The sequence below is a fragment of the Solanum pennellii genome, chromosome 6 (genome assembly GCF_001406875.1).
Source record: "Solanum pennellii chromosome 6, SPENNV200".
Lineage (NCBI taxonomy): Eukaryota > Viridiplantae > Streptophyta > Magnoliopsida > Solanales > Solanaceae > Solanum > Solanum pennellii.
This window is the reverse complement of record NC_028642.1, coordinates 29,093,284-29,165,372: the sequence shown is the minus strand read 5'-3', so window position 1 is coordinate 29,165,372 and position 72,089 is coordinate 29,093,284. Positions and strand designations below refer to the sequence as shown.

The window sequence follows — 72,089 nt, the reverse complement described above, 5'->3', positions numbered from 1 at the left end:
TATAGATATGCCTATATGGAGGGGTGAAAACCACAACGTCTATAGGAAGAGATTTCTGACTCATAGCATACCTAAAATAAATTCGACATCATCTACAAAACCAATTTTTAACATTTCATCGACTTCATCAAGAACACGGAACTTCAAAGACCCGAAATCAATATTTCCCCTTTCAATGTGGTCCTGCAGCAGAATTTTGAAGCAGTCAACTTTTCACTCCATAAAAGTGAATGAAACTCAACTTGTATATCAGCAAACCTTACCTTAACCCTTCCAGGAGTACCCACTACAATGTCAACTCCTCTTTTTAGTTGAGCCTGTTGTGCCCCCATAGGAGAATTTCCATACAAACAGCATGCAGTGAGCCCAACAGCCCGGCCATAGACTTCAAAGTCAGCAAACACCTGCAATTACCAAATTAACAAGATGCTACTTGCAAGAAATGCACCCATTGGTTTACAGTGAGTGAAACAACACCTACAGAAGGCTGATAATATATACCTGAAGTGCCAATTCCCTAGTAGGTAAAAGCACCAAAACACTAGGAGCCTTCCCATACCCTGTTTTTCGTAATGCTTTAGTAGGACCATTCGTTAGGGACTCCAATATGGGCAAAACAAAGGCCAGCGTTTTACCCTGCAAATATATGGAAGCACAAATTAAAGTCAAGTCATATCTTTGCTTTACAATCTAGTTAACCAAAATAGTCAGAACACTTTTAGCGGAATTTCTGGCAGCTGCAAAAGCAATAGGAGAATCAATTTACCATTGACATTCATAACATGAGGACTAAATTTCACCCTTCCCATTTAGCTTAAATTCTTGATAAATGAATAATTTATAATAGGAAACATGCAGCTCATAATTCATATATAAACTTTTTCTTCAAAAGGGTAATATGTATATATGACAGCTGATAATTCATATATAAACTTTTCTTCAAAAGGGTAATCTGTATATATGACAATAAAGAAATTAAAGAACCTCTATCACAATCCAAAAGTAAGTTTCTCATCAAAGGAAACCTGTGCATCTCTAGCAGCAAGAGAACAAAGAACCTTACAAACAAGTTAGGGTCTCTATGTCTCTTCCTCTAATGAAGATCATATATGTGTATCCAGTATAATGGATCCACACATTACAATACAATATAATGCAATCCATTATGAAACAATTTGTAATAATTAACCAAACGAAGTGTTAAGTCTGGTTACTCCATTAAAACTCAATATATTAGAGCACGGCAAGTAAATGATAAATTATAGAATCATGAGCTGAATTCATACCTGACCAGTACGTGCTCGACCAACCAAATCACATCCATCAAGAATATCATCAAAAGTCATAGCTTGAATAGGAAAAAGTGCTTCTATTCCCTTAGAATTCAAAGCCTCTTTTAAAGGCTTTGAAATCCTAAAATTAGACAAAGCATTAGGATCCTCGACTTTCTTCTCAACCATCACTTGTTCGTCGTCGAATTTAGCCTTTTTATTCTTCTTCAAATCTACGGGCTCGCATATCTCTGAGCTCGTATCACTCTTCTCACCATCCAAGTCCAAAGCTTTTCTCTTTTTCTCTTTCTTTTTACTCCTTTTAGCGTCCTCTGAATCAGACCCAGACTCAATCTTGGATTTTTTTGACTTTTTCTCTTTGGTTTTCTTATCAGTAGGAGTTTCAATATCAGTTTTGGGTGTCTTCTTCATTTTTTTCTTGGATAGCTCGGAGGCCATTGTTTCTTCAGTTACAACAAGTGCAGGCATGATGGCTTTGCTTGTAGGGGGAATTGCTCTCCTGCCGAAAACAGTGTATTCTGCAGTTAGGCGCAGAAGCAGGAGAGGAAAGAGGAGGAGGCTGGGTTTAGGGTTTGAGATTTTATAGGGGTGTTGATGAGAGCTGATTAAATCAATCTTAACCGTCCGATTTAATAAAGAGATATTTTTATGGACATTTTGGAGTCAAAGTCGGTTTTAGGGCTACAACAATTAATTAGACTAGCCGCTCATATGGAATTAAATTAATTTTGATTGAGATAATTTTTTTAATTACATGATTGATTTGTATGTAATTTTGGGATTTTGATTTAATCGAAATTTATATATTGGTACAAATGTAATTTGGAGTCCACTATTTATTGTTAGCATATATATAGTATAGGTTTAGCGAAAATTACGCAATAAAGTAAATTTGTACTATTTATTTACTCATCATAGCTATAATTTGCTATAATTATCAATCGCTATTAACATTATACATTAATTATCTATGCTGACTTTGATTTGTATAATTAGTCATGTTTGTAGATGTATAATTCGCCAGAATATACAAATACATATGTATAATATATAATTATTTAACATATATACATATACAATTCATCTCTCTCTCACTCTCTGCCCTCTCTCACTCGCCTCTCTCCTCCCTCTCCCAATCTCGCTTGCCCTATATATAAATGTAGATGTATAATATACAATTATATACATATATAATTCACCTCTCTCCCACTTTTTGCCCTCTCTCTCACCTCTCTCCTTCCTCTCTCGATCTCGCTCGCCTCTCTCCTCCCTCTCCCAGTCTTGATCGCCTCTCTCCTCCCTTTCTCAATCTCTCTTGCCATATATACTAATATATATGTATAATATATAATTACCTAACCAATATACATATACAATTCACCTTTCTCCAACTTTTTCCCCCTCTCTCGCCATTCTCCTCTCTTTCCCAGTCTCGCTCGCCTCTCTCATCCATATAACATGTAGCAACAAATTGTAATTATCAAACTATAGCTATGAAAAGTAATTAATTATTTTTAAGTGGCTATATGTGAAAGTTTCCCATAGGTTTATTCTTATTTTTAGCCCAATAAACTAAAAAATTGAACAAAAAAGTCATAAAAATTGGATAAGCCCATTAAGCAGACTCATAACTGAAAAATCGAATTTAATAGTCTGAAATCAAATTGCACTAAATTACAAATAATTGAATCAAATTTAATTAATTTAATTCAGTGTTCAATCGAAAATTAGAAAATCAAAATAAAAAAATCAAAACCAGATCGAAATAATGTATGTCCACCCCTAAGTTATAGATTTAAAATAATATTTTCAAGTTATTTTACTCCTATAGTACTTGAAAGAGTTTTTGTTTAATCTTATTCAAACACTACAATAAGGTGCGGTTCTTTTTTTTTTTATGTCTAAACATGCATAAGATGAAAGTTGTGAAAATGAGGATGGTGTGCAGATATATTAAGGGGTCGTTTGGTAGGGAGTATTAGGAAAAATAGTCCAAGTATTAAGTGTGGTATTATTTAATTCTATGTTTGGTAGAAATTTTTGATCAATCCATGGATTAGTTATACACCCTACATGGTATTAGAGGGTGTATAACTAATACCTTCCATTTGGTGGTATTAATTTAATACCATGGGACTAATCTAGATAAAGACAAAAATACCCCCTCAAATCCTTTTAATCATTTTGTTTATTTTCTTGATTTTATATTTTATATTTATACTAATAAATTTGTTTAAATAAATTAATTTGCAAATTTTATTATTTAGATATAACTTTTTGTTAAAACATGAGTTATTTAATCTACTTATTATTAATATAAAATATGATAATCCGACTAATATGCTAATGTTGATGTATGAATTTAAGAACAATTCATAAGTCAAATATTGTCTCTTAACGGAAGTTCCTTAAATATTACACAAGTAGTCTAAAACAAGAGCATATACATATAAAATAAAACATCTCGATCATAAAAATAGTTTAATTAAATTTGCTATATCTATTGTTTATTTTTATTATATTATATGATAAAGAGTTTTTTAAAAGATTTATTGATACAAAACAAAGTTCAATAAATTTTTCCTATATATTATTTTAGTTGTGTGACATTTTGAGATATTAACTCCAATTTATAGATGACAATTATTTACTCTCAAATAATTTAAGTGAGAACGTAGTGAATATGATAATAAAGTTTTATTCTCCTATCTAGTTAAAAATGCTATGAAAAAATAATATTATCCGTCAATTATCTACGTTGACCCAATTACATGAAATACAAAAATCCCATAACAACTCAAGGGTATAATTGAAAAGAATTTTTTTCTAGAGCTTTAAGCCACACACAAAACTAGTTAAAAAACAATGAACCAAACACTTGATAATAATAATCCCTGCATTACCAATCCCTGCATAACTAATCCCTGCATTATCAATCTCTGCATTACTAATCCCTGCATTATTGATCTTTGTACCAAACGACCCCTAAGAGGCAAGAACTATTCGATCTGTTCCATATTAGTTGATGATCTTACTGTCTCATATCAGTTGTCCACCTTACTTAATCAAGAAAACATTTATTAATTTTTTCTATATTGTCTTTGAATTAATTTTTTCTAAACGTGTTCACATTTGTTTGTAAAATTGTCAAGAATTTTTTTAACACATGAATTAGTAAAATTATTTTCTTATATATGATTTCTTACATACGTGTAAAAAGAGAAAATAATCAATTAATATGGGACACATGGACTATGAGATTAGGAATGAAGATATTTAAGTCAAGGTGGGTGTAGCCTTCATTGTGGACAAGGAGTAAAGTGAGGATGAGATAGTTTAGGTATTTGAAGAGGAGATGCGCAACTGCTCTAGTAAGAAGGTACAAAAATGTTAGGTATGATGGGTATAAGTAGGTCGAAAAAGTACTAAAGAGAGGTTGATTTAGAATGAAGATGACGGAACTCTAGCCTACCAAGGACATGACCTTAGATAGAGAGGAAGAGTAGCAGGTAGTAGTGTGTTGTCTTGATGTTCATCCGTTCATATTAGTAGTGTATTGCTCATGTAGTTTTATATCCTTATTCATTTGATGTTACTATTTATTGATTCTTTGTGCCCGACTATTGTATTGTTTTTATTTTTGTTTCTTGTTTCTTGTACACTAGTTACTCCTTTGTTTTCGGCCTATTTACCTTGAGTCAATGATTTATTATAAACAACCTCCTTTCTGTTTTAATATTCCAAACTTTCAGACGCATTTTGGTTCGTTGGCTTAATTTTTCTTTTCTATCTTCTTCCTTCTCTTGTTACATACACAGACTAGACAAAAATTATACAATTATATATAAAATATACATTGTATACTATTATTAGGTATATAATATTTAGGTTTATAAAAAAGAGGGGATTACCATAATAAAGTGTATAATAAGAGTATTCTATACATACAAATTATTTTTATAAAAAAAATAGAGAGATTATATATGCATAAGCGTCGTAAATGGGTCAAGAAAGAGGGGGTCGCTCTTGACTTGACAAGCTATAAAATTGAACACTGAATTATGCGAAAGCTCAAAATAATGAGCATGGCTAAAATGTGGAGTCCATTCCATTTTTTTGTTTGATCAACTTTTGTTATTTAATTGCTACATATAAATATTAATCAAATTCATTTGTTGATTATATACTTTTTCTTGCTTAATTTGCAAAGCTAAGTAAATTTCTTTTCCAACCTTCAATACTTTGCTTAGCACTTGAGCTTGATTGTGTGCTAGAAAGATTGATGCCTTCGTTTCCAGTTTCCATTTATCTGATCAAGCAGCAACAACAACAACAACTAAATAAACCTCAATCCAAAGTAAGTTGGAGTCGACTATTAATCATCACTATACATTTCGTTCCATTTAGACTCCTCTCGTTTCTATATCCAAGAATTCTCTAATCTTAGAAATTCTATATATTTTCTACTTCAATGAAACAACTTGAAGAAATACAATCTTGATCATACATTCTTCTTATAGTATTCCAAGTACCTGAATGATCAGTACAAAGATTAAAGAGAAGGTCAGCCAAACAATAAGATAGCTAGGCATTCAATGACTATTTTCAGTAGTACTCCCCCGTTTCAATTTGTTTGTCTTACCTTTCTTTTTAGTATTCATTTCAAAAAAATAATGTCTCTTTCCTTTTCTTTGACAACTCTTTAATTCTAACTTTCTACGTAATAGGTTTAAGATCACAAGATTCAAAAGTTTTCTTTACTTTCTTAAACTTGGTGCTTAGTCAAAACTAGACAAACAAATTGAAACGGAGGGAGTATCAACAATTAATGTTATCTTACTATCTGTTTTCTTATTCATAAAATTGAAGAAACAGGTACCTTTTCATGCTGGACTAGTATCCAATCCTTGGTGTGCGGTGCCCCTTGTGGCGCACACTGATTTGGCTTCCGAATGCAGCAGGTACAAGAATACATTCCTCTTTTAAAAACTTCAGATGCATCTTTCAAGATGCATAGATTTTTGGCTGATCAGATACTACACTACTTTCTCTTTCAGATCTAAGGGACAGCTGAGATTAAAAGCAAAACGACGATTTGTATTAGTTAACTGGAAGACATGACAGTAAGATGATGAATATAAAGATATATAATGCATTCAATTCATGTTTAAGATCCTATACTGACAGTTAAAAGCAATCCGATATGACAACTTTCATGTTGAAGCACATACCTTATTAAACAGTTCTACTGGTGGATGCATTGGAAGCCTCCTATCGACTGTAGAATTACAATCCTGCGGAAGGATAGGACATAAGAGCCTCATGTAACAGCAGAGAAAGAAACTATACTTAATGGAAGATCGATAAAAGTAAGCAAAGCGATAGTTCATTACCATTGAGGTTATACTTCTTTCTCCAATGTTTTCACATATTCTAGTATCTTCGCTACTAGGGAAGATCTGAATGAAGACATGATATAGTTTCACAATTAGCATATACCATAAACTCTAAAAGAGAATACAAAAGACAGCTCACATGGTTAGATTGAATGGTACCTTGTTGCATCTTAAAGCTTTTGATTTAATCGATGTTACAGAATTCCCCTGCTTCGCAGCATTCTGAGTGTTTGGTCTGAGAAAACAATGCAAACATAGGTAGCTTAAACCATCTGGTGAATCATAAAAGTAAAATGGATGATCTACAATAGTTGATTCTTTATTCCGGAAGGAGATTACAAATGATCCCCGAGGATATACTTTTAAAGAGATGATGTGAGTTTTTAAAATAGTTAGTTCAGTTTAACCGAAAAACAAACAAAATACAACTCAGAATACGCAAAATTCTTCTCAATCAACTACTGGATGAGGACAGAAACCTATCAATCCAACCTTTTAAAATCCACAGAAGTGCTAAGTACCGCAGACTCCGCGTTTTGGCTGCTTGACAACTGCAATAGACCAACATAAAGATATTAGCTTCTACCAATTTATTTATATGTAGCTTCCAGAATTCATCATTTAGTTGTTTAGTTTTTAAAATATTCCGTAAAACCCTCTACATATACAGGCAAATCCATATGTGTGAAACTGAGTGTGACTAACTAATAGTTGTAAATATCATTTAAAGTTTCTGTGTTACAATTTGCTATATTCTATAAGAAAGCTGTGGAAGGACAGTGACCTACATTAGCAGATGAATTTCTCGAGGCCCTCTCCATAGTCTTCAACTTAAAAACCTAAAAACATGAAGCAGCAGATTGAAATTGGTAAGTATGCAACACAATTTCTTTCAAAGTCTTCATCGATTTAGCAGTAATGAGAAGAATTGCAGCAGAGGATAGAGCTATGTGTAGTTACATGAAACTCCGTTGATCTCAATGTGGTCTTCGGATGAGGAGGTAATACAGGAGCTTTGAGAATCTAGAGAAAGCACAAAGAACAAGTCTTAGATGAGATATTTGAAGTAAATTATATGCTAATTCTGTTAAATAATTTTATAAAGTTCCGGAAGAGAGCAATATCTCAAACTACCAACTTTTGTGTTTAAGGGTTGTGGCTTTGAAGGTTGGCCTTTAGCTTTTGCATTTTCACTTGACTCTGAATCATTCTTACACCTGAAATTTTTAGAAACAAATCAAAAGTTGATCATTCAACTGTTAATAAAGGGATAAACAACTTGAAAAATGACCGAATTAAATTCGTGAAACAATTTGAGCATCTATTCCCAAAATCCGTAAAGAGTGAGTAAAGTAGCCAAGGATGTGCTTTTATACCCTATGTGGGATACTATAGTTCTCAACTACATACCTTCGTCTTAGCGCCCTCTGCATGGTTTCCAGTTGAGGATCTTTAGGAATAGTGACCTTCAATGAGTACGCGTCAAGTTAGATAAACTTGAAACCAGAATAAATATTCTACAAACACTACAACAAAAACAACTTTTAGCGGCATTAACTATTGACACTAATAAAGAGTGCTAAAGTCTTTACCGGCATTAGTTAAGTGCCATTAGAACCAATGTCGCTAAAGGCTTTAGGGACATATACAAAGAGTGACAATTGCCGCTAAAAATACATATTTAGCGGCAATTAAGAATTAAATGCCGCTAATAGTCATTTTTATTGTATTGAAACAGCAAAGCAGATTCATGAGGTGTTAAATATAACATCTTTCAATGACGATTTTAATCATTCACATTAGACTTTTTTGGATATCTTGTGAATAGAAAACTTTGATTCTTTAAATGAGCAACATGGTTGGAAAGATTAAATGATGAAGAAAAAATATTTCAAGAGCTTACATATAAATGATAAGTTTTTGTTCTGTTAGCAAAAGCAGATCAACACAAAATGCTAAAATTTTGTCACAAGCAACTCACTTGACTGCCTAACAAGCTTCACTGGGCTTGACCTTTTACACAAGATAAAACTAACTCAACTAAACCACCATCAGATACTGAAAATGTATCGACAAGTTCTTACATTATAGTTATGTTATTTTTATTGTACTGAAACAGCAAAGCAGATTCATGAGGTGTTAAATATAACATCTTTCAATGACGATTTTAATCATTCACATTAGACTTTTTTGGATATCTTGTGAATAGAAAACTTTGATTCTTTAAATGAGCAACATGGTTGGAAAGATTAAATGATGAAGAAAAAATATTTCAAGAGCTTACATATAAATGATAAGTTTTTGTTCTGTTAGCAAAAGCAGATCAACACAAAATGCTAAAATTTTGTCACAAGCAACTCACTTGACTGCCTAACAAGCTTCACTGGGCTTGACCTTTTACACAAGATAAAACTAACTCAACTAAACCACCATCAGATACTGAAAATGTATCGACAAGTTCTTACATTATAGTTATGTTATTTTTATTGTACTGAAACAGCAAAGCAGATTCATGAGGTGTTAAATATAACATCTTTCAATGACGATTTTAATCATTCACATTAGACTTTTTTGGATATCTTGTGAATAGAAAACTTTGATTCTTTAAATGAGCAACATGGTTGGAAAGATTAAATGATGAAGAAAAAATATTTCAAGAGCTTACATATAAATGATAAGTTTTTGTTCTGTTAGCAAAAGCAGATCAACACAAAATGCTAAAATTTTGTCACAAGCAACTCACTTGACTGCCTAACAAGCTTCACTGGGCTTGACCTTTTACACAAGATAAAACTAACTCAACTAAACCACCATCAGATACTGAAAATGTATCGACAAGTTCTTACATTATAGTTATGTTATTTCAATGTAATTTTCCTCATAAATATGTCACAGAACCTTACTGTTGTCGGCAAAAGAAAAAAGTGAAGATATTGTGTATGTTCCAAGGGGCAAGGAGTTTCAAAGCTTTTAGCTTCATTGGTATCTGACCATTACAACATCTGACAGGGACTTTTCTCAAGTAAACCGAGTTCATAGTGAACAAACTAATGTAATCCTTTGGAAACAGCTTTTCAAGTCATCAGAACTCATAAGGCATTGCAATAAAGATCTATGTAACAAAGGAAGTACAACATAAAAGCTTCCAATCTAAACTTGGAGTACACAGGGGAAAAAAAATATATCCTATGGACAGAGTTAAGGCAGACGGAACATTAAATTGACAGAGAAATCATTACATAGACTAGATCGGAATTCATTCCCTTCTGTTTTAGGATAGCATTAGAATCCATAGAGCAGTTTCAATCACACTATAACAGAAATAGTATCAACAAAAAGTAACTGATGCATGTACCTTACGCAGATAACCACTCTCTAGCTTTTGTCTTTTGGTAGCAAAATTAAAAGATACTGAAGAATTCCATGAGCTTCTCTCATCGGCCTTGCTTGGTGGTTTCTGGGACCTAACAATTGAGCAATGAGAAACATAGCAAAAGCTAAATACTAGCAGGTTTAGTCAAGTTAAATATGGTTCGAGAAATAACCTATAAGTGAACAAGACTAACAAATTGAACAGACAGGAACTTGACAAACATACACAAGCCTGAAGAGGACTTTTACAGTAATTTGATGTTTTTGATTGAAGTAGTTAGAGATCAGAAATCATTTGGCAAAAATGATTGGAAGACAACAATTATAAAAGTTGCTTACGCAATATATCACCCTTGAAATAAATAAAAACTTCCAAAAGAAGTTGGAATATCTTTTGACATACCTTAGTTTAGCCAAATGACTAGCAGTGGGATTCATTAAAGTTGAAACTCTAGGTTTGAAAGATCCGGTCTCTGAGTTTATCTTAGCTTTAGGACTTTCATAAGCCATTCGATCGATGGATAATGGTTCTGAATACGTAGAAACAGTACAAGTTTATGTTACACTCCGATATCAAAATAAAGGGAAAACTGAAAAACCTTTGCAAACATATAACTAGAGAGTCATTCCCAAATAGTGTTGCTAGTGCCTAGTAACCTAACCTTCAATTTTCGATTTATAGGATGAAACAACAGAACCGGTGTGTATATTTGAGGAGTTACTGCTGCTTGATTTTTCAGTTTGTTCTTCTCGTAACCTGGAGGGACCAAGTGAACATTCTGCTGCTGCGGTCTCCTTCACCAGATTTAACTTTGCAACGAGAGCTAAGAAGTTCCAAAAGCAACAGAGGAGAAAAATTGAGGACAGTTATAAACCACAACAACATATCCACTGCAATCCAACAAGTGAGGTCTGGGAAGAGTAGGATGTACACCCTACCTTTATTAGGATAGAGAGGTTGTTTCCGATAGGTTGTGAATTTAAAAAAGAGTTCTCTCTTTAATAATTTAAGCTTTTGATGTAGATGAGACAATTTACACAATTCAACACAGAGTTGTAACTTATTATGTTTCCTTAGAAGGTCATTTTTCGAAAACATCTTCACTATAAACCTGAAATGTCCCATATGAGCATTGTCATCTAGTAACTTTTGATTTTGCATAACACAAGATCATAATAAATTGACTTTTCTTCAACTTAAATAACCACAAAGTATTGAACGACTCATACACATCTTCTTCTTCTTTTTATTCCAAATTAAAACATTCTTTTTTTTTTTTTTAAACTCATCATCCCGTGAATGAAATACAAGAATATAATCTAGACAACTTGCACGCAAAATAATCAACCATAAAAATAAAACAAAAAATTCATCTATGTATGTCTTACGAGAAGGCGGATAGTTGCCTGCAGTTTCAAACCAACGTTGGGCTTGTGCAGCCTGAAAAGGTGACTCCGGGATAGAGAAATCATAGAAAAACGCTGCGTCATACTCGTATTCCCAGTCAAATTCTTGCAATTCATCCAAACATTCAACACTGAAATCATCCATTTCTCCTTCCATTTGCAGAATCTCCTTTGTATTTCAAAATGCAAAGTTTTTCTAATCACCAGAAATTCATATATATAATAATCGTAGGTTCTTATTTCCTTTAAAAAATTGAAAATGTGGTAGAGGTGTATATTTGAAAGTGACGTTTCCATGGAGGAAGGTGGAAGTAAAACAATAGAAAGGCGTCAGTTTAATCGTAGCGCCAAAACGTTAAATTATTACCATTTATTTTAATTTGTTCGTATGGTTCTAACTTAATACGAGATTTTAACAATTAATAAAAATATTCATAAATACTTGTGATTTATATTGTGCAAGATTAAAATAAATTCCTAAATATGACTTTCAATACTACGTGTTACCAACTAAATCAATATATTTATTATTATTTACTCAAAGTTAAATAAGAAAAGCATTTTATACAATAATTAGATTAGCTGTTGGACTGGATAAACGGAACAGATAAGCGAAGGATGGAAAAAGAGAAGTGAAAGAATAATTCTACAAAAATAGTCAGACCAGGATATTCCTAATCTTTGTCTTTAGAACCTGAAATAGACACAATAATTCCACAAATTTTTTTATCACCCAGAGGCCAGAGCATTGATTGATATGGTACAATAGATATTGAAATTAAAATATTAGAGCTATATTTTAAATTATTTTAATATTCAATATGATATTTGATATTTATAAAAATAATATTGAAATATCGAATATCATATTTAAGTATATAATTATATGTATTATTTATATATATTATTATGTTACTAATAAATTTGTATCTTGTATAAGTATAAAAATTATTTAGATGTTGAAACTTTGATTACTTTATCGTAATTGAAATTTTCTTTTTTGTAATTTAGTTAACGAAGAGAATTGTTTGTTCTGTCTCTTACACTGTTCTACATTTTAAGTAGTATGATATAATTAAGAGGTTTCGTGAAAATTTGAAATCAAAATTATCTATTATGTGATATACATAAGTCAAAGCTTAACAAGTTATAATTTCTGATTAATCATAGCAAAACATCGGAATCGAATTTAAGCCTATCAAATCATACCACACAATTTGATATGATGATGATTATCGAATCAATGTTTCTATGTCGTCTTGTACCATAACATGCCCACCCCTAACTTAGAGGCTAGAACTGTGAGTATATTCGTGTTCCAACCAATAAATTAAAAAATTGAAATAGGCGGAAAAATTTAAAAAAGCTTAATTTTTTTAAAAAAAATATCCAAGGCCAGAAAATATATTGTGCGTACTTAAAGAATTTAATCTCCTCGTTATACTCAAGATGTTTGACTATTTCATCTTTGAATAAAATGAATATACATGTGGCTGGAGTAATGGTACCTCAAATGTGTATAACCTCATGCTGTAATGTTTGTAGCTGGGAGAGAAATTTGCGAGATTGATCCACTGGCTCTTTTTTACTTCTTCTTGGATTTCTGGTCTCTTTTCTGAATTATCTGATCCCTAAATATAGTTGTAGAATAACATGAATATATTTAATCAATCAAAATATGTCATTTGTACACGTGACATAATTTCATTTGTCTCTTATTTGACTAGGTATGCTACGACATTTTGGCAAGTGGCATAATTTAATTGGCTCTTTCATTTGGTGTGACACGTCATATGTCGCATGATATATACGTCATATGTCGTGATACAAAATTAAGTATTTTGAATAAGATATCAATATTGACTCTTTTCTTCGAAAAAAGCACATTCTCAATATTATTCAAATAAAAATTAACTACATCGAAAATAAAAGATGGGAGGATAAACCCCTATTCCATCGGCCTAAACGTAAAAACAACCACCTAACCAAAGCATGCGCAACTTGATTTGTTGATTTTCTATTTAGAGAAGCAAATATTAATTGGAATAAATTAATGTATCTTGAAATTAAAACACATCCTATATTTTTTACTTGAAGTTTTACATGTTCTTACACTTATTTTTATGTGCTTTAGTGTTCAAGATTGTTTTATAGGTTTTAGATGTCCAAATAGACAAAAGGAGAAAAAAAATTAAAAAAATGCAAGAAAAAGAATGATCTATGATCATAGCTCAAATCAGATTATAAAAATATCAGAAAGTATATTAATAAGACTAGAGATGGTCAAGTCAGGAGGCAAAATACAATCATAAATTTCTTCTGTAAAAAGTCAACAATTTAGTTTTTAATTTTTAGTTTTTGCACATTAGTTTAGATATTTTTGGACAAGTTTCAAGGTTTTTTCTTTCTAACTTGTTGATAAAAAATCACCATCATTCCTTTCAGCTTTAATATTCAAGGTAAGTTTATAAGTTGTCTTAACTATTATTCTTATTGTTTACACTTCGGTATAAGTAGCTAAATTTTCTATTAAGATTGTGAAATTCAATGTAGTGATAATGTTCATAAGACTTGTGTGTGACATAATATTATGATAGTAAGATATCAAACTTCTTTCTTGTTGTTCTTAATCATTGTAAGGTTGTGAATATTAACCTTCATTATACTATCTTAATTTTGCTTGAGAGGATTAAGATTTGGTAGAAGAAGTTTTGTATTAACTCAAGGCTCCAAATATCTTTGTTTGACAAATTATCGTTATAATCGATTGCTCTTATTCAAATAACTCATGTAGTTATAGGGTTATCATAGGGAGATAGATAATTCAACTCTAAAAAAAGATTAAATGATCGTGCAAGACTAAATGTGTATCTTGAACTTGAATATTTATAAGGGATAATTGTATATAATAGCAAACTAATAACCTAAAATAAATGGAGTAGCTACGGTTTGATTTAATTGTGCTCCATAGCAAACGTTAGCCAAAGTTTGTCAGTCGCCTCTCTCCCAAAAATCTCGCTCGCCACTCTCCTATTCTCGCTCGCCAATCTCCCTCTGCTCGCCTCTCTCGCTTTATACACAGAAGTGTATAAATTGTGTTTCTGTTTTGTATAAAGCGAGAGAAAATTGTATATACACATGCAAAAACATATATCTTTGTGATATACACTTAATTATACAATTTACAAACATTTTACTTCAATTCAATTGTAGACAAATGCAAATTTTATACAAATATTGCAGCGAAATAGGCAGCGAATTATACAATTGTGCATTATACAATTACAGTGAAACATGATAGCGAATTATACAATTGAGCGAAATAGACCAGCGAATTATACAATTTAGGCCAGCGAATTATACAATTGTATATGTATAGCAAATTATACAATTTTATGTTTGCTATGGAGCGCAATTATGCAAACTTTGCTATAACATACAAATATAAATTTTTTGTTTGCTATACGTGAAAGTTGCCTTTATTATAATGGTATGAAAACGAACAAACTATGTAGCCCATTAATGAGATACAACTTTATTACTTTACTCAACAAAATTGAGATACAATCTCAAGTATTATTTAAAATATTTCCTTCAAGGATTGATGAACTAACGAATTATCTCTTTCAATTACCACATGACTATAAACAAAGCCGCTCTTCAACTAAATGAGAGCTTCCAAATACCTATAATCTCTGTAAATAATTAACTAAATACTTATTTGAGAACCTTTCTTTGCCACCACTAAAATTCTTCAAGATGCGCATATCAATATTTTCAATCCAACAACATCACTATAAATATTAAAGCTAATAAGTGTTTTATATATATTTTCTCTATTTTAAAATAAGTGAATTGTTGGGACATTTTTTATAGTTCAGATTATCTTAATCGTTCAATCTCTAAGAATAATTTTGAAATATTCTTTCATTTTTGCCCTTCATTGGGATTTCATGTGTGATAAGTTTAAGAAACTCTAATTTCTATGAAGTATTGAGAGTGTAATAGCCTGCAAATCACACAGGGAAAGTAAATCGATTAGGCAGGCTCTATGCAACATACTTGACTCAGAAGGGGGGAGAGTGGGGGGGGNAATCCCGGATTATCTGTGTGGATAACCACCCTCCAAATCAACTGAGTCATCCCGAAGGACTCTTAGGAGTAGTTATCATAATTAATATTTAGTTATTCTAAGGAGTAATTTGACAATAATTCAAAACGATAAATATGGAAAGTAGTGTACAATTAATGTCTTAGAGCTCATTTGGATTGAACTCAATCTTAAATTTAAAAGTCAATCTTAAATACCTTTAAGTCAAAAAATAAAAAAGTAGAGACAGTGCTATTTTTGTCTTAAACTTATTTAAGTCATTTTAAATTTATTTTAAGTTATTTTTAACTTTTTCATACACTCCCAAAAGCTAAAAATAACTTGAAAGTAGGTTTGACCAACTTTAGCTAATCCAAATAGGCTCTTAATATTCTTTTCTTTAAAAAATGTTTAATACTCTAACAATTCACTTATTTTGAAATCGAGGAAATATTTAATTTTATTCTTATTTTATTTTTATCATTTAGTAATTTAATTTTCAATGAATGAAAAACTCTTTTTGCTTCCAAGTTCGAACATTGTTTAGAAATACTCCCCTTGTCCTTATTTCATACTAGTTCTGAAAACGTGCACTGCACGTTTATCTTCTATTACAATCTAAAATTTATGTAAGTCTGATCTCATGTCTATATAAATGTTTATCACAATATATTTTAAAAAATACGCTAAAGCTTGGATTTAATATGTTTCTGTATAAAACTTACTTTTGCATCCAAAAGTAATTGAAAAGAAGGATTTCAAATATAGTCTTCTAGACTAAAATATCTAAATATATGTAAAGGGTTTAAAATATCCTTAAAGTATTAGAAATGATACAAAATTACCCTCCATCCACCTATTGACTCCAAAATACCCTTCTCATCCACCTTTGGGTTCAAAATTACCAATTATTTAACGATTTTAAATTTAAACTATTTAAATATTTTTTTTAATACATGACGCTCAACTATTTGTTATAATTTAACTTATTAATATAATTTATTAATCAATCTACTACCCACCTATTACTAATCAAACCACCTTTAATTAATAAACCCGCTCCATTATTAATGCACAACAAGAAAGCCACTACAAATGAGTTTTTCTAAAAATTTGAGGTGAAAATGTCTATAGAAGTACATTATCATACATTCAAGTCGTCAATAAAAATTATAATTCAAATGTCTAAATAAAAATTACCGATAAACTTAGAAGTCTGACTATATTCATCTTAATTATTCATTCGCCTCAATTATGTGATGTTACTAAATCGATAACTTTTTAAAAAAAGAATATATTAAAGTTTTAACATTTGAAACAAATAATCAATATTTATAAAATCACATTTAAAAGTGCATGAATTAATTTGAGAAGTGCTCTACTTCCTTACCTTTAATCATAAATTTCGAATTCAAGCTTGAAATAAAATCTTATTGAAAGTGTCCTCCTAAATAAGCGGCTCAACCTAAATCTAATTGGGGCTTCAATTCGAAACTCAATAATTTTGAATGTCATATTCATGAATCGGTAATTTCGTCGTGCTTTAGTAGTGGTTAGGGTGATTTTGATATTAGAAATAGTTTATTAATTGGGTGGGGCTTAATTAGTAATGGGTGGATAGTGGGTTGGTTTATAAATAATATTTATAAATTAAATTATATCCAATAGTTGAGTGTCAAGTATTTTAAAAAATATTTAAATAGTTTAAATTTGAAATCGTTAAATAAGTGGTCAATTTTGAACCTAAAGGTGGATGGCAAGGGTAATTTGGAGTCAATAGGTGGGTGAAAAGGGTATTTTGGATCCAATAGGTGGATGGAGGATAATTTTGTACTATTTTCAATACTTCAAGGGTATTTTAGCCCCTTTTCCGTTAAGTGATATATAATAATCTAGATCTTCATACTATTATCTCATTAAATAGAATTCTCTTAGTTAAGGAGTGCAATTAATTTTGATTTTATTTTATTTTTAATATGTGTTTTTTCCATTCTACTTTAATTTTAGCACGCTAATAATTTATTTTTTTAAAAATAGTATTATATCATGAAATAATTCACATAATCGAATGGAGCTCCTATACTGAAATCGAAATAATCCGATTCCAATATTGTTCCCTCGAATTGCCCTTACAAGATGCAAATTCAGGTATTAAGGTAAAAGGGCATATTGTCCTTGTACTTTTTAAGAAAATTTATTATACTTTTTAAATAGAAATAATCAGAGACCTTTTAGTTTACTTATTACCATTATCCTCTATAAGTTTTACAAATCTCCTAAATTCCTCAATTTTCTCTTTAAGTCAAAAATGGATCCTCCATTAATAAATTCGACTCTCTTTTTAATGTATCAGTGCATGTATCATATTCTTTTTTCGGAAAAGGGCCTAAAATACCCTTGAAGTATCTGAAATGGTACAAAATTACCCTTCATCCACCTATTGGCTCCAAAATACCCTTCTCATCCACCTATTGGCTCCAAAATACCCTTCTCATCCACCTATTGGCTCCAAAATACCCTTCTCATCCACCTATGAGTTCAAAATTAACCACTTGTTTAACAATTTTAAATTTAAACTATTTAAATAGTTTTTTAATACACAACGCTCAACTATTTGTTATAATTTAACTTATTAATATAATTTATTAACCAATCTATTACCCACTCATTACTAATTAAATCACGCCCAATTAATAAACCCGCCCCATTACTCATGCACAACAGAAAAACTACTACCAATGAATGTTTCAAAAACTTTGAGGTGAAAATGCCTATAAAAGTACATTATCATACATTCAAGTCCTCAGTCATAAACATATTATAATTCAAGTGTCTAAACAAAAATCACCGACAAACTTAAAAGTCTGACTATGTTCATCTTAATTATTCATTCACCTCAATTATGTGATGTTACTTAATAGATAATTTTTTTTAAAAATAATATATTAAAACTTTAATATTTAAAATAAAGAATAAATATCTATAAAATTATATTTAAAAAAGTGCATGAATTAATTCGAGAGGTGCTACTTCTTTACCTTTAATTATAAATTTCGAATTCAAGCTTGAAAAAGAATCCTATTGGAAGTGTCCTCCTAAATAAATGGCTCAATCTAAATTTATTTGGGGTTTCAATTCGAACTCAAATAATTTTGAATGTCATTTTCAGGAATCGGTAATTTCTTTGTGCTTTAGTAGTGTTTAAGGCGATTTTGATATTAGAAATAATATATTAATTGGGTGGAGCTTAATTAGTAATAGGTGGGTAGTGGGTTGGTTTATAAATTATATTAATAAATTAAATTTTATCCAATAGTTGAGCGCCAAGTATTTTTAAAATATTTAAATAGTTTAAATTTGAAACCGTTAAATAAATGGTCTATTATGAACCCAAAGGTGGATGACAAGGGTATATTGGAGCCAATAGTTGGGTGAAAAGGGTATTTTGGAGCAATAGCTGGATGAAGGGTAATTTTGCATCATTTTCAATATTTTGAGGGTATTTTAGGCCCTTTTTCGTTTTCTATACAAATACAAGGGTGACAACTAAATCTTTTCTTTTAACTTTCAGTTATTTGTTTGAAAAATAAGATATGTGGAATTATGTAAAATTAATAAGATAATATAGCATCTGATGGTGTGTGGCATATCAAGGAACTCTTGCTCCAAATCTAAAAAGTGCACGTAAACATCACTAACTTGGATGCTTTTTTTTTGTAGGTACACTTTGAGCTGGTACTTAGGTGAATGCAATAAAAAAAAAGGTAAGCCACATAATATTTAGATATGACCATCATTATTATCTAAAATGATTTTCTTCCAAAGATTGTAGCAAGCTAGGTATGTGTTGAAACAGGAAAAACTGAGCTCTTATAAAGTAACGGAATAAATTTAATGACAGAAAGATAAAAGTAGCACCTTTTCGATGATCAATTTACATAACATAATTAAGTGAAATGACAAAGAAAGGAAGAAGAGAGTTTTCATCTCACTTACCCAAAGTATGTAAATCAGTGAAAACACGTTGAATTTCTTCAATAATTATCTAAAAGTTAAATATCAAATGAGAATTTATCAAAACATGAACATGTATTAGTTACTTACTATGTTTGTTAGAAGGTCAACTTTGTGAAAAGATGAATTTTAACCTCCGTAAAGATATTCAACATCCATTTCCATCACATCGCAAGCTCCGTATGAAGTTTTAGAATGTACACATACATTTTTCTCCGATAAAAAAAATAAAAATATAATGAAAGTGATAATTGACCCACTAATGTATTTAGAGTGAAATGAAAGATTTATTTAATAGTCATGCATTTCTCTCATAAAGTCATAATCAATACCGTACAACTCTTCATTCACCCTCTTTAATAATAGAAGTGAACAACTATAGGTAATGGGAGAATAATTTAGATAGGAAGAAAATCAAAAGCCAAAAAACTTATGAAACAATATGATATAGTTATTATTTAATATTTAATTTATTAATAATTTACAATATTTTAATTAAATGTAGGGGTAAAATGGTAATTTGATTTTTTCCTAATATTTTTTTAAATTTATAGTAAGGGTAAAACCGTAATTCAACTTCTAACTTTTTTGTTCCCACTTATAATAATATATGATTAATTGATCACCTTTATTAAATTAACAAAACATTAATTGATATGTTGCAATTAATTTTCTTTGAAAGTGTTCAGTGTCCATACTTGTTTATAAAGTTCCATAGAAGTTCTTACGGAGTGAATTGGTAAAATTACCCTCTTATTATGTTATGTTAATATATGTGTGTAAAATGAAAAGTAATTAACTTATATGAACGGAGAGAGTAGTGTATTTCATCAAGTAATGAATAATGATTTCATTGACGTGAAGACATCGTACATAAGAATTCATTTGTTATTCACCAATTAATCATAAGTCAGCAATAACCCTCTCAAAGTTAGTATGTATTTAAGAAAGTTGATGAATAGCTCCAAATAAATTTTCAAAAGCGGTAATGTGAACTGAGACATACTACTTTGAGAGTTCACGAGTCAGTATACACTTATGTAGCACGTCCATATCCAATTCAACGTAAACACCCTTATTGTAACACATTTTTTTCTTCACATACCGAGTGTAATACAAAGTTCAAATTTGGATAAAATGATAAATTCAATATATCAATCAATGAATTACCTTTCCTCATTTCATTCTTCTACCATAATTAATTCATAGCGGATTGGATGAAATTGCAAATAAGTAAGAATATCATGTATATCATAGTTTTGAGTAAGATTTTTTTATTCGCTCGGAATAAAATACTACATCATTTTTTATCCATTAAGCTTTTTTTGTTATAAATCTATTGAATAAGTGGATAGTCCATAAAGTTGGTACATGAAAAACCATTCATATTCACTAGGTTTCATGAACCTTTTTGGATAAGAATGTATCTATTTATTATGATACTTAATATGGTGACCTTTGGAGTGATTTCTCACTCTATAAATAGGGTTGTTCATTCACTATTGTAATATATACATATGAAACTTACATATACTTGAATAAGAAGAAAATCTTCTCCTTCATCTACTTCTCTTGTCTTCTTCTTATAATCTTGATTTTATAACACGTTATCAGCACGAGTCTCTGCCAGTTCAAGTAAAGACTTTAAAAGCCTCGGAGGTATGAATTTCCTTTTTTTTTAAATAATGTCTAATCTTTCTAACTTGAATTTCTTGCTCTAGACATACTGGGAAAAAGCTATCTATCATGGGCACTCGATGCAGAAATTCATCTTGATGCGATGGGTCTAGCAGACACCATCCAAGAAAATAATCAAGCATCGAATCAAAACCGTGCTAAGGCGATGATATTTCTCCGTCATCACCTTGATGAGGGTTTGAAAATGGAATATCTCACTGTTAAGGATCCTCTGGTGTTGTGGAACAATTTAAAAGATAGATATGACCACCTGAAGTTGGTCGTCCTTCCACAGGCACGTTATGACTGGATCCACTTGAGACTTCAAGATTTTAAATTTATCAGTGAGTATAAATCTTCCATGTTTAAAATTATCTCACAATTAAAATTATGTGGAGATAATATCACTGACCATGATATGCTGGAAAAAATGTTTTCCACTTTTCCTGCCTCGAGTATGCTTCTGCAGCAGCAATACCGAGAAATGGGATTTAAAAAGTATTCCGAATTAATTTCACATCTCCTTGTTGCTGAACAACATAATGACTTACTGATGAAAAACCATGAAAGTCGACCTACTGGTTCTATGCCATTTCCTGAAGTAAATACGACAAATTTTCACTAATCTAGGCGTGAAAAAGGTCGTGGCCCCAGTCGTGGCCGTGGTCGTGGTCGAGGAAGAAATTTCAATCATGGTGATCGTCTTGCACTAAATAATAATCTTCAACACCAGCAGTGTAAAAAGAAGAATGAAAAACATGACGTAGTGGAGAAGAAAATTCAGACAACAAATGTTATCGCTGTGGAGGAAAAGGACATTGGTCACGTACCTGTCGTATGCCAAGGCACCTGGTTGAGCTATATCAAGCTTCCCTGAAGGAGGTGAAAAATAACACAGAAGCCAACTTTATCACGGAAGATACTGTTGAACCCATGCATCTAGATGTAGCAGATTTCTTTGAGAATCCCGAAGGAAAGATAGATCACCTGATAGGTGATGGGTCTGTAATAATGTAAATATATTTCATTTTCGTCTTTTATATGAACTAGTATGAATATGTTTTCCTGGACTTGTAAATAACTAAAAGGTTGTGTAATGTTTTTGTTTAGTAATAATATTATAATGTTTATTTCTTTTATATCTTTTATCTTGAAGAATATATGGATACCTCAATGATCAATCATGAAGATATTTGTATAATTGATAGTGGAACAACGCACGCCATATTCAAAGATGAGAAATACTTCTCCTACTTGCTTAGAAGAAAAGCAAATGTTACTACAATTTCTGGTAATTCAAACTTAATAGAAGGCTCCGGAAGAGCTACTATATTTCTGCCTAAGGGGACAAAACTTGTCATAGAAGATGCTTTATTCTCTTCTAAATCCCCAAGAAACCTGTTAAGTTTTAAAGATATTCGCCGAAATGGATATCATGTTGAGACAATAAATGAAATGAATGTTGAATACCTTGGTATTACCAAGATTGTCTCAAACCAGAAATATGTATTGGAGAAATTATCAACTTTATCTTCTGGCCTGTATTATGCAAAAATAAGTACGATTGAAGCACACTCTATCGTAAACCAGAAGTTTACTGACTTAAAGACTTTTGTGCTTTGGCATGACTGAATAGGTCATCCTGGATCAATAATGATGAGACGAATCATTGAAAACTCAAATGGACATCCATTAAAGAACCTGAAGATTCTTACAAATGATGAGCTTTCATGTGCTGCTTGTTGCCAAGGCAAATTGATTACTAGGCCATCACCAATGAAAGTTAACATTGAATCCCCTCAATTTTTGGAACGAATACATGGGGATATTTGTGGACTTATTCACCCATCTAGTGGGTCGTTTAGATATTTTATGGTCCTAATAGACGCATCTTCAAGATGGTCTCATGTGTGCCTCTTATCATCTCGCAACCTGGCGTTTGCAAAATTATTGGCACAAATGATACGATTAAGAGTGCAATTTCCAGATTATTCCATTAAGACAATTCGCTTTGATAATGCTGGCGAATTCACATCCCAAGCTTTTGATGCTTATTGCGTATCGGTAGGGATAAAAGTTGAACATCCTGTAGCTCATGTTTATACTCAAAATGGCCTTGCTGAGTCATTTATTAAGCGCTTACAATTGATAGCAAGACCTCTACTTATGAAAAGTGAGTTGCCTACTACTGTTTGGGGTCATGCTATCTTACATGCAACATCACTTGTTCGTCTCAGACCGACTCATTATAATAAATACTCCCCATCACAATTGGTATTTGGACATGAACCAAATATTGCTCATCTTCGAATTTATGGATGTGCTGTATATGTGCCTGTAGCACCACCTCAGCGCACCAAGATGGGCCCTCAAAGAAGGTTAGGCATATATGTTGGGTTTGATTCACCCTCCATAATTCGCTACCTTGAGCCATTGATGTGAGATTTATTCACTGCAAGATTTGCAGATTGTCGATTTGATGAAACAAATTTTCCACAATTAGGGGGAGAGAAAAATAAACTTAAAAGTGAAATTGCATGGAAAGTTTCATCATTATCTCATTTTGATCCACGTTCCCCTGTATGTGAACAAGAGGTCCAGAAGATCATCCATTTGTAAAACATAGCAAATCAAATGCCAGACGCATTTACTGATTCAAAAAGGATAACAAAGTCAGATATTCCTGCAGTAAATGTGCCTATCCGAATCGACGTCCCAAAAGGACCATCTACGAGTGTCATAGCTTTTGAATCACAAATACACTTAAAGCGTGGTAGACCATTGGGTTCAAAAGATAAGAATCCTAGAAAAAGAAGTACAAAAAATGACACTACAAAAGAATTTCACGAAGAAATTCAAGATCTGATTAATCCTTATATTCCTGAAGAGATCAGTGAACCCGAGACTCAAGTAAATGAAGAACTCTCAATAAGTTCTAGAGGTGATGGGATAAGTTTAGATCGATCAAAAATCATAGTGGATAATGTTTTCGCATATGATGTTGCACTTAGCATTATGCAAGGAAATGAGGATCTTGAACCTCTATCTGTCGAAGAATGTAGACAAAGACGTGATTGGCCAAAATGGCAAGAAGCAATTCAATCAGAATAAAATTCACTTGCTAAGCGTGAGGTTTTTGGACCAGTAGTCCAAACGCCTAGTGATGTTAAACCAATTGGCTATAAATGGGTCTTTGTACGAAAAAGAAATGAGAGAAATGAGATTGTAAGATACAAGGCACGCCTTGTTGCACAAGGATTCTCTCAACGACCCGGTGTCGACTATGAAGAAACATATTCACCTGTTATGGATGCAATAACTTTTCGATATCTCATCGGTTTAGCTGTACATGAAAATCTTGAAATTCATCTAATAAATGTGGTTACAGCTTACCTTTACGGTTCACTTGATAATGAAATTTATATGAAAGTTCCGGAAGGACTTAAAATGCCTAAAGCATGTAGTTCAAAATCTCGGAAAATGTATTCAATTAGATTGCAAAAGTCATTATATGGCTTAAAACAATCAGGGTGCATGTGGTATAATCGCCTCAGTGAGTACTTGATAAAACAAGGTTATATAAACGATGTCATTTGTCCTTGTATATTTTTTAAGAAAACAACATTCGGGTTTGTTATTCTTGCTGTTTATGTTGATGACATTAATCTCATTGGAACTCCAGAAGAGGTTCAAAAGGCAATTGAGTATCTAAAGATAGAATTTGAGATGAAAGACCTTGGAAAGACAAAAAATTGTCTTGGACTACAAATAGAATATTTAGTAGACGGGGTCTTCATCCATTAGTTTGCCTATACTGAGAAAATCTTGAAACGATTTTACATGGACAAAGCACATCCATTAAGTACTCCAATGGTTGTTCGATCACTTGAAGTGATAAGGATCGATTCCGACCTCAAGAAGAGAATGAGGAACCTCTTGGTCCAGAAGTACCTTATCTTAGTGCAATTGGGGCACTTATGTATCTTGCTAATGCTACGAGACCTGACATAGCATTTTCTGTTAATTTGTTAGCAAGATATAGTTCTTCCCCTACACGAAGACATTGGAATGGAGTTAAACATATATTGCGATATCTAAGGGGAACTAGTGATATGGGTCTGTTTTATACTAACAAAGATAGTGCAGATCTTGTTGGTCATGCAGATGCAGGTTATTTATCTGACCCACATAAAGCTCGATCACAAACAGGCTATCTGTTCACATATGGAGGTACTGCTATATCATGACGATCTACGAAGCAGTCTATTATCGCTACTTCTTCAAATCATGCTGAGATAATAGCCATTCATGAAGCAAGTAGAGAATGTGTATGGTTAAGATCAGTAATACATTTTATCAAAGAAAGATGTGGTTTGAAGTGTGACGTCAAGATACCCACAATACTCTTTGAAGACAATGCTGCATGCATAGTTCAATTAAAAGGAGGCTTTATAAAAGGAGATAGAACGAAACACATTTCACCAAAATTATTCTTCACACATGATCTCCAGAAGAATGGTGATATTGATGTGCGACAAATTCATTCGAGTGATAATCCAGCAGATTTATTTACCAAATCTTTACCGGCCTCAACTCTTGAGAAGATGGTTCACAAAATTGGAATGCGGAAACTTAACAATCTGAATCGTGGTTTTTATCAGGGGGAGTAAAATACGCACTGTACTCTTTTTTCGTTAGTCTAGGTTTTGTCCCACTGGGTTTTCCTAGAAAGGTTTTTAATGAGGCAACAAATAATGCGTATCAAAAGATATGTGTACTCTTTTTCCTTCACTAGAATTTTTTCCCACAGGGTTTTTTTCTAGTAAGGTTTTAACGAGACACAATATCTATGGACATCCAAGAGGGAGTGTTATAAATCTATTGAATAAGTGGATAGTCCATAAAGTTGGTACATGAACAACCATTCATATTCACTAGGTTTAATGAACCTTTTTGGATAAGAATGTATCTATTTATTATGATACTTAATATGGTGACCTTTGAAGTGATTTCTCATTCTATAAATAGGGTTGTTCATTCACTATTGTAATATAGACATATGAAACTTACATATACTTGAATAAGAAGAACGTCTTCTCCTACATCTACTTCTCTTGTCTTCTTCTTATAATCTTGATTTTATAACATTTTTCAGATTTTATCTTTACATATACGAACATTTTTTCTTACTTCTTCCCACTATTTATGGCAAGATTAAAATACTAAAGCCCCTTTTCATTATTTTATTTTAAGTTTAGTACGAAGCTTATATTTTGAGTTAAGGTAATATTGATACACTTGAAATCTTCAAATAAATTGGACTCATTACTCATAGTCCAAGTCAAAGGACTAGTATAACAAAGTAGGGATATTATTTAAATTCATATTTATTAAATTTGAAATAACTTATTCAATTATATTAATTTGTAATAATTATTTGAATTAATACTTGAATTTTATATAATTTAAATTTCCTGTGGAATGAAATTCAATAAATTTTTGTTATGCATGCTGTAACGAGTCGCTCCAATCATTATAATTAACCAAGGACGAAGAATTTGGGCTAGAAAATGTTCCAGATAATGACTTAACTTTTTTTGCTAGGCCAGCCTCAAACGAAACTTGGGGTAGATACAATCTAGGGGCATGTTGGAATGGGTAGGGTGAAATGTCTAGGCTTGGTTGTTATTTTTATTGTAGCCAAGACATTAAGGAACGTGTATGGCTTGATGAAATCGAATGAGGACGAGTAGAACTTTCAAAATCGAATTCGAGAGAGTAAATTACTAGAATCGAATTCAGAGTGAAAGGGATAGTTCAGGACGTAATAGGAGTGCAAAGATATATATGTTGTGAAAAATTATATTTCAAGGATTTCGAGTCTCTGAATTTCACATATTCCGCTACAACGACCCTCAGACCTCTATAACGGAATGTGCAAATCGTTATAGTGGGGTAAGTTTCGCTATAGCAGGCTGGGCAGGGTGAATCAAGATTTTAAGTACAAATGCTCCCAAATCCTCATATTTTCTGTACTTTTGTTCTAGGACTTGAGAGGGACGATTTAGGGCTATTTATACTTTATTTCCTACCGAATTCATCGGTAAGGCAAATTTGTTACTCCTCAATCTCGTACATTGATTCTTAAGCCCTAAAATCTAATATGAATCTTTTGGGGGAAGGTTTTGATATACTTTCATGGTGGAAAAAGTTCTATGTTGGGGAAGATGATCATGAATTTGTCTGAGTTAGGATTTGAATATAATTCGGGTATAATAGGTATATATGATTAATTGTTGCTTGTATTTATTATTTTATACCAAGAACAAACCAATACACTTCAAAACACGAAAGCTCAGATTCTTTAGAGTTTTCAAGAGGCTTGATTTGAGGTAGGTCATGATTGTATGTTTTTGCTTTATGTATGTATGCATGTCTACTGCTTTATAATATCATTTGTACAATCCACGTTAGAGAAAACACAGAGAGATATGAAATGATGTAATGTTGATAATTTCATACATTGAACTAGTTATATATGTGACTTGTGGTTTTAAGTGTTACTGTTTAAGTGTTTGTGATTGTACATGATTCTTTGTGCTTGTTGGTTGGTTCGGGTACCACGCCTAGTACATGATATTTCCACGTTGGCCCGAATACCATGTCTAGTGTATACTAACGCTTGGATCGGGTACCAGGATACGTACGAGGATATTTATATATGATTGACTCGGATACCATCCTGGTATACTAACTACATATGGCTCGGATAACACAGCGGTACACTAATAGATTGATTTTAGGTTTCATGAGAGGACCAAGTATGTATTGATGGTTACACTAGAGGACCAATCATTACATTTGTGATCTTGTGGGACATGCATATAGATATTTGTTGATTTGATAATCGTTATGTGTTGTTCAGTATTACTGGAACGTGATATATTATTTATATTCATATCTTAGACTGATCGTGTGATCCTACCATTACAATTGTTTATATTCATATCTTAGATTGGTCTTTCCTTATTGAGTACAAGATATCTTCCAGTGACTAATTCAAGACCTCGGTTAAGAGACGTCTAACTATGAATCCAAGGGTGAGCTATTCTTCAGGTTACCGTGGATTCTTTTGTTTTAATTTTCTGGTCCATCTTTCCCGACCAAGACATTCTTAAACTATTGATTATTGATTTAAATTTTAGGTTTACATTCCAATAATTTTAGACATAATAATTTTGGTATTATGACTTTCAGTTCTTAGGAGTTTATTTCCTCACAATTGTTTTAACTATTGAGATGAGTTTATGAGGACTCATTCTTTAATTATCTAAACTATTTTGAATTCTTGCACTTACTGAGACAAGAATTAAGGATCATAATAATATCTTACATGCTCTAGATTTTACTGACACCATACATGTCCTAGTTGCGGGATACTCTGGAGGAGTTGCTTTATTTTGGAGGAACTCAGAAATAACCATGAACCATTTGTGCTGACTAAACAGGAAATACACGCCATTATTGAGGTTAGCACAAGATTTTCCAAATGGTATATATCTATAATCTATGCAAAAAATACTTCTATACATAGGAAAATATTATGGAATAATTTAAGAAATACAACTATCCTAATCAATGGACCACGACTAGTCCGTGGAGATTTTAACGAAATCATTAGGGCCTCAGAGAATTTAGGGAGGAAGACCCGTAAGCAACTCTAAGAGTTCTAATTTCATAAGTTGCCTTGATTATATGGACATGATCGACCTAGGCTTTACGGGACAAAAATATACTTGGACAAACAAACACAAGAACAAGAAAACTCTCATTATGGAACGTCTTGATCGTTTTCTTAGCAACCACTCCTGGTTAACTTTATTTCCAGACTCAAAAGTCTACCATCTTCCTCGTTCACATTCCAATCATTACCCTATATTCCTAAACTGTCTTAAAAGTTCCCCAAACTCAAAAAAATTATTTAGATTTGAAAGCATGTGGATTAGATACCCGAATTTCCCTAACATAGTAAAAGGAGCTTGGAAGGATAATAACACCTATAACAATGCTCTAGAAAACTTCCTCCAAAGCATAAAAATCTGAAACAAATAAACTTTTGGAAATATTTTTAAACATAAAAAGACATCCTCAACAGACTAAATGGGCTCCAAAAAATGAACCCAAAAAACAAAAAAGATTTCCACCATAATCTAGAGAACAATCTCAGTATCGAGTTTAACAAAATTCTTGAAAGAGAAGAGGACTTTTGGAAGCTAAAATCTAGAGTCTAATGGCTTAGTGAAGGATATGGAAATACCAAATTCTTCCACACCACTGCCACTAACAGAAGACGAAGAAACAGAATTATTTGATTAAATAACTCGGTGGGGAATTGGACTTTTGATCCTTCTTCCATAAATAACATTATCACCCAATACTTTCAAGACATCTACACAATCGAATTAGTTAAAAGTGACTGCCTTAACCCAAACATATTATGCTGTGCCAGTGGAAAATATTAAATATATTGGTAGACCCCTTGCTAATGAGAAATTAAAAACGTTATTTTTGCCTTTAAGCCCTCAAATCTCTTGGCCCCGATGTTCTTCCAAAATTATTTGAATGAAACTAAAGAAGCCATAATCAATACTAGCATGAATGCGTTTAACTCCAGCTCTATTAATCCGAAAATAAATAAAACATATATTAGTCTTATTTCCAAAATAAAGAACTCTGAGCAAAATAGTCGCTAAAGGCAACAAGCCTTTGTGATACGAGTTACAAAACCATCACCAAAATCATAGTCAATAGGATCAGACCTTACCTAAATTCTATAATTAGCCCTCAACAATGTAGTTTCATTGGTCAGAAGAGCGTTAGATAACGCCATCATCGTTCAAGAAGCTATTCACTCCTTCCGTAAATCTAAATGAAAATCTAGCAAAATGCTTCTGAAAATTTACTTAGAAATTTTTTTTGGCAGATTAGAACGGTCCTTTATCAAACAATCTATTATGATCCTTAACTTCCCAAAAAAACATAATCGACCTTATCATGTATTGTGTATCTACATCACCTATATCAATCCTTGTTAACGGAAGACCTACAAAGTTTTTCAGTCCCACTAGAGAAAATAGGCAAGACGACCCCCTTTCACCTTACATTTTCATAATTTGTACGGAACCCTTAACCTGTAACACTTCGGAAGTCCAAGACCTAATCTGGAGCCTCACATGTTGAACTAAGGTCGATAACACTATTTCAAGGCTTAAAATAATGTATATAAATCATTTAGGAAGCCTTAGAGTCAAAACGTTAAGGAACGTCTATAACGTCCGCTGAATTATGAAAAAGAGGTCAGTGTGCCTTGACATGTTTCAAGGGGTTTTAAGAGTCGGAATTCAATGAAATTCGGTAGGAAGGTGTTAAACATGTATTAGAATAGGTTTGGAATAAAAACATTTGGGTACGACTCCCCAAGGACCACCCTAAAGGACCCTTGCATTTGACCAAAAGCTGTCAAATTGACAGTAGCCATCTACAGTTGCCAAACGACGAGCCGTCGTCTGGTTGACGGGGAGTCGATGGCTCCATTATCCCAGCCTTAGAAATTCTCCAAAAATGGTCCAAAATACCAGTATCTGACACTATTGACAGACGTGCAATATGGTGGGTGCAGGTGGGCGTTGATTGACCTATGGACCGTAGGTTGGGGTCTCGTAGGTTAGGTCTGTCATGGACTGGTCAATTTTTAATGAAGTCATTTAATTAGTTAATTAGTTAGGGGTTTAATTAGGGACTAAGAGATGTTTAGGTTAGTTAGTTAAGAGACTATAAAAGGCCTAACACTCATTAAACTAACCTAACACTCTTCAATTCCAAAATTCAAATCTCTCTTCTTTCTCTCTACTTTCTCTCTCCCCAAAAGAGACTCCATAGAAGACCAAGGTCAAAGGGCTTAAGGCTGCAAGAACTTCACTTTCTCTCCATCAATCTTCAAGGATTGTTAAGGTATGGGAACTCTTCACCTTTTCCCAAAGGGTTCTTTCAAATTGATTTCCAAAAGTTGAGAAAAACATGGGTTTCATTCTTAATCTGAAATTGATATTTCAAATTATATTGTTCTTGATTTATTTTGATTATTATGAATAAATTATGATGAATTATTGGTGAATTAGGGTAGTTCTTGATGTTAGACCTAGTTCTATGGAAGAGATCATGAATTGATGATATTTCCCAAAACCTAGGTTATGAATTGATGTTGAATTGGTTAGTGATGATGCAATTCACTTAGTTCTTGTATTAATTACTATTGTATCATGTTATTAAGCCTATTATTGGATTAATATGGTTGGTTGATTGTAAGACCATGGAAGAAGTCTTGTGAAGGTGAATTGGTAAGACCTATGGTCTTGAATCCTTACTTCAATTGTGATGACTTATACTTGATGATGGTATTCAATTGAAGTGTTGATTGTGATTGGGTTATATAGGTGATGGTATGATGAATGTAATTGCAATGTCTTGATTATATTTTGAGATTATGATTAAGGTGTAACGATATAAGGTTAATTATGAATCACTTATGTGCCTTACTATGACATGATGTTGATAATGTGTTAATCTCACATACGAGGATTGTTATTAAAGGAAGTTCTCATGCAATTCCTAATGAGTTAATGATTATGATATACAAGGGGTTAGTCTTCTATGACCTATACTAAGCTATGATGATTTATAAAGGCTTAAAGACATTTCAAAAAAGGACTTTAGCTTAGCACCGATGAACTAGCTATGAGAGAGTGTCCCTTCCCAATGTGGGAATGTAGATTCACAATAGTTCTCATTACAATGCCATGGTGCATAAAGAGGGTCTCAAGTATGTCTCCTAGTTCTTGAACTATGTTGCCCCCATAGGAATACTAGCTAGTGGATCCACCTAGAATGCTATGTTTATATTTTGGTACTACCTTAGCAAGTAGTCCACCTTCTTTTGGTGTATGGTTTCATGACACCGGATTCTACATTTAGCTCATGTGATCTATGTTGGTTAAGGCAATTATTCCCGAAAGTAAAATGAAGTAATAAAGTGAACACTAACTAGGGTGACTTAAGGGATTTGATTTAGTCTATGTAAAGGTATAAGACTCTACCTATACATTGCACTAGTTGGCCTTGAGGGAAGTCCTAGAAGGATGTTCTTATGTTCTAATAAAGTAAATGATATGCATATGTTGACTTTACATGTTGATGAACTCATATGATGTTAGTTTCACTTATGAACATGTTATTGGTCTATATTGCTAAATATGATGATGACTACTCATGAAGATATGTTATATGAAGTTAGACATTAATTGTGATCCTTTGTTGGATTTACTTGGTTGAGTGGGGTTATGAGATTTCACTTGGTCATTGCACTTGTAAGCTTGGAAATGGGTTGTGAGCAAGGGTCTTGCATATGTTGTAATGTTATGAACTATTGAACATGCTTTGTTGTTATAATAGGACGTTGAAGTTGCTTTGCTTATGGATTCTAACATGCTACTACACATGTTGACTTGACTTTATTTGATGATGTTGGTCTTGTGTTTTATATGGTCTTGTGTTAAGAGATATATGATCATTGGTTTATATGTGTTCTTGGTTGTGCATAAGGCTTTTCCAAGTAACTTGGCATGGTTTTGAACAAATGTCCCTTTAGGCATGATTTCAAACATTATATGTGCATATGTTTCTATACTTAGTACAAGTGGATGTACTAACCCATTTCCTTTATATTCTACAAATATGTAGGTTCGGGCCATTGAAGTTAGAAGGACAATTGCAAGACTACTTGGATATTTCCCAAGTGTTTGGTAGGTCCTCACCATTCGAGGATGATGCCACTATCTAGATATTTGATGTTGTTATTGTCTAAAGACATTTAGTTTCCTTCTCTTTCATTTGAAGGCTATTATTCTATACGTCTATATGTGGCTTTTGTTGAAATGAAGTATGTGTTATGCCCGAATGTTGTACTCATGTTTAGATGGTTTACTGTGAGACGGTATTATAGACTAAATTTCTATATGTTATGTAAATTGTCTAAACGAGAAGTCTATGTAATCTTCCTACTCGAGGAGTTTAAGTAAACTCCATATGTATATATGACTTGTAAGCGAGAGATCTATGTATACCTCAATGTGTATAAAAAGTTTTAATTTTTCCGCATTTTAACCTATGAAATGTAATGACGAATGCTAAGAGACTAGTCTTAGTCCTCTCCGAGGACGTTGCCGCCATTTACGTCTAGGGGGTGCACCCTGGTCGTGACATAACCAGACTCATAAACTATGCGATCCAAGAACAATTCTAGCAACCTATGAAAATTGGTAGGATAGGCACCCCTTTATCTCATCTTCTAATTGCCGATGACATCATTCTCTTAGCAAAGGATGACATTACCAACCCCACCACCATTATTCTGATATTTTATGCGTTGTCAAAGCAATCAGGCCAAAAGATTAGCTTTAACAAATCTTTTATCATCTTCTCGAAGAACCGTATCTCTACAATAATGAACATTAGACAAAAAGAATTAATAGTAAATATCTTGGACTACCCATAACAAACTACCATCCTAAGAGTAGTGACTACCAATACATCATTGACCAATTAACAATAAGTTGAGAGGCTGCAAGGCACGCTTCCTAACCTTCTATTCCTACATACGCAATGCAATATAACTTAATCCCCCAAGAAACCCCTAGTCACATCGATCACATTCAAAGAAACTTTGTCTAGGGATCAACACAAGGAAAAAAGAAATTGCACTTAACAAACTGGGAACTAGTAACATCCCTTATTGAACATGGGATCTGGGTCAGGAAGCTAATGGAAAAAACTTTACGTTGATAGCAAGTCTTCTCGGGAGATTCCAAAAAAATGATAACCACCTTTGGGCTGAGGTCCTCAGGAAAAAAAAATACTCGAATAGAAAACACATGACCGACTTGAAACACTACCCCCAAGACTCTTACATATGAAAAAGTCTTGCAAGAGCTTACCCATTAGTCCAAAAAAAACATCTCTTGGAACGTGGGTAACAGGGAAAACATTCTCATATGGAAACACAACTGGATAGATGTAACACACTCTGTACGGCAGATGATTCAAGGGCCGACCACAAAAAACAAAATCAAAATGACCTTAAAGGACTGCCTAAGAAATAACATTTGGAACTTCTCATGCTTATTCTTCGAAATCCCTAGCAACATTATGATGACCATAGAAAACACTTATCTCCAGAACTTAAAATCTAAGCCTGACACTTTCTTCTGGAACAAGAACAACTATGGTTATTTTAATACCCAAAGTGCCTATTTATCGTACCTCAAAGCAAACTATGATTCTTCTGAAAACGCTAAGCATAATAATAATTGGATATGGAAGATAGTGCTATTAACAAAATAAAATTCTTCACGTGGATTCTCATAACCTAAAAACTTCAAACCGCACTTGCCCTCTACACTAGAAATATCACCAGATCCAAAAATTGTGCACATGCCATGACATGGATAGGACACTAACCATATTTTCCTAAACTGCCCGGATGCTGAGCACATTTTGGAAAACTATAGTATTAGCTTCGCCTCCCAAGACCTCCACACTAACATCCAACAACTCTGTACCTCTAAAAACTACATAATCATGAACAATCACCATCGGGTGTCAATCACTATTCTAACTCAATTATTCTTTGAAATATTTGGAAAAATAGAAATATCAAACTTTACAAAAATATGAATATTAGTAGGGTTGCTAGTACCCTTAATAATATATCCTTCCAAACCATGAAATACTTTCACATAATCAAAACCACCCGAGAAAAGTCCCTAGACATATGGTTCCAATTGCATGGCATAAACCGCCCGAAGAAAAATACAAACTAAATATTGATGGCTCTTATGATCCAAATTCTACTAATGGTGGAATTGGAGGAGTAATTCACTCGCAAAATCAAAGAAAGAAATTTCCCTTCATGCAGAAGTGCTAGCACTATTACACGACTTATACCTAGCGAAAAGAAAAAAATTAAAACATCTGTTGGTCGAAATGGATTCTCAGGTGTTACTTACCACTCTACATAGTAACAACCTCATATATATACCCACACATTTTTTTCTGATTGCAGGTCACTACTTCGCCAACTAGAAGGATCGATGCTGGAACAAATTTCAAGGGAGACTAATGTAGTAGCAGACTTACAAGCAAAACACGGAAGAGAAATGAAAGAGCCACTTATGATCAACAATCAAACTTTGTTTTTTGAAGCATCTCCTTCTCTAGTAATAAATGCATTCGAGAGAGATGTGAATGGAACTATATCATATAGACTAGTTTCCTTTTGTATGGCTGAACATATTATTATCTAAATAAAATCCTTCCGTTATTTTGCAAAAAAAATAATTGTTTTGACTATTGATTGAGTTTATGGGAGCTCAATCCTTAGTTATTTGTATGTTCTTACTTTTATATAATTAATGAACTTGTTGTAAATAATGGTTTTGAGTTTAGTTTGAGTTAGTTGTTGATTCCTCCACCAAATGACTTAGTTTGGGTGCCACTCACAACGATCTAAATCGTAGCACATACTATTTATATTTGTCATATAAATATTGAATATCGAATAATTACATATGCTTACCAAAACTTAGTTAACTAGAAATTACCCTAAAAATTGCAATTTAACGATTACTAGAGACGAGCATCTAATAATAAACCCTAATCATCTTCTTATTTGTTTTCAGCATCAGTTAAAGACTTAAAATAAATATAGAGTATTTTCTCTATTTTAATTTGTTTATCTAGTTTTTATTTAGTATGAAATTTTAAAATATAATTTTAAAGGTTGTAATTTAAAAATAAAAATATATTTATATTTTTTAAAAAAAAACAAATAAATTAAAACGAGAAGCGTGTTTTTGACTCCCCATCTCCAACATTTTGAAAGAGGTTTAAGGATCTTGGGATTCTGTGTTCCAATGATGAAGTCCCACATAGACAATGACGCAAGCTACCTTCTGACTACTGTTCAAGTTGAGCAAACTATAAATTGCACATACTCCTGCATTCTTGGAATATCTTGTAATTTTTCACTATTCATATACACACATCATCACATTTTCCACTTCAAATTTTTGACAACAAAATGTCAAGAGTCCTGAAAATTTACTTTACAGCTTTGAATAAGTATTTTCATTTTTCCTTTTCAGAAATAAAAAGGGAATTTCCAATTCTTTTATATTTTGCAATATTTAAAGACTCATTGATCATTTCATTATTAATTATTTAATTTCCTAGACGGACGTGAAACCATTTACTTAAACAAAGTTAATACTTTGAATTTGCAATTTAATTTAAAATAATACAGCTGTTAGTTATATTTTCCATATTTTAAATTAAATTACTCAATTTACTATCTTTTTTCACAATTTTTAATCTTTTATTTTCTTCCTTCAACTTTTTTTTTTCAACCAAAACCCTAATTTCATAACTTCTCAAAAAAATAAATAAAATTTACACTCTTTTTTCATTTCTGAAAATTTGTTTTCTTCTTTACTCTGTTCTTTGCTCTGCAGTAATAGATTCACTCGTTTGTTTAGTTGGTGTTAATTTTTTGTTCAGTTGTATTTTTGTAAAGATTGTATTTTTATTATGTGCAAAGAATTGCTGTTTTAAGTTTTCATTTCTTGCAAAAATTTGATCCAAGTTTTTTTTTTTGATTTGTTTACTCATTTGATTTTTTGTTTGCTCTGTTGTGAGTTGTGACATATTTGGTAAAAAGATTGTATTTTTACTGTTGTTTGTTACTCGAAGGAAATTTGCTTGATTTTCTCTGATTAGGGGATTTGGGATTTAAGTTGTTAGTTTTCAGGATTTATGAATGGAGGACAAAGAAGGGGTTAATAGTTCTGAGGTTATGGTTAAAAGTAATGAAATTTCTGAAAATTATAGAATGACCCCAAGTAATGCAAATGTGAATGGGCTTAATGGAGTAATGGCTGCAGTTGTACCTGCAACTCCAATGAGTGTGGCAGCACCGTCTACCGAAGGGAATAAGAAGAGGGGAAGGCCTAAGAAATATAGACCAGATGGTTCTTTAAATACTGCATTATCACCAATGCCAATATCAGCTTCAATTCCACTTTCAGGAGATTTTTCAGGTTGGAAAAACAATGGAAGCCGCCCCGTTGAATCGTTTAAGAAGAAGCAGCAAAAAATTGAGCTTGGAATTCCAGGTAACAATTATAGAAGCTTGAACAGAGGTTATGATTTTTGATGTGTGCAGTTTATGTTATTTAAAGTCATTAAACAGTTACTTGTGACTGCTAATATACACAATGCTGAATTTGCTGGTGTAGAAAGTTTTTTTTTTCTTTTCGGAATTCTGTTTTGTTCTGCATTCTTTCTGTTCAATTTGGGTCCCATGTCTAGAATGGTCTCCTTCTTCGACATTTATGATGTTGAATGAGGGTATATTTTTCGGCATCTATATTTCACTAGTATGATGCAGAGAGTAGAGTATAGCACTAGGTATGAATTTTAATAAGCTTTTGTGGTCACATTCTTGTGTCTACCCAGGTTTTGCAGGGAACATGATGTGAAAAAGAATAAAGAACTACTCTCTCCATTCCAATTTGTTTGTCAGTGTCGGTTATTTTGCAAGACGGAACAAATACAGATTTTGAAAATAGGTTGTGGTTAAAACTATAAAGGTTATTTTATCAATGTAATAATTTTATAGTTCATTGCACTGCAACAGAAATGAACAAAGTTACTTTATCAATCTAATGAGGCTACAGGTCACAACACTGCAGTAGAAAAGTAGAAATGAATAAAATGATGTAACAAAGCATGGATGTCATGCACGACAATGTTCTGTCATCTACTATCCTTGAAGAAATTCTGATTCTGATGTCATAGATGCTATTTGAACTAGAAAACTAGTAAATATATCATGTATATTTACTTTAATCTGATAAAAGTAATATCCTTTTACTTCCTGATTTTTCTCATGAGTTCTTCAAATTTTAATGATACCAACAGGTGCCTTCAGTGGCAGTATATTATAGTCTATGCTCTCAGAGTTATAACAAGAGAATCATCAGTATGCAATACTTAAGAATATATATTTCATCATTAAAGTATGCATAAACTAGAATTTTCAGTTGACGGAGAATAAGCTAAATCGGCATTTGGAAACTAGAGTTCACGTGGATGAGGTAATTGGTTAAATCATAAAAGGGGAATAGATTGACTTATTTGTGAAATTCTGTTTGTTCATTTTATTTGTAGGAAGATTGATATTATTCGCTTAAATGCTCAGTTTTGCATTATCTTGAAGGTTCAGGTTTGTTTGTGCTATTATTGAACTTGTATTTGAATTCCTTAGGGGAAAGGGTGGCGTATTCTGCTGGTGCAAATATATCACCACATGTAGCGTACTCCGTTGGTGGAAACTTTACACCGCATGTGTTTACTGTTAATGCTGGCGAGGTATGCCATTTCGTATCAGTGTTTCATACGTTCTTACTGCAATACTACTACTTTCAAAAAGCTTTCTTTATATTCAGGTAGTTTTCTTTTTAGGCATAAACTTAATTCACTATGTCAAGAAATGAAAGTGCTTTCTTTCCCCACCATTATATTACCTGTTGAACAATCAAAGAACTTGTGGATCTAATTAGCTTCTTTTAACCATGTCTGCACTTCTATTTCCATGGCTTCGTCAAATGCGTTGTGGACAGTAGCAGACTAGAGAAAAGAGGCATGTTGTGACACCTATGTATGTCTGTATAAACATATATAGGTGGATGATTAAATTAAAATAGGTAGGTCCCTTCCACCTTGCGTCTTTCTTTTCCATATGTTGAGAGGGATGGGAGGGTTCTGGCTTTCTGCAATCCGCCTTCATCCATAAAGCAATACTATAACAACAACATACCTGGTGTAATCCCACAAGTGGGATCTGGGGGAGGGTAGTGTGTACACAGATCTTATCCCTGCATTGAGAGTTAGAGAGGTTGTTTCTGATAGACCCTCGGCTCAAGGAAGAACATATCAAAGCAGTTTGGGAAAAGAAGTAACGGAAGTGAAGAAGCCACAACAAAATACTAAAGATAGCATGGCAAAACATTCTGGAAAAAGGAACTCTGACTCCAACAAAATAATACTACAATCGAAGTACAAGAAACAACATATAGTAGCAGAAAAACATTGTTATATATAATGTAAATATCCCAAATCTATTGAGGCGTAATTTGAAATCAGATTAATGGATTTTTCCCTTGTTCTAATGCTAGTTTAGGGCCACGTAGCTGAATTCTTGTGGCTATTTTACACTGCTGATATAGAATGAGTATATGATGGTGCGGGCAGGCCTAGACCCCTCAAGGGAAAAAATTCAGATTGCCAACTTTTGGGAAAAAGGGAAGTCATAAAGGACAATTAGTTAGGAGATTTGATAATTTAATGGTGGGAGAACAAATTGTTTTCCTGTGCTGATTTCTATCATATTTTAGATGGAACTAGTGCGTGGTTTCCGAGGTCTATAATTACCATTTCAGCACGAGAGAGGTTTTGGGAGTATGTCCTTTAAGGTGAAAAACACCTAAATCTCATAAATGTGAATGCATGTAAAATTTAGGAAGTGGTGACCAGGGTCTACTTCTACCATATGAGTTTGTTTAACTGGTACTTCAGGTTGATTTGTCTGTCAGAAAAATTGTCAAGTTTTTTTTATTGAAATTTATTTCTGTTCTTTCATGGCTTTTGTACCATTTTGAGTTTATCAATATCAAAAGGATTTCAATCTTGAATTCTATGTATTAGGATGTTGCAATGAAAATTATTTCATTTGCTCAACAAGGATCTAGAGCTATTTGTGTGCTGACTGCCAGTGGTGCAATTTCAAATGTTACACTTAGTCAGCTTAGTTCTTCTGGTGGAACTTTGACCTATGAGGTATGAGCCCTTTACTTCTACAATCTTTTCTCCTTGCATGGATGTGGTTCATTTGCAGTCTATTCTTTGGATGTATTATATATTCTGTGTATTCTTCTCATGCAATAGAGCTATTGCTTTCTGCCTGATCTCCTCCTTGTCTCCAAAAAGGTAGAGAAATGCTCTACTGGTCATTAGGTTTGGTTTGAAGGCAACTTACGTTGGGATTAGTTATGCTGAGATTAGTTAGATTGAGATTGGTAATTGACTGTTTGGTTTGATGTATTATAACATGCATTGCATAATTTCTATGAAGAAGTTGTTTGTTTACAAATTTTATCCTGGGATAACTAATGTCGTTTCTATGATTTGTGGTATAACTTATCCCAGGATTAGTAGCCAAACAAGGTATAAGAGTTAAGACAGTACTAAATTCTTATCCCAAGACCATCTATGCTTGTCCAGCATATCAAGATACCCTCAAGTGTTTGGTATCTGGGAATTCATAGATCCATATAGCCTTACGCTGCATCGTAAAGAGGCTGTGCTGCTGTCTTGAAGCTCTGATTTCCTTTTGCCTTGTACATACAGTCAATATGGAGAAATTGTCGTTTTGCCCAGGCACTCTGCCTCCTCTTGTATCTTTTCCCCTGCAGTTTGAACATTCTTGTATTGGTAACTGCCACTCACATGCAAAATTTAGAGTTCAGGCATCCTTGCCCTCTTTGGTGACACATACTACTTAGACTTCTATTGTCTGTGTAGAAAAGTATCGTCTTTTTACCTCACATTAGAACCAATCCAATGAAATAATTGTAGGTAATCTTTCTTTCTTAGATGCTGCCTTCTAACTTATGTTTCATGATTAAATGCTTTCTGCAGGGTTGTTTTGAAATTCTCTCTCTTATAGGATCGTATATGTCTAGTGATACCGGAGTAACAAAAAGCAGATCTGGTGGGATGAGTGTGTGTCTCTCAGGTCCTGATGGTCGTGTTTTTGGAGGTGGCCTTGCAGGCGTGTTTATGGCAGCTGGTCCTGTTCAGGTTAGAATCGAAGTACTCGATGAACTTAGCTCAACTTTACTTGAAATACAATCTGAACAGTTTGAGTTCATCAGGTTGTTGTTGGAAGCTTTATTCCTTGTCACCAGCAAGAGCCGAATCCCAAGAAGCAGAGGTTAGAGCATGTTGCTACTTTTTCAACTGCTATTCCCACGAATCAAATTTATGCAGAACGAACTGATGGAGCTTACACAGGGCCAAGTACTAATTTTACTTCTCCGATTCCTTTTCCTGGGGATAACACAGTATCACTGAACTCCATACATAGTTCAAGAATCTCCGCATTAGAAAACAACATTTCTATGCCTGAAGAAGAATCTAACGAGCAAAGTCCATCATCTTAATTTAGTCGGATGATGTATTAAGGTGTATTCCTGTACCTTAATGGTTTTTTTTTTTTGGCCTAGTTGAACTTACAGTCTTACAATCCCCTTGCGCGCTAAATATTGAAAGTGTAGGATGTATTCGTGTCGATTTTTAACCTAGAAGTTGCACGTTTTGTTGGTTGGCATTGGCCTTTCGGTCAGTAGAAGCTGTTATATTACTGTTTTCTGTCTGCTGTGATAATTGATATGATGCGTAAGTTGTGCAAGTTTTTGCACGAATTAGGTGATTTTATTCGAAATAACGAGAGAAACAGGTGAATTTTCATATTAAACGCACCATAACATGAAATTAGAGTGAAATTGAACTCCTTTAGTTCATTTTTTAAAAATTCTTTTTATAATATCTTTTTTCGAGTTTAAAATTATTTTGACTTTTACCTTTGTGTTTACACCTGATTATTTCCTGAAGTCATGATATCCATATTATCTGTCTTATTCGTGATTAATCTATTTTTTGTCGTGTTAAATTTGATCAAGTCTGGTATTTTATTTCACACATTCTTTTTATCTATTCATATCCAATACGACCTACCTGTTTGTCACGACCTTTGCACCTGCTACCAAATGTTTACGTTTAATTACAATATCATAAGTTTTATTTTACAACAAGTCAGGAGAATTGGACAAGAAATTATTGAAGAATTATCACCCAAGATTGTGATTTTAGATGTTTAATTTGATTTATTGAAAAGCAAATCAGATGATTTATTTAGTGACAGAGGCAGGATTTCTTTGGCCCAAAAGTTGAATAAATACAAAAGCTGACATAAATCATGCGTTCTAAAATAAAACTAATCCTTGTACATATGTGACGACCAAGAAAGTTTCTAATAAAAAATTAGCAACTCCACCTGCCAATTTTATTATGCAGTAAATTGATTACTTATTTTAATCATAGAATGCTCATGGTCTATATTTAATTGTTGCAATTGTAAGATTTATGTGTAAGAACTAAGATTGTGAGTTCGAGACTTCGAGTCATTAAGATAGCAAGAAGAAGAATCTCGTAGGGAGAAATAAAAAATAATTTTTAGCGATAATAAATATTCATATTAATGCCAATTTCATTGGATTCAATGTCGCTATAGGCTTTAGGGACAGTTAGAAAGAGCGACAATTGCCTCTAAAATGTATATTTTATGACAATTAAGCTATTGTCGTTAATTCATGATTCCCGGTAAAATTTTTTGGTGTAATGTGATGCGCCTACAACAACATACCCAATGTACTCCCACGTAGTGAGATGTAGGAAAGGTGCAGTGCATGCAAGCTTTCCCTCTACCATAATAATCGATAGTAGCAGAACGACACTACAACTAAATAATACTATAATTGAATTACATGATACAAAAAATATCAACAAAATCAAAGAACAACAAGCTACAAACATATCACTAAGACTACTAGTAAAAGCACCAAAGACAATGCGCTTCTACGGTTTAGCATGAACACGCTCCTACCTACTAACCTTCCACATTAACTCACATCATCAGCACCTTTCTATCTAAGATCACATACTTAGTAAGCCACAATTACGTCATGTCCTGTCTAATCACTTCTCCCCAATACTTCGAAATTAATCCTTAAACAATCTCACACCTCCTCACTAGAACATCTGTGCATCTCCTTATCACATGTTTGAACCATCTCAACCTCATTTTCTGCATCTTATTTTCCATCGAAGTGACTCTCGCCTTGTCTCAAATATACCCATCCTTAATCTCATCCCACACATTCATCGAAAATCATTATCTTCGACACCTTAATCTTGTAAATGTGAGAGATCTTGTATGGAGAATACTATGCCCCATACAACATAATAGGTCTGACCACAAATCTATAGAACTTGCCACTAAATTTAGGTTACACCTTCTTATTACACAAGACTCCGAATGCAAGCCTTATCATTTCAATCACCTTGCACCAATGTGGTGAATGACATCCTTGTATATCTCCATCTCCCTGAATAATAGACTCAGTTGAAACTAACTCTCTTTTAATTTAGATGACCTATTTATCAAACCTCACTTCCACATCGATCTCTGAGTCACCTTACTGAACTTGCACTCCAGGTATTCATTAATCTTGGTCATGTTCAACCTAAACCCTTAGACTCCGGAATCTCTATCCGAATCTCCAACTTAGTATTAACTCATTCGCGAGCATCAGTCAAAACTACGTAATATGCAAATAACATACATCATAGCACCTCACCATAATTTTGCCAAGATACACCCATCACAAAGACAAATAAAATAAGGGGTTAAAGGTTAATCCTTGGTGCTACCCCATCAAACTAGGAAAGTATTATGAGTCCCCTCCCACTATTTTTGGCTCCATTGTACATGTCCATAATCAACCTACACAAATAAACCTCTAGCCTCTACAAGCACCTCCATGTAACTTTTCTAGAGACTTTTTCGCAAGTCTTTTCTAGGTCGATGAACACCATAGGTAAGTCCTTCTGATTCACCTGTCTCCTTACGACATGAATGGATTATGTAGTTGAGCACATGACCATGATAGTATATAGAGGAACTTGTTTATGTAATTATTAGCCACGCATGCAGGTCCCATATTGTGGGCCATTGGTCACACCTAATACACTATATGCTAATAATCACAGTGGCATATACCTAATAAATGAGAAATGACTAGAGAAAAAGAACTTCAATCCTCCATATTAGGAAATTATTGAACCTCAAGTAAGCTCAAAAATGAAGAAAGTTCTTCTAGTCATCAACTGTATAATTCTGGCTGTAGGAACCTGTGGTGGCCCTTTGATCATGCGCCTTTACTTCATTGAAGGAGGCAAAAGAATTTGGCTATCAAGCTGGCTACAAACTGCTGCCTGGCCAATTAATTTCATCCCTTTAGTCATTTCCTATTTCTATCGTCGTAAAAATAATAATAATAATAGCAGCAAGCTCATTCTCATGACTCCCCGAGTTTTCATGGCCACTACCGGGATCGGAGTCCTACAAGGATTTACAAACTATTTCTACGCTTATGGCGTAGCCAAATTACCTGTCTCCACTAGTGGACTTCTTTTTGCAACGCAACTTGCCTTCACTGCCTTCTTTGCTTTCCTTATAGTGAAGCTGAAGTTCACTCCTTACTCGGTGAACTCTGTGTTTTTGTTGACGATTGGTGCAGTGGTTTTGGCTCTACGCTCCGGTGGTGATCAACCGGAGGGAGAGCCAAAAAAAGAGTATGTATTAGGATTTGTGATGACCCTAGCATCTGCTGCATTGTCTGGTCTTATTTTTCCTTTGGTGGAGTTGATATATAAAAAGGCACAACAAACTATCACTTACACATTTGTTTTGGAGTTTCAAACACTCTATTGCTTTGTTGCTACTGTGCTTGCAACAATTGGAATGATCATAAACAAAGACTTTCAGGTCTCTCTCTTTCTCTTTCCTCAACTATAATATTATATATGCTCGTGTTTATCATACAACTAGGTACTCAAAAATTCATAAAACAACAAAAAAAAGAAAATATAATTTAGGTATGACTGATTTTTTAACTCACGTTAATCCAACTCATTCAACACAAATAACATTTGACCGATATTCAATCTATTTTGATCAGTTGAAATTCAGTTCAATCCAATCATTTGGTGCCACTAATATTTATTACCCTTATATATTATTAGTACACATGTTTGACTTCAATGAAATTTACAATGAATTTATGTTTCATGCACTAATATATATAAAAAAATATTTTTATAACCAAGTTACTTTAAAAGTTATTAACATCTGATAAAAATATTAATTAATTTGCTATAATATAGTCTATAGTTAGATCAAAATAACAAAATACGAAGACAATAAATCATACCGTTAAAAAATTGAAAAATACTTAATAATTTAATATAAAATAATGGCCATCAACAGATCTCAATGGTCAGCTTTTACGAATTTCCTATCACAACTACTTTTCGACGGGCATTTGTCACGAATTTTATAATTTAATATGGAATAAGCGTTAACAGTAGATTTGTTCCCCTTAATTCTTCTTCATTAGTCATAAATATGTTTTCACGTGAAGTGCCACATCACACTTTTTATTTTAAACAAAAAAAAGGAGATTGTACCGTACACATCATCAATGTTTTATACGTAGTATTTTAATATATAAATAGTGATAGTTTAAATTGGTAAAGAGAATAACGAATAATTGATGTAATATAAAAAATACTTTATTTATGATTTAACCATTGTTTCTTTAATATGATTTCGTCAATTCACTACTACAAAAGAGAATACAAAAAAAATAAATTGTACGAGTTCAAAAGAAATATGAAGGATTTATATATTTTTAAGGGTGTAAAATATACAAACATATTTTGCAGGCAATTTCAAGGGAGGCGAACACATTCGAACTAGGAGAAGACAAATATTATATTGTAATAATATGGAGTGCAATAATTCTGCAATTCTACTTCTTAGGGTCCATTGGAGTCATCTATTCTGCTTCTTCTTTGGTATCTGGCATTTTGATATCAGTTCTACTTCCTATCACTGAAGTTTTAGCAGTTTTTCTTTATGGCGAAAAATTCAATGCAGAAAAAGGAGTTTCTCTTGCCCTTTCTCTATGGGGATTTGCTTCATACTTTTATGGTGATTATAGAGGGAATAATAACACAGAAAATAGTAATCAATCACCGGCAATAGAGATGATTGATAAAACTAATTGTACCCCGTGATTATAAATAGTTTTTTATTAAATAACTATTGATATGTAATACTTTTTTATATTCTTTTCTTGCATCATCTTCTCTATTAATAAATTTGGTTTTTATAATATTCCATTTTTTCTAGTACATATTAGAGATAGTACTATAAGCTTTTTATCATGTTGGCTATTTGCATGTAGCTTACTGGTTTGTGATCATATACATATTTTTTATTTTAACATTAGTATTAATATGCCACAAACCAACAGTTTACATGTATATCGTAATACATAGATGTGGTTAAGCCACATGAGTTGTCCGTGACACACGTTACGACACTTGAATTAGATGTGTACAGAGGTGTCAAAAATGAGTTTAATTACTGGGTAATTTCTTTAATTTGTTCGAAATTTTAAGGATTAGATTCAAGATATTTTGAATTTGGTTCAATCTTAATATATTAAGCTTTTGCCCATTTTAAGATGGGAAAATTGTATTGATTCAATTAAATGTTATAACCACAACTTGATTTAATTGTAACCTGTAAAAACTATTGTCATTTCGCCTCTCTCCCTGATTTTCTCCTCGTCAGTCTCCTTTTTCGCTGGACTTTCTCTTTTCGCCTCTTCGACTTTATACAAACACAAATGTATTTGTGTTTGTATAAAGAGAGAAAAAATTATATATATACATCTTTTTTCGTTCTTCTGTCTCTCCTTTTCCAGATTCCGCTCGCCATTCTCACTTTATACAAACACAAATGCATATAAATTGTATTTGTGTTTGTATAAAACGAGAAAAAATTGTATATATAAATATAAATATATATATTTTCGTCTTATACACTTATGATTATGCAAATACAAATCTACCCAGTTTTCTTTTGTCTTTCTCTGTTTCTCGCTTTTTACAAACACAGATTATACAATTGATTCTTTTGTATATGTATACTGAGACATATTATAAAATTGTTTTTTTTGGTATATGTATAGAGAAATATGCATATTAATAGTCATAGCAAACATAAAGTTTGTTATGGAGCGCAATTGTGCATACTATAGCTACAACATACACATGATTTTTATATTTGTTATATGTGAAAGATCGATAATCCTCAATTGAGCCCAATTTAATCTTCAATTCAAATTGTTTTAAAACTTTTTTATTTGCATTGATGCAATGTATGTTTTTATATTGAAGTATGAATATTATTTATTTTATATTTTTAGGATTTATTTATCCATTTGTAACTTCTTTTTTAAAATTTTCTTGAGTTGAAATTCAAATTGTGATTATAAAACTTAAAATAACAATATATTAAAGTTATAGAGATTAAACGGGTGAAGACCCAACATGTTTTAAGCCCATTTAAGTCCAATTCATGTAATTTGAGCTCAAAGTAAATTTGAGCGGTTTAAGGTCCAACACAATTTTCATTTCAACAAATTTTAATATCTTCAATTTCAACTCACCCATTGGACACCTATAGTTGGGTGGTGTGTAGATCTATCCCTCTAACATCACTATACATCTCAGAGGTGTCAAATGGACAAGTTGAGTTGAAATTCTAGATACTAAAATGGGTTGAAATTCAGGACCCATTCAAGTTTACTTGGGGTTCAAATGATGGGCTCAAAAATGCTTAAAATGAGTCAGGTATTGACCCGCTTAATTTCAAAAATTTTAATATATTGTTATTTATTTTTAAAACCTCAATTTGCATTTCAATCAAGAAAATAAAAAAAAAGTTACAAATGAATAGATAAATCCTAAAGATATAAAATAGTATATTTCATACCTTCAATATAGGAACATACATTACAATTTACATTAATAAAAATAAAGAGTCTTAAAACGGGTTGAAGGATGTTAAATTGGGTTTAATTGAAGATTATCTTAAATGGAAAAAATTACTTAGACGTATACCTATATATTAATAAATAATTACTGATTTTAGCGATACTTCTTATTTATTTACCATTTATTACAATGCATAGCAATAGGGGTTAAATGACCGAGTTGTTTCGAGTTTTTCAAATAACAAACCAAATCAGTTGTGTAAATTTTTTAAATTTATAAACCAAACCAAATAAAATTCAGATTTTTTGGGTTTTTCAACCTCGGGTTGGTTCGGATTTTTCGAATACCAACCAAACCATTGTATCGAATTTATAAATTTATAAATCAAACCATACTAATAAACTTTGGATTTTTTCAAATTTTTTGATTTTTTCGGTAAAATTTGTATACAAACATATAATTAATTTGTGCTCCAATTTTTTTTAGTCCAACCAAAATACAATTATCTAATAATGTTATGAAACTATATTAATTTAGATAAAAAATAAAATAGGGAAAAGAGAAAAGACTTCTTATTCATCTTGAATTATATTCATGATTCATAGATCTTAACCTAACTTGGTCTTCAAGTAGGATTACTAATCATATCCTAAAAGGGCTCCACATAATTAGACATTCATTAAAATAATTTTTTTATAACACTCCCCCTGAATGTCGGTGGATTATGTGCCTCATTAAAATTTTACTAGATAAAACCCAGTGGAAAAAAATCTAGTGAAGGAAAAAGAGTACACTGTACACATATCTAATAATACGTATTATGGATGCCTCATTAAAAACCTTACAAGAAAAATCCAATGGGACAAAACCTTGTGAGGAAAAAAGAGTACATCACGTATTAACTCTCCATTATGATAACATCAATTCGGAGACTTGTATCTTTGTTTTCTAAGCTTGTGCACCGTCTTCTTAAAAGTTGTAGTTGGTAGAGACTTGGTGAATAGATCAAGTATAGTATTACTTGAACAAACTTGTTGCATGTTGATATCACCATTCTTGGGAGCTCATGATTGTACAAAAACTTTAACGAAATACGTTTCCTTCTTCAACTTCTTTAAGTAAATAATCTATTGTCTTTTGAAAACTATTCAAGAGTTTCAATTCAAGTCATCAACATGTATAACAATATAAAAGATTATCGATTGTTTGAATCTATATATGAGGATTATAGACAAGTTTTTCAAAAACTTCTATGTATTTTAGATATTGAACCCATTGGATATTTTCATATCAATTTGTCAATTGACAACATTCAATATTAGATGTATGACATCTTGTAGTGTCTGGATTGCAAATCAAATAAGCTTTACACTTACCAAGATGCATCATTCCACTTTTCACTTGATAATTATTTCTATACCAACATGCTTTAATAGATGTAGAATTCATATCCTCATAACATTTTGCAATATTGCGCACTATTGTATTAAAGATATCGTCAACGATATATCATTTTGTATCGATTCTCAATACGACATAACTTATTGAGATCTCATCACTTCATTATTTTTAGGTAGCTACCCTTCTCATGAAATTTCAAAAAGTGTTATGTCGTAAACTCTCCAAGAGCACATTGTCTCCTTATTATGATCTCCTTCCCATTTTTCAAGGATTATTTTATTTAGAGTTGATTAGTCTATCATGTTTCATGCATGTCGTAGACTCTATCCTTAAGGACATTTAATAGGAGTATTTACAACTCTTGTGTAGCTTCTATTCTCCCCCTTATGTTAGACAAACTTCAATCTTTTGGAGAATCTATCTTTGTGCATCATTGTATATTCATCGATTATATACTACACATCAAAATAATCAAATGAAAAATATTTGATCCCTGATCATATATCAATTGAAATAAAATTTGATCATAATTTATTGGTCTGATGCGTACAACTACATTGTATTTCAAATTGTGAAACTTTGTTCTCATAATCAATGATTGACTATTTATTTGACAAATTTAATGTCACATCAACTTGAATATTTATCAAATTATCAAGATGAATTATTTTGATTTCATATTTTGAAAGTTGTGCTTTAACTTAATTATCTTGCACAAATAATTATGCTATGTCTAACGACAAGTTGACAACAAACGCACATGTGATTATCTTATACATGCATCGCTTTATCGTATCACATGATAGGTGAACATACCCATATTCACCTTTAATATTTATCAGAATTTAGGAATTTAGTCTCAACTTTAGTTGATCCAATCAACTTATCACGAGAACAAGCAACAAAAAGAATTCTTGAAGAATCTTCTAATTCTTCAATGTATGTCTATTACTCAGTATGCACATCTTTGGGATGATCAAATTATTCATGTCGACTAATACAATTATTAGTACTCGTAAACTCAAGTTTACTATGTCATGTGCCTTTTTTTTTTTTGCTTTAGTAAATTCTCAATTTATTACTATTATATGAGAAAATTTTAACTTTAATACTCTGAGAGTAAATTTCAGAATTATTTTTTTCTCAATTACTCTACCTCTTCTAATGGTAAGTCGTGATCCCATCACTAAATGGACTAATCTGATTATCAGAAAATTGTGTTTGTAATCATATTATTTATGTCAATACTTTTGCAAACATCAAGTTGCAAGATGGCAATAATCACCCATATAGAAGGATCATCTATTAGGATCATAAGTATCCAAATAACCCATTAGATGGGTGCATATGTCCACAAATATCCTTATGTGTACGTTCCAAGAACGCAGGAGATTTAATCTCAATTTCATTAATGATGATCTCACAATTAACTTGCCTTGATAACAAACAGTACAAGTAAATTCACCATTGAAAAGAATTTTTAAGTTCTTTAATGGATGTCAATTCAAATCATTTGTAATTCACCTCATCATTATAGACTCATGATGTCCCAGGCAATCATGCAAAAGTAAGACAATATTGGAATTAGTATTAGAATATGCCTCAATTGCACTAATTATTATCCAATAAAAGTCAAAAGATAAAGTATGTAACTTTTCTTTAGCATATGTCTGCCCAGAGACAATCTTGGTGATACCACATCTACAATCAAAGGTTCCGTTCTTTTCCACGCGTAGCATGATGCTTATACCTCATTCACTATATAGAATGGATCTATATCTTTAATATTCATCAAAAGTTCTCATTCTTCATGAATGGTACACAAACATGTGAGCATATCAAATTATGATAGTTTTAGTACCTCACTCTATCACACCCCTTTTTCGCTCAGCGGCGTAAGGGTTTTTCCAATTTAAATGACGTTATTAATTAGGGGATTATTTTAAGTATTTTTTTCAGAGTCGCCACTTGAAATTGAGTTACGGTGTTCCAAGTCACCTTTTTTGTTTAATCCCTAATCAAAAGGAAATGACTCTTTCTTTGGTCTGCGAACCAGTTCGGGTAAGGAATTCTATTGACCGAGGGGAAGGTATTAGGCATCCCTCGAGTCCCATGGTTCTAGCACGGTCACTTTATGGACTTTTATGACTTAAACTAATTTTTTGAATATTCTATTGTTAAAACAAATGAATTTACCCTCATTCTTTAATTTATTTAAATATATTAAAACTACCTTATTTTGTTAATCTATGCACTTTAATTAAAAATATATATACGCATATAAATTAAATCAAACAAAGCAGAATAAAATAAAATATTCTTTATTTTACTTTTTCTTTTGTTATTATTATTATTTATATTTTATTCTATTTTTTACGTTTCTTTTTTTTTCTCTTTTTACCTTCTCATCTTGTACTATTATTATTATTTAATTGTTATCATTATTATTTTTTATACTTTCAAGGTTTTTTTTTTTATTATTATTCAACTTAATTTTTTTTTGTTTGGACAAAGAACCTATCAAAAAAAAAATTCTTTCCTCTTCAATTGAATGTTTTTTTTAATATTATTTTTATACTTCTTTTTCTATTTTTTTTTTCTGTTTTCTCTTTTTCCCCTTTTTATTATATTATTTCTCACATTTTATTTTTTAACTTTTCCTTTTTCCTTTTATTATTATTTATTATATTTTTTTTTCTTCTTCCATTTTTATTCGATTTATATTTACTTCACTAACATTAAACCAAAATTCTACTAACTAAAATTAATATATTTACATAATTGCTAGACATGTTATCATTATAAACTAAATATTAAAAATTAAAATGACTTGGACAATACTTTTACTTAAATATAAAATAAACTATGGAAATAAATCATAACCAAAATAAGTAAAAAGATGGTCCATGTCCGAAATTCAAAGACATCAAGACGTGAACGAGAGAATCCAGCACGAGCTAGAAATAATAGCTCACCCTGAACTCTGATGTGCTAGAGACTGACCAGAGCTGAGGGCGAGTCGAAGTCGATGGTACACTTGTTGCACTCCACAAAAGAACAAAGAAGAAAATACAAGTAGGGGTCAGTACAAGGAATACGTACTGAGTAGGTATCATCGGCCAACTCAAAATAGAAACCAATATACATTGAATAATAATATAAAATCAACTACAATACTTAACAGGTGGCAAACAACAAACACATGAACCATTGACAACAACACCATAATAGGTACACCATCAATCACAACATCAAGCACACCTATGAGGATTCATGCCTCCACACCATACTCATTTGGAAAAATAGGTTCTTTGAGATTGAGTATATTAAGTTAATTCAAGATTCCTTTTCTTTAATGTTATTGTGTCGAAACGTGACACTTCGATCACATATATCGTGTCGGAACGTGACACTCCGATCCCATAATACCGTGTCTGAACGTGACACTCCAATCCAATAATACCGTGTCAGAATGTGATACTCCGATTCAATTATCTCATTATTTTATTTCATCAAGCCTTCTTTATTCAAGGCGTCATTTTAATAGAGAGGTTTCAAGATTAGAAATTCAACAGTCTCATAATTTTAGGCTAACCACAAACCACACAGTCAAAACATACAACCACACAATCAAGTACATAGGAGACTTTACAATATCACTCAATACATATCAATCGCTATTTAGAGTTTATCTATCATATAGAAATAAATCATAACCTACCTCCACCGAAGAACCGAAGTCAAGCAAGCTACTTCTCCAATACTTTTTCTTTCCTCAATGTCTCCGAACCTTTCCAATCTATAAAGTATATATGCATAATTTATAAGTTATCGAATCTATAAACACTCATATTATTTTATATCCAGCCTAAACCCAACAACTCACCTAATCTATAATCACTTTTTCTAACGTTCAAACCTTAAGATAAGCCTTAGTTCCTCTAATTAGCATAACTTTAATAGAATTTAAATAACACAATATACCTATATTTAATTACCTATCTTAATATATTAAAATATAATTTATAATGTGAGAACAAAATATTAACATATAAAAATGCAAGCCACTGGTTAGAAAACCAATGACAGACGAACTAACAACAATCCCATCATATTAATAACAAATTAGTAACCATATAGTAACCGTTCAGTTACATACATATATAATAATATATATAATTAACCCTCATTCCTTTTACTTCCTAACTCTCCACTATTCTTTGTCCACAATAAATAAATAAATAAGTAATTATACATTAACCACGACTATAGACAACCCAATTACATTTACACTATTCATATACAGAAAACGTACCCGCAAAAAAAGAAATATACACAATGCTCTGTTGATGTCGCCGTTTCCTTGTCTCAAACCCTTACTCTTTCCATAGTTTATTTACTACCCTAATTCTTATATAACCAATTATAAAAAGTAGTAAAAGTGACCCATTATTTATTTTAATATTATTTTTTTAACCACCAACTAAATAAATTAGTAAAACTACCCCATTAATTTCATAGTTATAATTATGAATAGTCCAAAACAACCTTTTAAAATCTATCAAAAAAAATATTTATGAAATAAAAAGCTCTAGTACTCAAAACGACCAAAAGAGTCGTTACAATAGATACCAATTTACCCATCGTTCGTCCTCGAACGATCAAAAAAAAAGGCGAGGGCGAGAGAGTACCTGAATCTGTAAAAAGATGTGGATATCTTTCTTGCATATCAACCTCACTCTCCCAAGTGGACTCTTCAACTGGCCGATTCTTCCACTGAACCTTGATAGATACAATCTCCTTTGATCTCAACTTGCGGACCTCCCTATCTAGAATAGCAACAGGCTCCTCTTCATAAGAAAAATTCTCATCAAGAAGATCTGAATCCCAACGAATAATGTAGTTTTCATTACCATGGTATTTTTTCAGCATAGACACATGAAATACCGGGTGCAATCCTGACAGTCCTGGGCAAGGCTAATTCATAGGCCACCTCCCCCACGCGCTTAAGTACTTCAAATGGTCCAATATACCTCGGACTTAGCTTACCTCTCTTACCAAATCGCATCACACCTTTCATGGGTGAAACCTTCAGCAAGACTTGTTCAACCTCCATAAAATCCAAGTCTCTAACCTTTCGATCTGCATATTCCTTCTTCCTACTCTGAGCTGCTAAAAGCTTTTTTTGAATAAATTTCACTTTCTCTAATGATTCCCTCCAAGGTCTAACCTCAAATGCATCAAACCAACCAATGGGGGACCTACATCTCCTCCCATACAATGCCTCAAATGGGGACATATAAATACTCGAATGATAGCTATTGTTGTACGAAAACTCTACTAAGGGTAAGCATTTATCCCTATGACCACCAAAATCTATCACACGCACGAAGCATATCCTCCAGCACTTGAATTGTTCTCTCTGACTGCCCATCGGTCTGAGGGTGAAATGCAGTACTAAGATCCAGTCTAGTACCTAATTTAGTATGTAATGTCCTCCAAAACTTAGAAGTAAATTGCGTACCTCTATCTGATATTATAGAAAGTGGAACTCCATGCAATCGAACAATCTCAGAGACATAGATTTTGGCTAACTTCTCGGCATTGTAAGTCATCTTAACCGGAATGAAGTGAGCAGACTTAGTTAACCTGTCAACAATTACCCAAATAGAATCAAACTTACCCAATGTCTTTGGAAGACCAACTACGAAATTCATTGCAATTCTTTCCCACTTCCATTCAGGAATGGGCATTCTTTGAAGTGTCCCTCCAGGCCTCTGGTGTTCATACTTTACCTGCTGACAATTCGAGCATTGGGAAACAAAATCAACAATGTTACGCTTCATTCTACTCCACCAAAAATGTTGCTTTAGATCACGATACATCTTGGTTGCACCAGGATGTATAGAATACCTTGAACTATGAGCCTCTGTAAGAATAGTGTGAATCAAATCATCCTCACGGGGCACACATACCCTTTCCTTAATCCTCAAGATGCCTTCTTCATCAATTGCTGCCTCTTTAGCCTCTCCTCGCAATACCGTATCTCGAGTTCGGCCCAGCTTCTCATCAGCAAACTGATTTCCCTTAATCTTCTCAAGAAAAGAAGATCTTGCCTCCACACAGGCCAAAAATCCTCCTTTCTCTAGTACTTCCAGCCTCATAAATTCATTAGCCAGAGTCTGAACCTCTCTAGCCAATGGGCGTCTAGAAACCTGTAAGTGGGCTAAACTACCCATGCTCTCTGCTTTTCTACTTAAAGCATCTGCCACAACATTAGCTTTTCCTGGGTGATACAAAATAGTAATATCATAGTCTTTCAACAGTTCTATCCACCTCCTCTGCCTCAAATTCAAATCTTTCTGAGTAAAGACATACTGTAAACTACGATGATCTGTATAAACCTCACACTTGACCCCATATAGATAATGTCTCCATTGCTTTAATGCAAATACAACTGCAGCCAACTACAAATCATGGGTCGGATAGTTACGTTCATGCATTTTCAATTGCCTCGAAGCATAAGCAATTACATTCCTCTCCTGCATTAGCACTGCACCCAAACCAGAATAAGATGCATCACAATAAACAATAAAATTCTTACCTTCCACTGGTAAGGTAAGAATCGGTCAGTAGTCAACAAAGTCTTGAGTTTCTGGAAGCTTTCTTCACCTTCATTCGACCATACAAATGGAACACTCTGCTTAGTCAAATTTGTCAGCTGGGAAGCAATAGAAGAAAATACCTTGACGAATCGACGGTAGTAGCTAGCTAAACCAACAAAGCTCCTTACCTCTGCAACATTAGTAGGTCTTACCCAACTCTTCACTGCTTCAATCTTAGAAGGATCCACCATCACTCCATCCTTAGAAACCACGTGCCCCAAGAATGACACATAATCGAGCCAAAACTCACACTTGGAGAATTTGGCATAAAGCCTTTTCTCCCTTAACAACTCCAATACAATTCTCAAATGCTCCTCATGTTCTTTCCTACTCTTTGAGTATATCAGTATATCATCAATGAATACAATAACATAGAGGTCCAGATATGGCTTAAAAATCCCGTTCATCAGGCTCATGAAAGCAGCAGGGGCATTCGTAAGCCCAAAAGACATTACTAAGAATTCATAATGCCCATACCTGGTTCGAAAAGCAGTCTTTGGCGCATCTGTTGCCCGTATTTTCAATTGATGATAACCAGATCTCAAATCAATATTAGATAAGACACAAGCACCTTGTAACTGATCGAACAAATCATCAATGCGAGGAATGGGATACTTGTTCTTAATAGTTACCTTATTCAGCTGCCTGTAGTCTATGCACATCCGAAAACTTCCATCTTTCTTCTTCACAAATAAAACAGGAGCACCCCAAGGGGATGTACTTGGTCTAATAAACCTATACCTAACAACTCCTGAAGTTGGGCCTTTAACTCCCTTAACTCAGCTGGAGCCATTCTATAAGGGGGGATGGAAATGGGGCGAGTACCCGGCTCCTGATCAATACAAAAATCAATATCCCTATCCGGTGGCATACCAGGAAGGTCTGCAGGAAACACATCCAGAAACTCACAGACTATCGAAACAGACTCAATCGAAGGTACTTTGGAAGTATCATCCCTGAGATGTGCCAAGAAGGCTAAACAACCTTTACTAACCATCCTCTTAGCGCGAAGAAAAGAGATAATACGGACTGGGGTGGAAATGTAGTCACCCTCCCACACTAGCGGATCTGTCCCAGGCTTGGCCAATGTCACAGTTTTAGCATTACAATCTAAGATTGCAAAATTTGGGGAAAGCCAAGTCATACCCAGAATTACATCAAAATCAACCATTTCTAGGATAATCAAATCTACATAGGTATTGCTCCCTACAAAAGTCACAAGGCAAGACCTATACACTTTCTCAACTATCACAGACTCACCCACAGGAGTAGAGACACTAATAGGCATGTCAAGCAAATCGCAATATAAATCAAGACCAGTAGCAAATGAGGAAGATACATATGAAAATGTGGATCCAGGATCAAACAATACAGAAGCCATGCAATCACAGACCAAAAGAGTACCTATGATAACAACATCAGATGTCTCTGCTTCAGACCTCCCGGGGAAAGCATAATAATGGGCTCTATCACCTGTCTGTTTATTGCCCCTACCAAGCTGCGCTGCAGTAGTTCCAACTTGCCCGCTACCCCGACTGAACTGGTGACCACCATTACCTTGGCCACCACGTCCTCCAGAATGGCGGCCTCTACCATGACCACCTCTACCTCTAACTACTGGGGGTCTGTAACTCTATTTTGGACAATATTTCCTAATATGTCCAGCCTCTCCACATCCATAGCAATTCCTGGAGTCAAGTATAGGTCTCTGTGAAAATGACGAAGTCTGGGGATAACCTCCAAACTCAGAAAAAGGCTGACTGGTCTGCGATGGACCCCCAGCTGAAGCCTACAGTGAAGACTGAATAGGACGGGCTGGGTAACCTCCTGAACTCTGCCCTCTGGAGTAAGAACCACTAAACTCACCTCCCTTACGGAACTTCTTAAATGTCGACGCCATGGTGAAGTCGTCTGGCTTCACCCCCTCTTTCTTTATCACAAAATCAACCACTTCCTGAAAGGATTTTGCTGTAGGAGCTACCTGTAAGGCTGGGATCTGCAAATCTGACCTCAATCCTTTCACAAAGCGGCGAATCCGCCCTTGTGGACTGAAGCAAAGCTGAGTGGCATACCTGGATAGTGCACGAAATTTGGCCTCATAAGCAGCAACAGACATTCTTCCTTGCTCTAGGCTCAGGAACTCATCTCTCCTCCTATCCCTCAAAGTCCGGGGTATATACTTCTCCATAAATAAGCTAGAAAATGATGCCCAAGTCATAGGTGGTGCCTGTGCTGGTTGACACTGATAGGTCACAAACTCAACACCGAATCGTTCTACTATGTCCATTTTTTTTTTCTGTTTTCTCTTTTCCCCTTTTTTATTATATTCTTTCTCACATTTCGTTTTTTAACTTTTCGTTTTTCATTTTATTATTATTATTATTATTTTTTTCTTCTTCCATTTTTATTCGACTTTTTTTACGTTACTAACATTAAACCAAAATTCTACTAACTAAAATTAATATATTTACATAATTGCTAGACATGTTATCTGTCACGACCCAAAACGAGTCGTGAGTGGCACCGACACTTAACCTACTAGGTGAGCGAACCAACAAATCTAAACCCCTACATTTACCAATAGTTCAACTATGAATAACAAAAATAATGCGAAAGATCAAAAACTTATTAATGTAACCAATTAAATAAGCTTCTAAAGTTTAACACTTATTATCCCCAAAATCTGGAAGTCATCACATCAAGAACATATATACTCAAATTACCAAGTCTAAGAGTATTTAAGAAACCAAAATAAGTAAAATTATGGTCCATGTCCGAAATTCAAAGACATCAAGACCTGAACGAGAGAATCTAGCACGAGCTAGAAATAATAGCTCACCCTAAACTCTGATGTGCTAGAGACTGACCAGAGCTGAGGGCGAGTCGAAGTCGATGGTACACTTGTTGCACTCCACCAAAGAACAAAGAAGAAAATACAAGTAGGGGTCAGTACAAGAAATACGCACTAAGTAGGTATCTTCGGCCAACTCAAAATAGAAACCAATATACATTGAATAATAATATAAAATCAACTACAATACTTAACAGGTGGCAAGCAACAAACACATGAACCATTAACAACAACACCATAATAGGTACACCATCAATCACAACATCAAGCACACCTATGAGGACTCATGCCTCCACACCATACTCATTTGGGAAATAGGTTCTTTGAGTTTGAGTATATTAAGTTAATTCAAGATTCCTTTCCTTTAATGTTATCGTGTCGGAACGTGACACTCCGATCCCATATACCGTGTCGGAACGTGACACTCCGATCCCATAATACCGTGTCGGAACGTGACACTCCGATCCAATTATCTCATTATTTTATTTCATCAAGCCTTCTTTATTCAAGGCGTCATTTTAATAGAGAGGTTTCAAGATTAGAATACAACAGTCTCATAATTTTAGGCCAACCACAAACCACACAGTCAAAACATACAACCACACAATCAAGTACATAGGAGACTTTACAATATCACTCAATACATATCAATCGCTATTTAGAGTTTATCTATCACATAGAAATAAATCATAACCTACCTCCACCGAAGAACCGAAATCAAGCAAGCTTCTTCTCCAATACTTTTCCTTTCTTCAATGTCTCCGAACCTTTCCAATATATAAAGTATATATGCATAATTTATAAGTTATCGAATCTATAAACACTCATATTATTTTATATCCAGCCTAAACCCAACAACTCACCTAATCTATAGTCACTTTTTCTAACGTTCAAACCTAAAGACAAGCCTTAATTCCTCTAATTAGCATAACTTTAATAGAATTTAAATAACACAATATACCTATATTTAATTACCTATCTTAATATATTAAAATATAATTTATAATGTGAGAACAAAATATTAACATATAAAAATGCAAGCCACTGGTTAAAAAACCAATGACAGACGAACTAACGACAATCCCACCATATTAATAACAAATTAGTAACCATATAGTCACCGTTCAGTTACATACATATATAATAATATATATAATTAACCCTCATTCCTTTTACTTCCTAACTCTCCACTATTCTTTGTCCACAATAAATAAATAAATAAGTAATCATACATTAACCACGACTATAGACAACCCAATAACATGTACACTATTCATATACAGAAAACCCACCCGCAAAAAAGAAATATACACGATGCTCTGTTGATGTCGCCATTGCCTTGTCTCAAACCCTTACTCTTTCCATAGTTTATTTACTACCCTAATTCTTATATAACCAATTATAAAAAGTAGTAAAAGTGACCCACTATTTATTTTAATATTATTTTCTTAACCACTAACTAAATAAATTAGTAAAACTACCCCATTAATTTCATAGTTATAATTATGAATAGTCCAAAACACCCATTTAAAATCTATCGAAAAAAGTATTTATGAAATAAAAAGCTCTAGTACTCAAAACGACCAAAAGAGTAGTTACATTATCATTATAAACTAAATATTAAAAATTAAAATGACTTGGACAATACTTTTACTTAAATATAAAATAAACTATGGGTTATTTAAATATAAAATAAATCACGATTTGTTATAATAATTTCACACTAAATATAACTATACAAAGGATCTAAACATAAAGTTGATATGAACATTTGAACATACTTCATATAATAACATCAATAAATATTAATGGTTTAAACACATGCGAAATTTAACAACTTCAATATATATTGCAATCCATTTTCGCATTATCATGACATAAAACTAATACAAATTAAAATTAAGTATTACCTCTTGTGGAAATTATTTCACGAAAAGAAAGAATTTAGGAACCACGAACTTGAAACCTCGAGCTACACTATTTTTTAGTTTTTTTTTGTGCGTGTGTTCTTCAGAAAAAAATGAAAAGTTTTCTTTGTTGTTTCTTCTTTTTTTTTCTTTTTTCTCCTTTTGTTTGTAGATCTTTTTTTCTTCCTCTTTTCCCCTTTTTTTTTGAACTTTTTGTTTGATGATTCTTTTTTCGTTCCTCCTTGTTCTCTTTTTTTTTTCTTCTCCCTTTTTTCTGATTCTTTTTTTTCGTTCCCCTTCTTCTCCTTTCCCCTCCCCTTATTAATGTGTATATCTTTATGTATATGTGTATACATGTGTATGAAAGAGTTGGATTAGTGGAGTGGGGTGTGGGGTTGAGTGGAGAGAAATGGTGAAGTGGGGGTGGGATAATGGGTAGGTTAACTTCTTTTAATTATTTTTTTGTTATAAAATAATAATAATATTAATTAAGAAAAATTAAATAGCTAGATAAACAAAATATAAAAAGTTAAAATCACTAATTTATTAAAACTTTGAATGAATAAATAAAAATATACCTTAAAGTGTTATTCTATTTTTTTTTTGTTTTCATATCTTTTGAAAATAAACTTAACAAAATAAGATAAAACTCAAAATATTTATAAAAAATATTTAAGCTCTAAAAGGGTATAAAACTTAAATTCGATTACGTGTCTACAGTTTGCCCCTCTTTGACTGTAAACACGAAGAGTTTTCAGACAAAGAAGTAGACAAAATGACAAGTTTTGACCGAACTCTTATTTGAAAGACCAAAATTTATGCAACCGAGTCCTTGTTTTGGACAGCCTACATATCCCAGGTTATAAGGGAATCAGGTCACGTGTAGTTCAGGAAGATGAGGTGATGAGTTGGAGCTAAGTGAGGTTTCATCGAGGCTCTAGATCGCGACTCTTATCATTACATACAAATATAAAATTGAAAGCTAATAGTGAAAAGAAAAACAAATTTACAAACTTCTATCCATGCAGCTTTTATTGAATCTTCACTTGAATTTTGACTTTAAGATATCACCTTGATTATTGGGTGAATATCTTAACCTAGAATTGGAATGGAGGCGGAACTTTTGACATTCTTTAAAATGACAATTTGAAAAATGCTCTTGAATAGCTGCGTGTTTTCTTGATCAAAAGTTGACTTGTAAAAGATGTGAGAAAGTCAAGCTGCTACATACATTGAAGAAGCTAATTCTAATCATCATGGAATTGATCATTCTAAAAAAAAATTGAATCTTTGTTCTTGAATTTCAAATTCATGTCTCGCTTGAGGAAACCTGAAAACCAACAACAACAAAAATAAATTTTTGCCTAAGTTTTCACTAGAAAAATTTTGTGAGTTATTAGCAAATATAAATATAAAACATAAACTCCGACTAGGAAGTGTTTATTTTAGGAGAAAATAAAACTAAAAATCTAGACTAGGAAGTGTTTATCCTATTAGAAAGTAATCTAATCCCATTATTTAGGAGGGTCCTGCTAGTCCCATTATCCAGGAGGGTCCTTTTAATCCCATTATCCAGGAGGGTCCTGCTAGTCTCATTATCCAGGAGGGTCCTGCTAATAAAATTTTCAACAAACTAATAATACCAATTAAAAATTGTGAATGCTATCTTTATTATTTGGCAGTTCCTTCAAGGAGAAAAATAATAATAATAATAATAATAATAATAATAATAAATAAAATAAATATTCCAACATTCAGGTAATTGCTATTTTGATATATATTAGCCAACTTTCATATAATATTCCACAAGTCTTCATAGTAGGGTTTCCATTTCGCTCGTTGTAGACTAGGTTGAACATCTAGGTTCCTCGAATTTTTAATCTTGAAACGACTTGTGTCCCTGCTTCAAAAAAGAAAATTCGTGAGTTTCAAAAGGTGGTGGTTGGTTTGTGGTTCCATCTTTCGACAAGGGTGGCTCAAACACTTGTGACACTTTGGTTGTTTCCAACGGTCAATACTTCTTATTGATTGATTGTACTTTCATGCAAATTTGCTTATTTTGGAACCCAAATTCAATGTCTTTATCTCACAACACTCATTGTTTAGCCTTCATAGAGTTAGAGAATTTCAATTCAACACTTGAAGACATATTATAACTCAGTAGCCTGATGCTTCGCCTAGTACCATTTAGAGACTTGGTAGCGAGTCTTGAAATTCCTTCCTAGTTTTTTGACAAAGACTCGACTCAAATACATACCAAAAAAAGTGACGAAAAGTATAAGAAAATTATGAACTATACGAGAATAAAAGAAAAGATTCGATGAAGACTCTTTTTTTTTAGTAAGAAGAAGAAAGAAAAACTTATTTGAGTGTGGGAGCCGAGTCTACTGATCATGCCATGCAATTTGAATTGATTTCCAGACTTGGCTATCCAATCTATTCATCAACCATTATTGATCATTCAATCTTGATGTGGAATCCTGGCACTTAATAAAGTCATATACACTTTGTGATAATCACGAAGGTCTTTGCCGCTAAAACTCTATCATGTTAATTGCTCCAACTCACGTCCGCCTTATGGTGCAAGTCAGAATTTTCACCAATAAGACTCTCTTATATTCAACTCCTTTTTGCCTTACGGTGCCCACTTAGGGTTTTCACCAATAAGACTCTCTCATTTTTATTTCTTTCTACTCACATTTGTCTTATGGTGCCCATTCAGGTTTTTTACCTACCCTTAACCAACTTACTCTCGACATATCAAGGGTTGATGCAAAGATTTTTTTTTGATTGACTTTAGATGATGGGGTTGATTTTGAGCTTTGAGATGAGAGACCAAATGAATAAACAAACGACTTTTGCCCCAGTATACTACATTATGAATTTTTAAATTTGTATTTGGTTGAACTGAACCCAACATTAGGGCTACCTACGTATCTTGCCGAAACAAGAATGAGGTCGAACGTAGTTCAGGCCTAAAATTATTTTTTATTTTGTCTTGATTTTTTCTACAAAAGACATCTTTTGATAAATGAACCAATTCATGGTTGACAATGTTTTGACTTTAGTTGGTACCAACAATTAACATGATGCATATGAGTCTTCTTCAACTACTTTCAGACAAATTTGAGGTCAACTTTGAGTAATCACTAAAATTTCAAATGGTATCTGAAACATACTTAAGTGTTTACTTGAATTTATATTGCCTAAGTTAAGGGATAAAGTAATTCATATCTTCATGTTTCAAGTGCCCTCGCAATAAATGAAGTCCTACTTCGCACAATAGAAGTGTTTCAATCTTAGGACGTTTTATATCAAACTCACTCACACTCGGAAAGATATTCAATGTATGAGATTGAGATACCATATGCTTGGCTCTTATGTAAGTATCCATTGATGCGAGAACACACAAAATGGGATCAAATAGAACTTATTATTCGCTTGTAACGTAGGTTTGGAGAAAGGTAGGACATTCATTTGGGGTAAAATGATTATTTCCTCCTTAAAATTTGCACAACTTTCAATATTTTTTGTTTTCCTTAAATCTTTTTCCCATTCATTTTTTTTATTTTCTCTCCTTTCATTTTTTTATTATAGCTTATTTTGTCATTTTGCTTGATCTTGCACATACTTGTTCTTTTCACTTTGATATCCAACTTAGGTCTCAGCGCTGTTTATCTAATTGATAGTACACACATGGAGGTGAGATCCAGAAAATAGTGCATTTATGCTCTAAAAATGATATATGTGAAGTGGTGGTTATTCAAATAAAAATGTTTCATGCTCAAAATGGGAGTCTCATGGATAACATGTCATTTGGTAGGCTTGAAAGGCACAATCAGATCAAAGAAAGCCTATAATCATTTTCCAAGTTAAATGTTGCTCACAATTTCACTTTAACCAACATTTAGGCCAAGTTCTAGGTCAAAAGTCATTCCATTGAATTTTATATCTAAAGCTCACCACACAATGCACCGGAAACAATGAGATCGAATTTGTTTTAACCTTAACTTTAAGCAAAATAGTTTCTTAAGTATACCATAAATATATCAAGAGATACCAAAAGAAGTCTATAGGTCACAACAAAGTTAGTCCGTCCTGTCAAATAGTTTAACACTTTATTATTTTCTTATGCACAATTATAAGAATTTTGGTACCAACAAAGTCAAATATTGTTTAAAAATAAAATTAAAAAAAATTATTTTTTTGCCCCAATTTTTTTGGCAAGGACTTTTTAGATTTTTTTCTTGGTTGGACCGAACCTCAAAATAAGGCTGCCTACGTATCTTGTATAAAGCAAGAATCAGGTCGAACGTAGTTCCAAAATATTGTAAACACAACATTATTTTTTATAGGAAATACATCTATTTTTTAATAATTTTTTTTAAAAGATCACCGAACCCGAGGAGGATTGCCTACGTATCTCATCGAGTTGAGAAATAGGTGTGCATAGTTTGTTAAATTTTACCTTTTTTATTTATTTCTTAAAAAATATGTATTTTATCTTTCGAAAACTGTTTTTATTTTGGTCATGTTTTTGTAAAAATAAAAATACTAAACTTTTAAGATTTTATAAATAATTGCTATATTTATTACTTTTGAGGAAAATCCTTTTTTAGTTTACTAATTTATTCAAACGTTGATCGGCATTCAAATAGTATATTTGTAACATATAACACATACACTTGAACCCAATGTTGAGCCACATTAAATTTAAAAAAATGCATATGTAGCAAATAAAGTGAATCTTATTAAGGATAATAAATGTTTGAGACATGTTTAATTAAGTTAAGCAACCTAATGGAATGAGTGTTTAGACTGTCTATAAAATGAGTGGACAACTCAAATTGAGAAGGGACAGCTTACCGGTAGCAGGGCTTTCCGGCCTCACTGTTTATCCTCACCATCCTAAGATGTGTTACTATAGAATCCTTCTCGGGAGCATTGTCGCATCTCTGGTATCACATGGTTCGGAAGCGTAATCGCATCTCCGAATAAAGTATCTCAGAAAACTCAGATTGGTGTTTATAGAAGACAATTTATATTGAAATTCAAACAATATCATAGTGGTAAACAAGCGAATATATACAACATTAATATAACAAACACGATAAAATTAATAACAGTCATATACAAGTCAATATTTACAAGCTCGAATTCTAGTTAGTCTCCAGCGGAGTCGCCAGAGATGTCACACCCCTTTTTCGCGCAGCGGCGTAAGGATTTTTCCAATTTAAGTGACGTTATTAATTAGGGGATTATTTTAATTAATTTTTTTTCAAAGTCGCCACTTAAAATTGAGTTACGGTGTTCCAAGTCACCTTTTTTGTTTAATCCCTAATCAAAAGGAAATGACTCTTTGTTTGGTCTGCGAACCAGTTCGGGTAAGGAATTCTATGGACCGAGGGGAAGGTATTCGGCATCCCTCCAGTCCCATGGTTCTAGCACGGTCACTTTATGGACTTTTATGACTTAAACTAATTTTTTGAATATTCTATTGTTAAAACAAATGTATTTACCCTCATTCTTTAATTTATTTAAATATATTAAAACTACCTTATTTTATTAATCTATGCCCTTTAATTAAAAATATATATACGCATATAAATTAAATCAAACAAAGCAGAATAAAATAAGATATTCTTTATTTTACTTTTTCTTTTGTTATTATTTTTATTTTTATTTTTATTCTATTTTTTACGTTTCTTTTTTTTCTCTTTTTACCTTCTCATCTTTTACTATTATTATTATTTTATTGTTATCATTATTATTTTTTATACTTTCAAGATTTTTTTTATTATTATTATTCAACTTAATTTTTTTTTGTTTGGACAAAGAAACTATCAAAAAAAAAAACAAAAATTCTTTCCTCTTCAATTGAATGTTTTTTTTAATACTATTTTTATACTTCTTTTTCTATAATTTTTTTTTTCTGTTTTCTCTTTTCCCCCTTTTTATTATATTCTTTCTCACATTTTATTTTTTAACTTTTTCTTTTTCCTTTTATTATTATTATTATTATATATTTTTTTTCTTCTTCCATTTTTATTCGATTTTTTTTACGTCACTAACATTAAACCAAAATTCTACTAACTAAAATTAATATATTTACATAATTGCTAGACATGTTATCATTATAAACTAAATATTAAAAATTAAAATTACTTGGACAATACTTTTACTTAAATATAAAATAAACTATGGATTATTTAAATATAAAATAAATCACGGTTTGTTGTAATAATTTCACACTAAATATAACTATACAAATGATCTAATCATAAAGTTGATATGAACATTTGAACATACTTCATATAATAACATCAATAAATATTAATGGTTTAAACACATGCGAAATTTAACAACTTCAATATATATTGCAATCCATTTTTGCATTATCATGACATAAAACTAATACAAAATAAAATTAAGTATTACCTCTTGTGAAAATTATTTCACGAAAAGAAAGAATTTAGGAACCACGAACTAGAAACCTCGAGCTACACTATTTTTTAGTTTTTTTTGTGCGTGTGTTCTTCAGAAAAAAATGAAAAGTTTTCTTTGTTGTTTCTTCTTCTTTTTTTGTTTTCTTTTTTCTCCTTTTGTTTGCAGATCTTTTTTTCTTCCTCTTTTCCCCTTTTTTTTTTATCTTTTTGTTTGATGATTCTTTTTTCGTTCCTCCTTGTTCTCTTTTTTTTTCTTTCTTCTCCCTTTTTTCTGATTCTTTTTTTTCGTTCCCCTTCTTCTCCTTTCCCCTCCCCTTATTAATGTGTATATATTTATGCATATGTGTATACATGTGTATGGAAGAGTTGTATTAGTGGAGTGAGGTGTGGGGTGAGTGGAGAGAAATGGTGAAGCGGGGGTGGGATAATGGGTAGGTTAACTTCTTTTAATTATTTTTTTTGTTATAAAATAATAATAATATTAATTAAGAAAAATTAAATAGCTAGATAAAAAAATATAAAAAGTTAAAATCATTAATTTATTAAAACTTTGAATGAATAAATAAAAATATACCTTAAAGTGTTATTCTATTTTTTTGGTTTTCATATCTTTTAAAAATAAACTTAATAAAATAAGATAAAACTCAAAATATTTATAAAAAATATTTAAGCTCTAAAAAGGGTATAAAACTTAAAGTCGGTCAAAATTACGTGTCTACACACTCTGTATTCATGTGCATTAATTAATCACTTGTCTTCTTTCAGACACAATATGCACGACTATCATATTCACTTTAGTGAATGGAGGGTCAATGGAATATGTTTTCATGACTAATTTTCATCAAAAGTTCACTATTTGCGCTAATAGTCAATATATCATCGATATAGTGCATTGATACTTAAATCAAATGTCTTATTCATATAAAGGCGTATTATACCATAAATTGATGGGACTTTAATCCAACATCGTTTATCATGGTGCACCAAGATTCAAACTTGATGTCTTACCTTTTTTGTGTGATAGGATTTAAATCTATTGTCTTACCCTTTTTGTGTTATAGGACTTGAATCTATAGTCTTATCCTCAATTATAATTATTATAACACTTTGATTGTTTTTTCTCTTTCCTTTTCAATTATAAAGATCATAGCAGTAATATGTAGTTAGTAAAAAAAAGAATAGCTTTACAAACTTCTTTAAAATATAATTATATACTCTGAAAGTAAACAGTAGAAGAAAAATCAAAACATAGCTTCTTACCTTTTCTTCTATTATTACTAATATGTCTTACCAGAGAAGGAATAACATTGACTCCATCAAATCATCGTCGTTGGGGCAGTGCACACATATCTTCGAGGCTTTTGTATTATTTGATTAGTTGATTAAAGAATCGTGCTGATAACTTGTTATGAAACTACATAAATTTAGAAGAAGAATAAAGTAGGGAAAAGAGAAGATTTCTTATTCATCTTTGAAGTATATTCATGATTCATATATCTTATTTACAATGAAGGAAAACCCCTTTATTTATAGGGGAAACCTAACTTGGTCTCCAAGTAGGATTACTAATCATATCCTAAAAGGACTCCACATAATTAGACATTCACTATAATACAATTTGTTTATAACAAATAAGTATTAGTTACATTACTAAATATTTAAGGAAAATTAAAATTAGATTATGTATTTTAATTTTCTAAATCAATGTAAATCTAAAGAACAAATATTTGATATTATTGTCATTCTCGTGTTGAATTGATTTTTTTTTTTGCATTAGTATTAATTTGATTTTGAGTTAAGTTTATTATAATTATCAATATATATGAACTATGATATATATTAGACCATTCTGAATTCTAAGTTTCAAACTTGAAATAATATACTAAAAGATAAAAATTATGAAATAGTATAAGAAATATTTTAAAATGATACCAAAGTAAATATTTTTATGTAAAAAATAAAACTTTAAAATTACATATATAACGTCGGGTTGGTTTGGTCTCCGATTGATTTTTTTAGTTGAAACCAAATCAACCTAAATATAGTCGAATTTTTTTCCAATACTAAACCAAGTCAAATCAAATCAATAGTCTGGGTTTTTTTTATTCGACTCGATTTACGATTTGATTCGATTTTCAGTTTGATTTTGTACACCCCTACATAACAATACTATAATAAATCTGCAATATATATTAAATGTGGATTATGTATGTAATATATATGTATTATAACTGTTTTAAGATACATTATGTTTGTTTAATAAGAAATTGACACATTCTATACTGAATTATCAAATGTGTGATAAATATGTTATCCATCAATAAAACTTGTATTATATGTGTTCTATAAATTGTTCTCTGTAATATGTATTAAAAATTATCAAGTAAAAAAAATATTGTTATAAATGGTATATTTTTCTTAATATAGTATCTTTATGCAAGTTTTTCCTCTTAAAATGAGTTAAGACTTGAATGAAATAGTATAAGAAATATTTTAAAATGATTCCAAAGTAAATATTTTTATGTATAAAATAAAATTTTAAAATTACATATATAACGTCGGGTTGATTTGGTCTCCGATTGGTTTTTTTAGTTGAAACCAAATCAACCTAAATATAGTCGAATTTTTTTTCCAATACTAAATCAAGTCAAACCAATCAATAGTCGGGTTTTTTTTACTCGATTTACGATTTGATTCAATTTTGAGTTCGATTTTGTATACCCCTACATTGCAATACTATAATAAATCTGCAATATATATCAAAAGTGGATTATGTATGTAATATATATGTATTATAACTGTTTTAAGATACATTATGTTTGTTTGATAAGAAATTGACACATTCTATACTGAGTTATCAAATGTGTTATAAATATATTATCCATCAATAAAGCTTGTATTATATGTGTTCTATAAATTGTTCTCTGTAATATGTATTAAAAATTATCAAGTAAAAAAAATTATTGTTATAAATGGTATATTTTTCTTAATATAGTATATTTATGCAAGTTTTCCCTCTCAAAATGAGTTAAGACTTGAATGAAATAGTATAATAAATATTTTAAAATGATTCCAAAGTAAATATTTTTATGTATAAAATAAAATTTTAAAATTACATATATAACGTCGGGTTGGTTTGGTCTCCGATTGGTTTTTTTAGTTGAAACCAAATCAACCTAAATATAGTCGGATTTTTTTTCCAATACCACACCAAGTCAAACGAAATCAGTAGCCGGGTTTTTTCTTTTATTTTACTAGATTTACGATTCGATTCGATTTTCAGTTCGATTTTGTACACCCCTACATAGCAATACTATAATAAATCTGCAATATATATTAAAAGTGGATTATGTATGTAATATATATGTATTATAACTGTTTTAAAATACATTATGTTTGTTTGATAAAAAATTGACACATTCTATACTGAGTTATCAAATGAGTGATAAATATATTATCCATCAATAAAACTTGTATTATATGTGTTCTATAAATTATTCTCTGTAATATATATTAAAAATTATAAAGTAAAAAAAATTTATTGTTATAAATGATATATTTTTCTTAATATAGTATCTTTGCAAGTTTTTCCTTTTAAAATGAGTTAAGACTTGAATCAGTTGAGATTGAACCAAATACAAATTATATTTAGTCCAACCCTTAAAATTTAATTTAGATGAATTCAATAAGTTTCCTATAGTTGGGCTCATTTTTTTACATCCTTAATACATCTTGGGCATCCATTTGTGATCAATTATGTTTGGAGCATCAATTCTAAGTAATAATAAAGTCGTTATGCTGAGTGTAATGAGAATAATTATGTAAGATGTGAATTGCTATTGTTAAAATAATAGGAAATATAATGATAGAAGAAAATAAAATGACTTTTGAATTGTGAAGAATCACTTTCCTTAAAGAAGTATTGCTTCCATACATATTGGGGCAAAACAAACAATTCACTTTAGAATACAATAAAATCCTTATATATACTTACAAAATTTTCTTTCCTATTTCTAAAAAGTCCTTATATTTATACGTAAAACGTAAGATGTGATTTTTTATAGTAGTTATATTTTGGCTCATGAATAAACGTGTTTGTTCAATTTAGGACCTTTATATATTAAAAGATGACTTTTCATAATAGTCTTGTTCTTTCATGAACATATATGCCTACTCAATTTAAGATTTCTATTTACAATTAGTAGGATATGAATTTTTTAGGACCCGTTTGGCCATAGATTTTCCAAGTAAATATGAAAAAAAAATAAAAATAAATTTGTCCATATAATTTGGTAAATATTTTTTTGGCAAATAATCTAAATACTTAAATACTAAAAAAAATAAACTAGTATTTGAGTTAAATATCATTATCTGAGAGTTTCTAAAAATTTAAAGGGAAAAGGGTCTGATATACCCCTCAATTTTGCCATTTGGAGCTGATATACAGTTCATTGTGAAAATGACTCATATATTGTCCTTATCGTTATACAAACGGCTCACATACACCCCTGCCGTTACAAAATGAGTTCACATATACCCTTCATTTAACGGAAGTTAAAAAATTAGTTCTAAATTTATTTATTTTTACTTTTAGTTGTTTAAAAAAAATTATTTAGGGTATATATGATTCTTCTATCAAAGTTTAAGGT

The 72,089-nt window shown here is 32.1% G+C and overlaps 4 protein-coding genes across 4 annotated transcripts in view; 2 read left to right on the top strand and 2 right to left on the bottom strand.

The window, feature by feature from the left end:
• The window catches only part of LOC107023110 (DEAD-box ATP-dependent RNA helicase 7-like), a 5,393-nt gene extending 3,533 nt beyond the window's left edge, over positions 1-1,860 (bottom strand). Inside the window, exons 1-4 of the mRNA XM_015223669.2 lie at positions 1,287-1,860; positions 502-636; positions 264-404; positions 72-183 (exon numbers count right to left, since the gene is read on the bottom strand). Coding sequence (XP_015079155.1) covers positions 72-183; positions 264-404; positions 502-636; positions 1,287-1,760 — 862 coding nt within the window. The 5' untranslated portion in view covers positions 1,761-1,860. The remainder of the gene's footprint in view (positions 1-71; positions 184-263; positions 405-501; positions 637-1,286) is intronic.
• A 3,700-nt stretch (positions 1,861-5,560) lies between these two features.
• LOC107022229 (protein TPX2-like) lies at positions 5,561-11,756 on the bottom strand. Its single transcript, XM_015222901.2, has 14 exons — positions 11,450-11,756; positions 10,723-10,884; positions 10,464-10,590; positions 10,044-10,152; positions 8,099-8,154; positions 7,827-7,905; positions 7,649-7,711; positions 7,477-7,527; positions 7,181-7,239; positions 6,848-6,923; positions 6,686-6,751; positions 6,524-6,586; positions 6,172-6,362; positions 5,561-5,824 (listed from the first exon to the last, which is right to left on the bottom strand). The coding sequence occupies exons 1-13, from the start codon at positions 11,622-11,624 to the stop codon at positions 6,297-6,299; spliced, it is 1,152 nt and encodes a 383-aa protein (XP_015078387.1). The 5' UTR covers positions 11,625-11,756; the 3' UTR covers positions 5,561-5,824; positions 6,172-6,296.
• A 25,014-nt stretch (positions 11,757-36,770) lies between these two features.
• LOC107021768 (AT-hook motif nuclear-localized protein 6-like) lies at positions 36,771-41,849 on the top strand. Its single transcript, XM_015222476.2, has 5 exons — positions 36,771-37,531; positions 38,686-38,789; positions 40,125-40,256; positions 41,118-41,279; positions 41,354-41,849. The coding sequence occupies exons 1-5, from the start codon at positions 37,177-37,179 to the stop codon at positions 41,639-41,641; spliced, it is 1,041 nt and encodes a 346-aa protein (XP_015077962.1). The 5' UTR covers positions 36,771-37,176; the 3' UTR covers positions 41,642-41,849.
• Positions 41,850-44,367: 2,518 nt separating this feature from the next.
• LOC107022704 (purine permease 3-like) lies at positions 44,368-46,500 on the top strand. Its single transcript, XM_015223299.2, has 2 exons — positions 44,368-45,087; positions 46,047-46,500. Exons 1-2 carry the CDS (start codon positions 44,401-44,403, stop codon positions 46,398-46,400), a joined length of 1,041 nt encoding a protein of 346 aa, XP_015078785.1. The 5' UTR covers positions 44,368-44,400; the 3' UTR covers positions 46,401-46,500.
• The last annotated feature ends 25,589 nt before the right edge of the window (positions 46,501-72,089 follow it).

What these genes read in the sequence shown, in the direction of transcription:
- LOC107022229 (XM_015222901.2), bottom strand. Translation starts at nt 11,624, where the DNA reads ATGGAAGGAGAAATGGATGATTTCAGTGTTGAATGTTTGGATGAATTG. An exon ending in CTATAAATCGAAAATTGAAG is followed by an intron (nt 10,591 to 10,722) that starts GTTAGGTTACTA and finishes CTACGTATTCAG; the next exon opens with AACCATTATCCATCGATCGA. An exon ending in CAGTAGAACTGTTTAATAAG is followed by an intron (nt 6,363 to 6,523) that starts GTATGTGCTTCA and finishes TTTTAATCTCAG; the next exon opens with CTGTCCCTTAGATCTGAAAG.
- LOC107021768 (XM_015222476.2), top strand. Translation starts at nt 37,177, where the DNA reads ATGGAGGACAAAGAAGGGGTTAATAGTTCTGAGGTTATGGTTAAAAGT. An exon ending in AATTGAGCTTGGAATTCCAG is followed by an intron (nt 37,532 to 38,685) that starts GTAACAATTATA and finishes TGAATTCCTTAG; the next exon opens with GGGAAAGGGTGGCGTATTCT. An exon ending in TGGCAGCTGGTCCTGTTCAG is followed by an intron (nt 41,280 to 41,353) that starts GTTAGAATCGAA and finishes TGAGTTCATCAG; the next exon opens with GTTGTTGTTGGAAGCTTTAT.
- LOC107022704 (XM_015223299.2), top strand. Translation starts at nt 44,401, where the DNA reads ATGAAGAAAGTTCTTCTAGTCATCAACTGTATAATTCTGGCTGTAGGA. An exon ending in TCATAAACAAAGACTTTCAG is followed by an intron (nt 45,088 to 46,046) that starts GTCTCTCTCTTT and finishes CATATTTTGCAG; the next exon opens with GCAATTTCAAGGGAGGCGAA.